The sequence below is a fragment of the Heterocephalus glaber genome, unplaced genomic scaffold (genome assembly GCF_053883595.1).
Source record: "Heterocephalus glaber isolate CG9 unplaced genomic scaffold, H.glaber_assembly_v1.0 deba00001707, whole genome shotgun sequence".
NCBI lineage: Eukaryota > Metazoa > Chordata > Mammalia > Rodentia > Bathyergidae > Heterocephalus > Heterocephalus glaber.
In genome coordinates this window covers 2,192,051-2,250,625 of record NW_028258427.1, presented here as the reverse complement: position 1 = coordinate 2,250,625, position 58,575 = coordinate 2,192,051, and the positions used below count along the sequence as shown (strand labels likewise).

The 58,575-nt window shown below is 37.2% G+C and overlaps 1 protein-coding gene and 1 pseudogene across 4 annotated transcripts; one reads left to right on the top strand and one right to left on the bottom strand.

Moving 5' to 3' along the window:
- The first annotated feature begins 2,077 nt into the window (after nt 1–2,077).
- LOC101704837 (tyrosine-protein kinase Tec pseudogene) lies at nt 2,078–4,127 on the top strand (annotated as a pseudogene).
- Nucleotides 4,128–22,963: 18,836 nt separating this feature from the next.
- On the bottom strand, nt 22,964–47,559 carry Hdip1 (HDAC and MIER1 interacting protein 1). Of its 4 annotated transcripts, none has more exons than XM_004873889.3 (4): nt 47,277–47,559; nt 41,388–41,484; nt 29,666–29,848; nt 22,964–23,995 (listed from the first exon to the last, which is right to left on the bottom strand). In XM_004873889.3, exons 1-4 carry the CDS (start codon nt 47,340–47,342, stop codon nt 23,877–23,879), a joined length of 465 nt encoding a protein of 154 aa, XP_004873946.1. In that variant the 5' UTR covers nt 47,343–47,559; the 3' UTR covers nt 22,964–23,876. The 4 variants fall into 4 exon arrangements, with proteins under 4 accessions (XP_004873946.1, XP_021107133.1, XP_021107134.1 ...); XM_021251474.2 differs by lacking the exon at nt 47,277–47,559 and adding an exon at nt 45,262–45,458 and having other exon boundaries at nt 23,685–23,995; XM_087199364.1 differs by lacking the exon at nt 22,964–23,995 and adding an exon at nt 25,383–25,558 and having other exon boundaries at nt 47,277–47,527.
- Between the last annotated feature and the right edge of the window lie 11,016 nt (nt 47,560–58,575).

Genomic DNA, 58,575 nt, shown 5'->3' with positions numbered 1-58,575 from the left:
TTATTCTTCTTCTTATGTCTTCCCAATCTTTCATTTTGTTCCCAGAATAATATAACATCGTTGTATAGTGTTCATTAGCACCAATTCTTTTTGCCTAACAGTAAAGTCACCTTACCATTTCTTAAGGAATGATCTATAACAAAACAATCTCCACTCCACACTGACCCCAGGTACAGCTCTGGCAACCTACTGCCCAGCCTGGCATCCGGTGCTCTCAATTCTCCAGTAGAGCAGCATTTTCATCAACACAGTGGTCCACTGTGTTGTACTATCTACAAACACTTCACTCACATTAACTATTTAATCTATAATGAATTTACAGACGAAGGAACTAGGAAGGTGAAGTGACATAGTATTAAGTAGCAGAAGCCACAATACAAATCCAAGTCTGTTAGACTCCAAAATTTTTTATACCACACCAAGATAAAATTTAAAGTACAGAATTTTAGCTAAGAGTCAAATAGCATACAACTTCCCAGAAGGAATATAAACTTTCAGTCATCTTTTCTATTTGGTAAATTGAAAAAGATCAAATTTTTAATATGAGCCAGGCATGGTGGCACATGCCTGTAATCCCAGCACTCTGGAGGACTGAAGTAGGAAGATCCCAAGGTCAAGCCCTGCCTGGAGATCCCAAGTTCAAGCCCTGCAGCTCCATGCAAAGTTCCTGGATTCAATTCCTAGAACTGGAAAACAATAACAACAAAAATATGTATACATGATAGCTCAGTCAATAGCTCTGCTATTGCCTGAAATAAGAATCAACAACAAATCTTGCATTGGCCAAGGTCAAGGTATATTTTCTTCAAGCTAGAACTATTTAAAATCTGAAATCTTGGGTAGAAAAAAATTATTTTACAGAAATATTCAAGCCTCAAAGACATGTGACTGTATCAAGAGTCTTTACAGTCTAGGGGGACTGGCTCAAAGAAAACTGATCCCAGTTCATCAGCTTTAAAATCACTTTTCCCTCACATTTTATCACTGAAAGTTATGTGCATCGTGCAGTCTATAGTATCTGACCACCACCATCAGGCAAGCAACAGCTGTGGTATGGCTAACACTGTCTGCACATGAGTGAACCTGGTTTTAACTTCATACTGTTACTGCTTCCATGTCTAAATAAGTCTAAATAAGTGTAAAATAAAAATTCTAAAGGTGAATTGGCTTATTAGTGTTACATAAATAAGGATGGGTCTTACAGTTGATGGTGTTTCAGATTTAATGAAGTTCAAAGTTTTGTTCAGGTAGACATTGGTCTTTTGGCTATAAATAGGTTGTTGGCATCTTCATCCCTTCAACGCTCCTCTAACACTATGGGGAAATAACAGGAATTTTCTATTCCTCAACATACACATCATTAGCTAGAGAATTGGGCCTCCTAAAGAAGAAAGATAATGGGACAGACAGCTTCAAGAAACTGTAGCGCTTAGTCAGGAACAACGTGAGGGTTTATGTCCACAGTAGAAGATTTAAAGAACACTTAATAGTGTGGATTAAATGATGAGTGCAGTTAGTTGACAGAAATAATGGCCAAACAAAAGGAGTTCACGATGTTCTTGGATGTGCATCATGAACAGATAAAATGGAGGTAAGTTTAATGAGTAAAGACATTCAAGCAATAGCCTTATGATCGTTCTGAGGATCTGATAGATTTTCTCATAGGAGTTTCAACCTGTGGCAATCATCACGTCGTCTTAAAGAGATAAGTAAGGAGGACAAGAGTTAATTCTCAGCTACCTTGGACATTCCTATGATTTTGCTCTCAGGGCCTGAAATGTATGATCAAGAACTGAGTGCCTGATTTTGTAAGATTCCACCATTCTAAACATTATTTGGCATTAAAGAACCCAGCAATGTACGATGTACCTCATCACAATGATTCAATTATAACCCAAGCTTATCTTGAGCTCCAAAATAAGGGTAGGGGTAAGGAGTTTCATATATTAAATAGAATCTCTTGAATTCATACTTTAAAAAAATAAGTCAACTCTTGTTACATTTGCTGCCTTGTGTGTGCTATGTTGTTTCTGCTCTGCAGTGCCTGTTTGTTGTCCCTGCCTGGAGTTGTCTGATTATGGACTGAAACTTCTAAGAACTGATACTAGGATCTTTGATGGCAGGAGAAACAGCGATCAGAAGACCAAGATGAATTTTAACACTATTCTAGAGAAGATTCTTATTAAAAGGTCACAGCAGAAAAAGATGACATCACCCCTAAACTACAAAGAGAGATTTTTTGTACTTACAAAGTCCATGTTAACCTGCTATGAGGGTCGAGCAGAGAAAAAATACAGAAAAGGGTTTATTGGTATCTCCCGAATCAAGTGTGTGGAAGCAGTGAAGAATGATGATGCCATCATTCCCTGTCGAAATAAATATCCATTTCAGGTCGTTCATGATGCTAACAGACTTTACACTTTCGCACCTAGTGTGCAAAGTAGGGACCACTGGGTGAAGAAATTAAAAGAAGAAATAAAGATCAACAATAATATTATGAGTAAATATCATCCTAAATTCTGGGCAGATGGAAGCTATCAGTGTTGCAGACAAACAGAAAAACTTGCACCTGGATGCGAAAAATAATCTTTTTGAGAGTAGTAATATAAAAAAGGCACTACCCCCAGCACCGGAAACAAAGAAGCTAAGGTTTCCCCCACCAGTTCCTCCTGAAGAAGAGGATAAAAGTGAAGAAATAGTTATGGAAATGTATGACTTCCAAGCCACAGAAGCATATGATCTCAGATTAGAGAGGGGCCAGGAATATATCATACTGGAAAAGAATGATGTTCATTGGTGGAGAGCGAGGGTTAATAATGGGACCGAAGGCTATATCCCAAGTTATTATGTGACAGGAAAGAAATCCAATAACTTAGATCAATATGAATGGTATTGCAGAAATACAAATAGAAGCAAGGCAGAGCAACTCCTCAGAATTGAAGATAAAGAAAGTGGTTTTATGGTAAGGGACTCCAGTCAACCAGGCTTATATACAGTCTCCCTTTATACAAAGTTTGGAGGGGAAGGTGCATCAAGTTTCAGGCATTATCATATAAAGGAAACAACAACATCTCCAAAGAAGTATTATCTAGCCAAAAAGCATGCTTTTGGTTCAATTCCTGAGATTTTTGAATATCATAAGCACAATGCACAGAACTTGTCGCAAGGCTGCAGTACCCCGTTAGTACAAAGGGGAAGAATGTGCCAAGCACTGCAGGCTTTAGCTATGCGAAGTGGGAGATTAACCCTTCAGAGCTGACCTTTATGAGGGAGCTGGGGAGTGGGCTGTTTGGCGTGGAGAGACTCGGCAAGTGGCGAGCCCAGTACAAAGTAGCCATCAAAGCTATCAGAGAAGGTGCCATGTGCGAGGAGGACTTTATAGAAGCTAAAGTGATGATGAAGCTGACCCACCCGAAGCTGGTACAGCTGTATGGTGTATACACTCAGCAGAAACCAATTTACATGGTTACTAGTTCACGGAACGGGGCTGCCTTCTGAATTTCCTCTGGCAGAGACAAGGCCTCTTGAGCAGAGACATGCTGCTGAGCATGTGTCAGGACATGTGTGAAGGGATGGAGTACTTGGAGAGAAACAGCTTCATCCACCGAGACCTGGCTGCAAGAAATTGTCTAGTGAATGAGGCAGGTGTTGTGAAAGTGTGTGATTTTGGAATGCCCAGGTATGCTCTGGACAATCAGTACACAAGTTCTTCTGTTCCTAAATTCCCTGTGAAGTGGTTTAATTATAGTCGTTTTAGCAGCAAATCAGATGTCTGGTCCTTTGGTGTTTTAATGTGGGAACTATTCACTGAAGGCCAAATGCCCTTTGAGAAAAACACCAATTATGAAGTGGTAACCATGGTTACATGAGGTCACCAACTACCGGCCAAGGCTGGCGTCCAAATATGTGTATGAGGTGATGCTGAGATGTTGGCAGGAGAAACCAGAGGGAAGGCCTTCGTTTGAGCTGCACACAATCGCTGAACTAGTGGAATGTGAAGAAACTTTTAGAAGATGAATGGTGCTGTGACCAGGCACTTCCTGATCCCAAAGCGTGAGGAGAAAATAGCAATTGTGGCTGAATTAATTTGGCACCTGGATGTACGGACTGGTTAACTTACAAAATCAAACACCTATAGCATTTGCTTCTAGAGCAGCCTTAGCTCTGTAACTGAGCCTTCCACATTGTGGAAATGTTACCTTAGAGCTGGTGACCAAAAACACTCATTCCTCATCATTCCTCAGCAACCTGAGTGCTGACAGCATGCCAGGCACTTTGCCCACTTTGGGGGTACTCAAGGGACCGTGTTAGCTGGTGTAAGTAGCAGGTTAGGGTATTGGGGAAGGGGAGGGTACTGGAGCTATGTTGTAGGTCCCTTCTCTTCCCTTTGACTTCTACAGAAATCTGGGCCTGGGGCACTGTCTGAATCAGGAATCTACCTTGGATAAGCACCTATCTTTTGTTTTGAAAACATCTCTGTTTTCAAGACTGTTCTTAGTATTACATTTAAAATATTTGTTTGGTGTATATTTTGTAAATACATATAATATATAAAGTTATATATTTATATAAAAAAAAAGTCAAAGCCAGGCATGGTGGTACATGTCTATAATCCTAGCATTCTAGGATACAGAGGTAGGAGGATCACAAATTGGAGCCCAGCCTGGGTAACAGCAACTTTTTGAGACCTTGTCTCAAAATAAAAAATAAAAAAAGATCTGGGGAATATATAGCTCAGTGTTAAGGGCTCTGGTTCAGTTCCCAGTGCTGGACAATAAATGAAGGAAGGAAAGAAGGGAAGGAGCAAGGGAGGGAGGGGAGGGAAGGAAAGAAGGTAGGTTAACACCAAATGTAATAAAGGCAGACTGATAAAAAGATTAATTCTGTGATTCACTTTTTTTAAAAAAGAATGCTATGTTTGGCCTTTAATTTCTAATGTAATACAGATGCCATTCTTTATCCACCTACCAAGCACTATGTTACACATTTTGCTTCCCCCAAAACAGAAAATTCTACCTATGCACAGCAGCTTCATCAAGTGCCTATGATTTCTAGCCTGTCTTTCATGAGTTGGCCCTAAGAACTTCAGGCTTAACTAGCCAGGTCCCACAATCATGTAAGCCAATTCCTTGTAGTAAATCTCTTAACATATATCTACTACTAGTTCTTTTCCTTTGGTTGAACCCTGACTGATACAGATTTTAGTACCAGAAGTGTTCTACAAGAACAAAATCTTAAGGGTAAATTTTAAAAATCAGTTCTAGGATTTCTGGAATCGATTCTTTAATCTTACTAAAGGCATTAATAACTCTATTTCCAGTAGTAGAGAGGTCAATGGTAATCCATGACATGGTTTAGTACCAGCGATCGAACTCAGGACCTTGTGCTTCCGAGGCAGGTGGTAGCACTACTGATTAAATCCCCCCCCCCAACTTGGATACTCTTAATCAAACATTTAGGTCTGGGTGTGATGTCCCATGCCTATAATCCCAACACTTAGGAGGTTGAGGCAGGAGGATCCCCAGGAATTCTAGGCCAGCCTGGGTTACATAAGGTAATAAGTTCAGGGCCATCCTGAACTGCATGAGACCCTGTCTCAAAAAAAAAAAAAAAATCTATAAAAGGTGAAACCCTAACTGACCGTGTATTTGCTACATTAGAATATTTTAATCAAGACTATGTTGTTGGGAGCAATTCTACATAATTTTGGGGAGAAATCATTTCATAATTAAATCATGATTAGGACCTAGTTTTCCTGGCTACAGGCCAGCTACGGCATGTCAAGACATAACTCCATCTTCACCTCTGGTCACACCTAAAACCTCAATGGTTGAGGTGACGCTGTGATGCTCCAGGACAAGATTACACCAGCTAAAGACATCCAGGGAGGAACAAAATCTTCATCTTCGTAGTTCTTCATTGTTCTAGGATTTTTACCGCTGCTGCCACCACTGCCCTCTGAGTGACCTTTTACATCTGTTTCTCCTGACTACTGAATAAAGGTGTGGCAAGCTGGGGCTTTAGTCTTTGCCACCCAGAGCAGCACTGAACAGGCCCAAAGCTCAGCTTCTTCTCAAAGTCTCATTTTTTTCTACCTTTCCTGTACAATAACTTGTCTTGTGTTGTCGTGGCTCTCAGGACACTAGGACTTACTGCAAACATTCTAGTAACGTCCCCTTTCCCTGTTCCCTACAGACTATAAATGGGATTAGATGGTTATTTGTTAGGTTAAGACCAGGAAATGACTTATCAAAGCAGAATGATTTATTAGCAAGTATAGCAGCATGTGTGGAGGGGGTCTGAAATAGAGAAGCAGGGAGCAATTTTTAGCTGGGTAAGAAGTGAAACTTGGGCCAGGAAATGGAATGAAGGATGGAATGAGGAAGCTTGCTGGCTTTAAACCTAAAATATGTATAAGTTAGGCTGCTGAGGGGTTAAGCTAACAGTAGGATGCTAGAGAAAACTGAGAAAGAAAAAGGAGAGTTAAAGGCTACAAATTCTCAGCTCAAACTTTGCATTGATTTAAAAGCTTATCTGGTCTAAGAGAAACTCTCTTAACTTGAAGCCCAGGGGTGCTTCAAGCAAGTGGATGAATTATAATACAAACTGAATTCCCAACCTCAAAAGGTATCTTCTGTTGGGCCAGGGATTTAGCTCAGTGGTTTCGCCGCCTGCTGCGCAAGCGCAAGGACCTGAGTTCGATCTCCGGTACCAAAAAAAAAAAAAAAAGTATCTTTTATCTTGTGTGGGCACTGATTGGGAAGGCATAGAATCCTAAAAATTACAATGGGAACAGGAAGCTAGGAACCCTGAACCCCTAAATGTTTCAAGTCTTCTCTACCAGTAAAAGCAGCTCTTCTGTCCTTGCCTGAGGCTAGTGTTGCTTCTTGCTTATTCCTCAAGACATACCCCTTGCCTGCCATAAGGAGGCCCTAGGTTTGATCCCCACTATCAGGGAAAAAACCTCACACATTCATGTTCCCACCACTCCTCTTTCCTTCTAAATCTATAACTAGACTTAAGTCCCTAAAGATTCCAAAGGATATTACAAAGTGTGACCCACAGCAAAGGGTATGTAACACACTGAAAGAACTTCACACTTTTCTCAATTAATACAGATTTAAAACACTGGGAATTCGTATGGGAACAGATCTTAAGTGTATGAGATCACGGTGGAAGGGATATAAAGTCGGGTCAGGGTAAGTATTTGGATACAGGTCCACTTCAAAGGTTCTGGATTTAATGTATTAACTCAAGAACTCTTAATAGTTTGGATGTATGGTCAGCCGAATCATGGTCCCAAAGGAAGCCTAAATAAAATGAAATGCCAGAACTGCCTTGCTATACTATCAAGGAACGTAAACAGAGGCCTCTACTCTTATCCATTTATCATCTCTAATATGCAATGTATTGATAATGGTTTTTTCAATACTGAAATGGCTTTACATCACAGTACAGTAAAACCTTGAACTGTAACTTGTTCTCCAAGTGTTCCACAAGACAAGCAAACATTTCTAATAAATTTTAATTTGATAATCAAGTGATGTCTTGGAACATGAGTATGTAACACCAACCATCACATGATCACAACTAAGCCAATGGCCCCCACCCCAATCTATTTTACTGCTGGATTGTGCATGATCAGCTCTAATGCTCAGATACTTAGTCTCAGGCTGTGGTGTTTGGCAGAAATCAGTCATTTTTCAGACTGTTGAAGTGGTATCTGTAGTGTTGTGAGGCATAGGAAGGCTGGGTTTGGACCTTGAAGAGGCTGAGGCATTTGCTACCGAGTTCCAGAAGCTCCTAGTTTCCAAGTGTTACCTGCTGTAACAAGTTTTTAACTGTGATGAGTTATGGCTTTTTTTAAAAAAAAAAAAGATGCTAAAAAGGACCTACATTACAAAAGAGAATGCAATGCCTAGTCACAAGTCCATGAAAGACCATCTTCCCTCGTTTTGTGCTAATGCAAGGATTTCAAAAGTCAACCTCTGCTCATGCATCATTCCAAGAACCCACAAGCCTTCAAGAAATGCAAGGTGCAGAAGAGCCAGTTAAACATTATGTGAAGGTCCAACAGGAAGGCTTGGGTTACTCATATCTTGTTTGCTGAGTGGATCAATGAGGTTTTTGGTCCTGCAGTGAAGAAACACCTTTAGAAAACAATCTGCCACTCAGAGCCTTGCTGGTTATGGATAATACACTGCTTTGGGGACTTACTGGAGGAGTCTGAGTTAAGATCAAGTGCCTTCTTCCCAACACCACTCCAGTCTTCCAGACCATGGATCAGCAGATTATTTGAAACTTGAAAAGGCTTTAGAGCAAAGCAATATTTCAGCAATGATTCAAGGAGACTGAAGAAACAAACCTTACCTTCCAAGTTTTAGAAAAATCATTTCCGCATTGTGAACTGCCTCAAGAGGATTGATAAACCCTGGGATGGGGTCACCAAGAGAACCCTGAATTCTGCTTGGAGAAAACTGGCTTGACTGTGTTCTTGGACATGACTTAGAAGGCCTTGCTCGTGAACAAGAGCCACCAGCTGTCGATGATACTGTGTTCTTGAGGAAGACCATGGGACTGGAGGTGAATGAGGACTACATTCAAGAGATGGTGGAGGAACATGGCCAGAGCAGATACCAATGAACTAATGGGTCTGCAACTCGAGCCACAGGAAGAGGTTATAAAGATCTGCAGATGAAGAGGAGAAAAAAGCAGAGGAATCCCTCACTTCAAATGAGATTAAGGAGATATGGAAAATGTGGAAAACAGTGCAACACTTTATAGAAAAGCAGCACGCAAGCAATGAATCTGTTTAATGACAATGCAATGTCATATTTCCACTAGATCCTCAAAGGGAGGAAAAGCAAGTGTCACAGGATAAGTTCCTTATTAAAGTTACATGAAAAGATTCTACTGAGTCAATACATGGTAGTGATTGTTAGTCACAGTGAAAGCATCTTACACAATAACCATCCTCTCTTGTCTCCCTCACACCAACCATGAAGGTTTCCAAAGATAAGTGTAGGTTAACTTATTTTTCTTTATATTTTGCATTTTATTGTTTTATATTAATATTTTTGAGCTGTGGAATGAATCATGAGTTTCCATTATTTCTAATGCAGAAATTCACTTTGATATACAAGTACTTTGGATTATAAGCAAGTTTCCAGAACAAATTATGCTCCCAAACCAAGGCTTTATTTTATTTAAGTTACAGGACCAAAAGAGAAACATGAACAGTCAGGGCTTTGTATCCTCTTCTAGAGTAAGTTAGAATGTTAGCTGTGTAAGGAACAGTTGTGATAGGTCTCCCACCACCTCAGCAGCTATTATGTATAGTAGCTGCCCTCTTCCTATCGTGCCTTGCCCCCTCCCCTGTGTGACATCATGCCAAGATGGTTGTTCCCACCAAAGAATAAACCCTTCTTCCCAGCATGCCCCTGTTCCCACCTAGAAAGTAACCTAATACTCGCTCACCTCCTACCACCTAGTGACATCACGGGCTCCTACATTCCCTAGTCACTACCTCACTCAACCCCACCTCAGTCCCTACAAACCCCACCCGAGTCTCTATAAAAGACTCTCCCTGCCCCGGCCATATTGCTTTTGTCTCTCCTTTGTTCAGAGACGCCCGGCAGATCTATTCCCCTAATAAAGGCTTGTTGTGGCCTGGTCTGGTCTTGGTCTTCGGCCCTTTTACCTGACAAGTTGTATTAGGGTAAATGGAAGGATAGCTTTTTTACTGTCTTCACTGGAAATTAAGTATGCCTTGAGGAGATGCATATGGATGGCAAGTAGAAAACGGGTGTACTATAATGCATATGTCAACTTGATTAGTCTACACTAACCCAGATGCCGTGGTGAAGGAATTTTGTAGATGACTAAAGTCCATATTCAGACTTTTGCCTTCAGCTCTGGTATATAAAGAGCTCAGAATTTCCTCTACTTGTAAGAGGTGAACAAACAAAAAAATCAAGGCTTTCCTGGATCTGTCAGAGAACTAAGGTTATGAGGCAGATTGTTATTCTGAAATCTGGAGATGCAAATATAGAGAATAACAGTCAAGAACTGCTTACCTGGAGCAGAAACTTCTTGAGCCATAAACAGAAACATTTAAACAGTATTTTGGATGAATGATGATGAATGCTGGGTGAAGACTAGTGTGAAAGTGAGAAACTTCTGGAAGCTAGGGTTTTGGGGGCAGTGAGGCACACTTTCATGGGTAGTGTAAGAATATTACCAGTTCACACGCCTGTAATCCCAGCATCTGGAGACTGAAGTAAGAGGATCACTTGATCTACACAGTAAGTTCAAGGCCAGGCTGAACTGAGTAGCAAAACCCAGTCTCAACAAAACAACCGACCCGTGCAAAAAAAAAAAAAAAAAAAAATCAAACAGAGTATTACCAGGTTGTTTTTTGGTACCGGGGATTGAGCTCCGGACCTTGTGCTTACGAGACAGGTGTCAGAACCCCAGCCCATACCAGGTTCTTAAGGTTCAGAACCAAGGAGGGCACGCCTCACATCTCTGGCAGGGAGAGGAGAGAAAAACCACCACTTTGAAATACACACAGATTTTCTCTAGAACAAAGACCTACTGCACAAAAGCAAAGCCTTTCTTTAACAGACTCATCCAGTGTCTTCCCTCCATAGCTTTCCTGTCTTTTTTGGGGTTTTTTTGGTACCAGGGATTGAACTCAGAACTTTCCTGTCTTAAGTAACAGGGGTAAAAGTAGCAAACACTTGGATAGGTAATGCCACAGTCCCACCGTTCAAAGATTGAGATTTGAGCCAGGGGTGGCAGCACATGCCTGGACTAGGGAGGCTGAGGCAAGAGGATTACCACAAATTCCAGGCCAGCCTGGGTACATAGTATCTTAGTTACTTTCTTGTCACTGAGATACAATATCTGACACCCACAAATTAAAGGAGAGGTTTATTTTTACTTGAGTTTGTAAAGATTTCAGTCCATGTCTGTTGGCTCCAAGGCAGGGCTGCATGGCACAGGGGCATAGCAGAGGAGAAACAGCTCAAGGTACAGCAGCAGGAACCAGAGAGATAAGAGGAGGGAGGAAGATAGACCCATGTAGGCCATGACCCCCAGTGACTCACCTCCGACCAGTTTCACCTCCCAACATCACATTTAGCCATAAACACCCCCCTCAAAAAGACTGAGATTTAATCCGAAGATTATAGAAAGCTTCCTTTCCGCTACACTTAATACCACATCAACAGGGTTCCAGTGAGACAGCAATAGATTACAGTTGAGAGAACTCAAAGCATGAGTTCTTAGGAAAATCCAATAGTGGAAACAAAAACAAAAACAATGGAGGAACTTTAAGCCTGTAACACCTACAAATATAGCAAAGATTAAATACAGCCTAACTCTTAATTGGAGCAGTAATAATAATAATAATAAAAACTTCATATTGTAGACCTCTGACCTCAATTCCTATTCCCCAGCTTTCATTAAAAAACAAAACAAGGGGCCAGGGATTTAGCTCAGTGGTTCCAATGCCTGCCTTGCAAGCGCAAGGTCCCAAGTTCGATCCCTAGTACCAAAACCAAAACACAACAAAACAAAACAAGGGCCGGGGATTTAGCTCAGTGGTTTCGCCACCTGCTGCGCCAAGTGCAAGGACCCGAGTTCGATCCCAAAAAACAAACAAAAAACCAAAACAATAAGAACAACAGAAAGCATGCTCTAAGGCACGAAAAGACAGTCTGGCCAGGCATGTCCCAGCATTTGGGAGGCTGAGGCAGGAGGATTGCCATGAGTTTTGAACCCAGCTTGGACTACACAGTGAGACCCTGACTCAAAAAACTTAAAAAAAAAAAAAAAAAAGAAGAAAAACAAAAAGAAAAGACAGTCTGAAGAGACAAAGGAAGTATCAGAATCAGATTCTGCTATGACACAGACTTCAAAATTATCAAAGAGAGGGCTGGAGATTTAGCTCAGTGGTTCCACCACCTGCCGTGCAGGTGCAAAGATCCAAGTTTGATCCCCGGTACAAAAAAAAAAAAATCAAGGAGAAATAAGTATAACTAATATGTTAAAGGCTTTCATGGGGAAAGTCGACAACATGTAAAAATAAACAGGTAATGTAAGTGGAGGGATGGAAATGCTAAGAAAGAATCAAAAGGCAATGGTACATAAATAAAAAACATTCAAATGAAGAATGCCTTTGATGGATATATCAGTAGATGGGACAAAACTAGCCTAGGAAATAATTCCTGAACTTGAAAATTTACCAAGAGAAACTCTCCCAGACTGTTACGCAGCAAGGAGGGAAAAAGAAGCAAAATGAAACGAAATATCCAAGAGCTAAGGCATATTTCATAAATATAACGTATTTAGCTAGAATACCAAAAAAAATATACCAGTGTGTATACCAGTGTGTAACTGGAGAAAAATATGTAATTTTACATAATGATAGGTACCAAAATACAGAAAGTTTGGAGTACATCAAACAGGATGAGTTCACAAAAATATACCCCTATGCATTTCATACTCAAAGCACACCAAACCAAAGAATAAAACTTGAAAAAAGCCAGGAAAGAAAAATACCTCACCTATAGAGGAACAGTAAGAATTACAGCACATTTAATGTCAGAAAACATGTAAGCCAAGAGAGTGGAGTGAAATACTTAATGTTGAAATTTTTAAAATGACAATAGCAGAGCATGATTGTACACATCAGTAATCCCAGCACTCAGAAGGCAGAGGGAGGAGGATTGCTGCAAGTTTGAGGCCAGCCTGGGCTACATACTGAGTTCAAGACCAGTTCTGACTACATAGTGAGACTCTGTCTCAATAAATAAATAAATACAACTAGAATTCCATATCTAGTAAAGATTCCTTCAAAAGTGACGGGGAAATAATCTGTCCTTCAGACAAAACAGAAGGAATTCACTGCCAGTAGATATGCCTAGTAAGAAATGCTAAAAGTTCCAAAGGGCCAGGCATGGTTACACACACCTGTAATCTGAGGACTCAGGAGGCTGAGGGAAGACAATTGCCCCGAATTGGAGGTCATCCTGAATTACATATTGAGTTCAAGGCCAGCCTGAACTACACAGTCAGATGTGATCTCAAAACAAAAAAAGTTCCTAAGGAATATGATATAGGTCAGAAACTTGCATAAAGATAGGAACAATCTGAGAAGGAATAAATGAGAGTAAAATATTTTACTTTTTCTAATTGATCTAAAATATATCTAGGTGGGTCAGGGATTAGCTCAGTGGCACTGTGTCTGCCTCACAAGCACAAGGTCGTGAGCTCGATCCCTGGTACCAAAAAACAAAACAAAACAAACAAACATAAAAATAACCAAAAAAGGGCTGGGGATTTAGCTCAGTGGTTCCGCTGCCTGCCTCACAAATGCAAGGTCCCGAGTTTGATTCCTAGTAACAAAAACCAAACAAACAAATAAAATAAAATATATCTAGGAATGTAATAGTAATAATATGCTGGCTGATTAAAGCATATAGACAAGTGAAATGAATGACAGCGGTATTATAAGGGGGACGAAAGAAAAACTGGGAATGCTGTTGTAAGGTACCTGGACTATATATGAAATAGTAGAGTACTTTTTTTTTCTTAGCCTCAACACAGAATTCTTTATTTTGTCCAAAACAGCACAGTAAAAACATCTCCAACAATACATAAACCTATATATAAAATATAGACTATCTCTTATATTTTTCCTTTATATAGTAGTATAACAGTATATGCAAGAGAAAGGTACAGCATTATTTTTAAATGGACTTAGATTATTTATAAATTTATACTGCAAATACTAGGGTGCCATTTAAAAATTATTTTTTCTGCCTGCCCCGCAAGCACAAGGACCCAAGTTCGATCCCCAGTACCAAAAAATAATAATTATTTTTTAAGCCAGGATCTATGTTGTACAGGCCTCAAATTCCTGGGGTCCAGCAATCCTGCCTCATGCCCACGTAGCTGAAATAACAGGCATGCACGGCCACTAAATTTATTTTTGATAACTGATACACTAAGAGAGGAAAGAAAGCAGTCATATAAAATGTTCAATTAAAACCTGAAAAAGCAGGAAAGTAAAGAAAAAGAAAAAACCAAGTACAACAGACAGCAACTGCAGAGCAGACATTCACTGCATCAACAATCACTTTTAAGTTTGGATTGTCTAATGCTGGGGATAAAGCACTAGCCTAGCACACAGGAGGCCCTGGGTTTATACACACACACACACACACACACACACACACACACAAACATACGAACACACACAGTCGTGGATGTTCTGGGCAATTCTAATTCAATTAGGTGAAAAATCTAAGAGCAAACCTGAGGGTTCCCCCCAAAAAAGAAAAATTCCACCTGTTAAAAGCACCTTCCTGATGGCTTCCACTATCAATTCGGGACTTTCCCCACCAGCTTCCACAATTGCAGAAGTCAATTCCTGGACTAGGGGTGTAGCTCAGTGGTAGAGCACATGCCTAGCTAGCATGAGCAAGGTCCTGAATTCAATACCTAGCACACAAAGCCAATTACTTGCATTAAACTTAATAGTTATCTCCACTGGTTCTATTTTTTTCAGTTGAACCCCTAACATAATGCTTTACTCTCAACAGATATTTGCATCAGATAAAAAGGAAACTCTAATAGTGGGATTATGGCATAAGGTATTATAATATTTCACATTTTCATTTTCTTTGACATCCTGGAAGTTTCTATGCTTCAGAAATGCTCCACAGTAAGATTTAGATCAGTGAAGGTTATGATTTTCTTTTTCCAGGTGGGAGAAGGAATATAGAAAAAAGGAGTAATTCCTTAAAGTTATCAGTTGGAATTAACTTCCTTAAAGTTATCAGTTGAAGATAAAGAATAGAGAATAGAAAACAATGAAACTATAAATTGGTTCTTTGAAAAGATCAACAAAATTAACACTTAGCCTAAGAAAGAGAAACAAATACATAAAATCAGAAATGAAAGTGAGGATATTACTACTGACCATTCAAAACTAAAAAGGATTATAATAATATGAATAATTGTATGCCAACAAATTAAATAACGTAGATTAAACAGATTAATTCCTAGAAATAAATAATACTTAAAATTGATTGAAGAAGAAATAGAAGGGAGACTGGAAGACTGAGGCAGAATTCAAGCCCAGCCTGGGCAATTTGGCAAAACCCTGTGTCAAACTGAATCAGTAATTTAAAACTTCTTAATAAGGAAAAGTCCAGCAACCTCAGGGCCTTCAAGCACGAACTGGCCTTTAAGCTACAGAGTTCAGACTGAGGAGTAAAACAGAAAAGTGAACTAAACAGTCATTTGGAAGAGAAGATTAATCAGATGGCTGCTACCATTAAACAACTGGAACAAAGACTGTGCCAGGCTGAGCAAAGTGGTCAGTCTGCGGAGTTGGACAACTGACTCTTCAAACAGGACTTCAGGGACAAGATCAACAGTCTGCAGCTGGAAGTGGAGGAGCTGACCCAGCAGCAGAACCAGCTTGACTTAGAGCTAAAACAGAAAAGAGAAAGATTACTGAACAATAGGAGCCTGCCAGGAAAGGGTTCGCACAAGCCAGACCCCAACTCAGATGAGGCACAAAATTCAAGAGGAAAATGTTTAACTAAAAAAGCCCCTGGAAAAGTCACAGGCTGCAGTCTAATCCTACAGATGAACAGAATGTGTGTAAGGACTGCAGAGGGACCTTCTGCAGGGCCTGCTCTGCAGAAGTGCTGCCTCTCCTTGACAGTATCCAGCCCACAAGCCTTGGCAACCCATCACAAGCAGCTCACAAAGGAGTGTTCCAGCAGCCCGTCCTGAGGCTGGCAGCCAGGACCATCTTTCCCCTGATGTCAGCATCCCTAACAACCATCCTCAGAGTCCACAGAGCTGACAAGGTTGACTTCATATGCCAGGTCCAGAGAGGAAGGCATCCTTGAGGTGCTGGAAGTTGTATGCATTTTCCCTAATGACTAGCTCAATAAAAGTTCTGGGTTGAGTCTTTTTGATATCAAAACAAACACAATGTGCAGGGCTTAGCTGGAAGGGCTACTTTTATGAACAGTGATGGTAACACTGGGGTTGATGTACTACAATATGTCCAAGCAGACAGGAATCGGGCTGGAGACATAGCTTAGTGTAGGGCTTGTGTAGCACGTAGGAGGCCCTGGGTTTCCTCCCTCCGGGAAAGATCAAAGTAGACATGAAAATGAGCTGCTGCTATATGTAAACATTGTTTCTGCTTCACCCCCATAACTACCTCTTAAAGTACCTATACCAAACTGTGAATCCACACTCAGGGAGAAGAGTAATATAAATCTGAATGAAAATATATATATATAAATCTGAATGTATTGAAAATAGTGCAATAGAATTTCAGGACCAGAATTTGCTGGTCTTGGCCTACAAGTATTTCATTAGCAGAACAGGAAAGAATTTGTTTTTTTCTCCTTTATGGTTTCAAACCTAAGTCTTTGCCCTTTTCAGAATCCCCAACTAGAAAAGAGCTATCACTCTTCCCCAGTCCCCCAGGTCATGATGGGAATTTATAAGGAGTTCAGAAGGAAGTTTGTCGTCTACAAATAGGAAGTGCTAATGAAACCAAAGCTAAGTCAGGTGTGGACCCACAGCAAATTGAATTTGTTGATGGCTGAGAACAGTAGCTCAGTATGTATTAAGTGGTTCCTTGAAGGAGAAATTCCTTATTTTGAGCTAAGAATCTGAGCTGGTCAACAGGTTGTTTTGGAAAGGGTAACACTCAAACATCTCTCAGTAAGAAATCCTTTGGGAACATGGTGTGTTCAGGGCACTACAGAAATGGTAAATGCAGTCTTCATTATGCTACCAGTGTCTGGGTTGTTTGGTCCCAATTAGCACCTAAGAAGATACAACTTTGTAACTGGTTTAGAAATTGGGAAATAAATACCCTAGACCATCATATTATTTGGTAAAACGGTTAAACCTGTGAAAAGCTTGTTGTTCTGTAAGTCTGGCCTGTTACTTGATGAAGCTAAAGTTTTAAGAGTACTAAGGGAAAATAAATTAGTAATTCTGAAAAAAAAAAAAAAAAAGTCCAGGACCAGATGGTGTCATTGATGAATTCTACCAAACATTCAAAGAATTAAATCCTCCCCAAACTTTAAAAAAACATATAATAGGAACGAACATATCCTAACTCATTCTATAAGACCAACATTATACTGATAGACATCACAGTATAAGAAAATTACAACAAAAGCAACATGGCAGAATGAGATTCCTGACTTTACTTCTTGCTATGGACAAAATAAGAAAACATGTACAGGGCTGAGCATTTAGCTCAGTGGTTCCGCCGCCTGCCTCGCCAGGTCCCAAGTTCAATCCCCAGTACCAAAACAAAAAACAAAAAACATGTAGATATGGATCAATTCCTCCATGAATTAGTCTCTCCAGATACTGACAGACTCTTAAGCAATTAAGATATTTTGAAACATGTAGAAAAGCCAACACACTTTTTCACAACTCCCAACCCAGTCACAGTACTGGCCTTACAATCAGGAAGGAATCCCAAAACTCCCACATTCTGTGAGTGAAGAATGTGGACCTCACATATAGCACCCCAACTGTACGGTTTCCACCGAGTTTGTCTCTTAAATCATCATGTTCTAAGAGCAGAAGAGACTTGCTAATGCAAGTTTCCCTGCAGGACAGAGAACAAAGAGATGCAAGCACTTTGAAGGTCTTAAATTTTTAGTGTCACCGAGAAAATGAGCTAAAAGGCCTAACTTCCTAGCCTCTCCCTGAAGCTGCTTATTTGCACACTTTCCCAAATAATGCTGTGATGTCCTATATCCCAGGTCCTAACAAACTTTAACAATTTTAAAAGAACTGAAATCAAATGAAATAGGTTGTGTAAAATTAACGGAAAAAAAAACACCACCAGAAAGACAACTGGAATAACCTCTGAACAACTAGAAATTTATAAATTTCCCTTTGTATCAGGGAAAATTAGAAAATATTCTCAATTTTAAAAAAGGAAATTATAACAACAAAATCTGGGAGATAAAACAAACGTATGTGCTTAAAGGCAAATTTATAGCATATCTTTTTTGTTAGAAAAGCATGAAATCAACAAGCCAAGCTTCTAATCATAAGAAACTAGAAGAAAACCAAAAAACCCCAAGGCAAGTAGAAAGGAATAATAAAGATCAGAAATTAATGAACTTAAAACAAAAATTCCCAGACAGTATCAATAAATTTACAGGATAGTTCTTTGAAAACAGCTATACAGTTAATAAAGCTCTAGTTAGAAGACACAAATTACTAATATCAGAACAATGGAATATCACTGATGCCAATGACACAAGATAAATAATACAAACAATTCTACACAAATAAATTGAACAATTCAAATGAACCAATTTCTTAAAAATCACAAAACTTATCCAAATAGATCACTGAGCTTGCTCAATTAACAAAATTAAATTCATAGTAAAAATCCTTCTCAAATTTCTACACTCTTGATAGTTTCAATGGCAAATTTTACCAAATATTTAAATACTACAAATTCTACACAGCTTCTTTCCAGAAAATGGAATGGGATGGAATACTCCCAATTCACCTAATTCTGACTCCAAAAATACAAAAACACTACACAGCTCAATATCCTTTATGAAAAAAAAATATAATTATCAACAAAATATTAAAAATTTGAATCCATTAATATACAAAAATTCTAATGGAACCCAACCAAGCAAGTGCAAATTACCCTGCAAATGTAAGACAGACTTCAATAATCAAAAGTCAACATGAACCACCATTTTAACATTCCCTGGGAGGAAGAGATCACTGTCATACAGAAAAAGCACCTGACAAAATTCAACATCTGTTCATGATAAAAACTTATAAGCCTGGTGTGGTACCACACACCAGGAATTATGAGCACTCTAGGAGGCTGAGGCAGGAGGATCATGAGTTTGAGCCCAGCCTGTGTAATTTAGTGACTTAGCAAGACCGTATTTCAAAATAAAAAAATAACGAAAGGGGTTGGGGATTTAGCTCAGTGCAATGATCTTGGGTTCAATTACCAGTAACCATAAAAAATGCACAAATTTAGAACAAGTAAAATAGAAGGGAATTCCTTCAGTCTCATCAAAGGGTTTTTTTCAAAAACAAAAAACTAGTTACATCATACCTCTGCAACTGGAAACTGGAAGCAAGAATTTTCTCTCTTACCAATCCTTTTCCACACTGTAGTAGTTCTAGTCAGAGTATTAAGGAAAGAAATAGAAAAGCACACAGACTGTAAATCTAAACATCAAACACCAAAATAACAAAAACCAGCAAACCAAAACAGATTTCTCAATTAGAGGATAAAATGCTTACATTCCTTAACAAAAGCAAAACTTTTGACTATGGTAAAAAAAAAATTATTCCAGTTGGGTCTAGATTCTCTATTATACTTTTAATTATGGAAAGTTTATTTGACATATTAGGATACTCATTACTGTATTCTTTGACAATGAATAGTAATATTCAGATTATAATAACTGGGTTAAAACAACACAGAAGAATTAGGAAAAAAGTTAAATATATAAACACATACAATACTTCCAAATGTAAAAATAAAACTTGTGCTAATAGGAGAATATTTTTAAGTGCACAGAGATTTGTTTACAAAAATATAATGTATAAAGGCTAAAAAGACGAAAAATGGTAAAAAAAATTCATGGCTCCCAAGAAAATAAGGCATCCAACCAAAACAAATAATATGAACATAAAATTAATTTAGGAATGAATTTCAAAGAATGACACATAACAATGTTTTAAGAACACATTAAATTTGGCATAATGGGGAAGAAAGCTTTTATGTGATTTGACAATAAGATATGATACCAAAAGCAACAAAAGAAAACAAACTAATCAAAATTTAAAAGACAACAGAGTCAAAAGGCAGCCCAAAGAATGGAGGAAAATATTTGCAAGTCATATATTTGGATATAGAGTTAATACCTAAAATAAAAGAACTCTTACAACTCTATTAAAAAAAAACCTTCTAAAACCCCTTAAAAATGGGTAAAAAAGTGCTAGGTATACATAGCTCAGTGGTACAGCACATTCTTAGCTTGCATGAGGCCACGGGTTCAACCTCCAGCATCGGGGGGTGGGGGATAAACTGGCATTGAGACTCCCTGTATCCAGAGCATATTTTGAAAGAATTAAATGTCATTAACACATTTATATTAAATATATCACTTAATGTTTCCAAATTTAAAGGATAAATGCACAGGTTGAGAGGCAGTTAAAAAATATATTGTGAACTCATTTTTACCATCAGAATTAAAGAATCAAGAGCAATTACTAGACTTTAGGAAATCACATAATTTGAATTCTTAGGAAAATTCCACTTATATAATTATTTTTAGGATACAAAACAGAGGGTGCCTTCTGAAATTTTAGGAAATGTGACTTTACTCAGACTACATTTTTAAGTTATTTCTAACTTTTGAGGGGTCCTGGTGCTGGTATCTGAACCCAGGGGCTCAAACATGCTGGGCAAGCACTCTTAATGAAGGTTGGGGGGGTACAGGAGAAAAGGGAGAAAGTAAAAAAGATCGAGGTGCAATATGTATATGAGCCAATTCCCTACAACGAATGTATTTATTATGTATTGCAAACATACACTTTGGGGATTTAGCTCAGTGGTTCCGCTGCCACCTGCCTCACAAGCGCAAGGACCCAAGTTTGATCCCCCGTACAAAAAAAAAAAATACACTAATAACAAAAGGGAAGAAAAAAAGCACTCTTCCACTGAGGTACATTTCCAGCCTCGTAAGTATAATTTTTTTTTCTGGTACTGGGGATCGAACTCGGGTCTTTGCACTTGAGAGGCAGGTGGCAGAACCACTGAGCATTTTGTAAGTATAATTTTTATCTGACCAGAATATAAATTGCCTCAAGGTGTTTGATCATTTCCATTGACTGCTACATTAGAAATATTCTGCAGTATTTCCCTTGCTTTAAGACAATTTACATTTAAATATCACCCAAGGCTTCCTCCCCCATGAAAGTATTTTAAAAGTTCATGTTTGAAACTAATAAACAACAAAACCAAACTTCAAGCATTAAATTGCTAAATTATCCCCCCAAATATTTTGGAATACTATGGAGTTGGTGGGAGGGGAGAAGTTTAAAAATACAACTATCAAGGCTGGGGATTTAGCTCAGTAGTTCTGCCACCTGCCTTGCAAGCACAAGGTCCTGAGTTCAATCCCCGGTACCAAAAAAAAAAAAAGTCTATTTTAGCCTATGCTCCAAATTCTCTCAAATTACTTTCATGCCGTTTTGTTCCTACTGAAAAACAAATATGCCAGGCATAGTGGCACACATCTGTAATCCCAGCACTCAGGAGGCTGAGGCAGGAGTATCACTGTGAGTTTGAGGCCAGCCTGTGTTACACTAGTGAGGTCAAGGTTAGCCTGAACTATATGCACTATATAGCAAGACCTTGTTGCAAAAAAAAAAAAAGAAAAAGAAAAAGAAACATATCTTCAACAGACATAGAACAATTTCAGGACATTTTGAATAATCATACCACTTACATGTATTAGAGCAGAACAAATTTTGGATCAAGTATTTAAAAAATTATAATTACACTCTTAGAATATCCACTGACCAAGAGAGATTTCTTCAATACTAGTAAAAAAGTATTTACTGGGACCATTACATCTAGACAAATTTTTGAGCTTTACAATAAGAGAACTTGTAATTTACTACTAGAGAAGACAATTTTTAAAGAAATTGGTTAAATGAGATGTCATAAACAGGGAAACCTAATTTGCCTCTCTGCCAAACAATTTTACATTATGAACATTAAGTAAAACACTTTTCTACATGGTATCTCCTTCACTATCTAGGGAGTATTTTAACATCTAGTACTTTCCTCTAATGGTCTCCAGCTTTTAACTGATTGACTCTGACAGCAGTAATTCTTTAAAGAGATGCCTATTCTACAAGATATTCTTGCTTTTTCTGGGGGACATAAATAGTATGTTCCAAAGGATCTTTAGATATTATTTTTAAGCTTTCTTGTTCAAAATCAAGTTTTCCTACAGTATATTTTAAAAATAAAATTTCACAGCTGGGGATTTAGCTTTGTGGTTCTGCCGCCTGACCTGCAGACAAAAGGACCCGAGTTAGATCCCCAGTACCAAAATAAATAAATAAAGTACATTATAATCATGGAAAAACCTTATTACTAGTAGTTTTGTTTTTTGTGGGGGTTTTTTGTGGTATCAGGGATCAAACTCAGGACCTCGCACTTGCAAGGCAGGTAACAGCACCACTGAGCTAAGTTCCTGGCCCATTACGAGGAGTTTTAAACAAAAGGCAAATGCAGTAGCACCTGCAGGCATACACAAAGATTAAGAGCAAAGGATTTAAGCTCCCTCTGCCAATTTATATAAAGGAGGGAAAAAAGTAGACCTGTTTTCTTTTGGGCAGATAGGAGATGCAAGATAAAAAGATGAAGCTGACAATGCTAATGTTGAAATTGAAAGGCAATTATGGTTGACAATAATTAATGGTATACTTCAAAACAGCTAGTAGAGAAGATTTTTAATTGTTTACAACATAAATGAAAATGTTTGTGATGGATATGCTAATTACCCTGTGCTCCATAAATAATGTATTATTATATATATTATACTTTTTTTAAAAGGGAGATTCTCTTAACTATAGAGGTGATGTCTAACTGTTGACTCCTAATAAGACTTTGGGACTTCCAAATAGATTGGGAGAGAAGGGAATGAAAAGGGAAATTTCTGCCAAAACTGAACATATTAACCATGAAACTGGTATGCCAAAATACAAAGCCACTTACTATGCATCAATCATAAACAGTTCACTTAGCACCAGAAAAACTAAGAACTGAAATGTATTTCAGGAACTTCACTAGAACAAAACGCTTATGCCACAATATTTAATCTACTTAGTTTCAATATTAAGCTTTATTTTTCTTCTTTCAGAGGTTAAGTAACAATTTAAATTATTATAGGATGTATAAATGAACATCCACTCCGATAAAAACATTACTGCTTAAAAGTGGCTATCTAAGAAATATTTTGCATGTAATAAATATATTCTAAGGTTTAGGTTAACAGGCACCATCTTGAGAGGAGACAAATTTTTGTAACCAATAAATAAACTACATTCAATAAAACAAGGTGTCTACATCTGAAATATGATATATTCTTAATGTTTTTCTTCATATAGCACCCAAACTTCCAAACTGTTTAGAAAGTATCTCTTAAAATATAACTCATACCTCGTCTTAAAAATGGCCAAGGAAAAAAATCAATTCAGGACAAAATTTACAGCTTATATTCTTAATTCCCCATTCAATAAAATATCAATTCCCAGTTTATTAAAGGTAAAGGAACTGTATATATGCAACCTGTTAGTGCTGAAAATCTGACATATACATGTATATTTAAACATCACTCTTTCTGATAGTATTTAAAATATTCCATCTCTGGTGGCAAATCTGAAAACTATCAAGCATTTCATTTCCCTAGTTTTCATACTGCCACCCTTACTGCTACCCCTTGCTACCCCTTTTTATGTTTAATATCCATTCATTCAACATTTTGTTTCGTTTGGTTTTGTAAATACCCTTACTTATATCCCAACACAAAACACTGACAATACACCTTGGTAAACAAGGAAATCCCAGAACAATCTGAGCATACAGCTTTACTCCCAAAGTGTGCCACAGGCTAAATGATAAATAAAAACAATCAATGCCCCTTATTGATGCAGTCAGAATGCTCCTGAGAGTCCATAACTTTGAGAATTTGCTGATGTAATCCTGAAGAAGTTTCAACAGATTCTTCAGACAAGGATCAGAGAATAAGTCTTTGATTGATAATTTTTCTATTTATTTCTGCCAAGGCGACTGAAAACACGAAAGCCTTTTCATCAGAGAGGTTAGCATAGATGTCAATTTCCTTTTCCTGTTTCTCTGTTAAAAGAAAAAGGAAAAGCTTAATGTCAAGGTAGCAGATGCATTAATTTTTAAAATGTTTTAATGCTTTGAAGTATTTCTTCAAATGACAACATTATGCATAATATAATATACATTATACTAAATTGAAATTTTTTAAAAAGTACAGAGGTACTGAAATAAAAACCAAATAATGACTATACAGTTTTATACATACAAGGTCTACCAGTTACAAATTTCTATAAGAATTTCAAGTATTTCTTTCTCTTCACTAGTATGAAATACCTCAACAAAAAAATTTCTCATCTTAACCAAGATGCATCATGTAAAGGTACAAGTTCCCAATGAGAAATGTAAATGTGTTGTATACCTAAAATGTACCAATAAAGAAGTAAAAAAAAAAAAAAATTTGTCTTCTTAGAAGATGGTCCCTTTTGAACATCAACAGTAACTTAATGAATATATTAACATCTTTAGCCCTGCTATAGAAAATAAGAATAACCATATTTATTTCTATTTTTCCCTCATGATTACAAATGGAATCTAAGTTCATAGTAGAAAAATTAAAAAAGAAAAAAAAACCCTATTAAATCATGAACCAGCTGAAATTATAATTAACATCTTTATGTATATTCCTCCAAATTATTTTTTTGTGATTCTATTTTTGTTTGGGTTTTTTGCTTGTTTTATTTTGTTGGACATTTTAATCCAGGTTAAACATGCATGTAATTTGGTCAAATCATCTTTACAAAACTTGGTAAAAAACAGAAGTCCTTTGCCCGTAAAGTACATTTCCTACTTTTCAAATACAATTTTTTGTTTTTCAGTTGCTTCTTTTTATTTTTAGAAAAACCTGTCTTAGGCCAGGGATTTAGCTCAGTGGCACTGTGCCTGTTTTGCAAGCACAAGGTCCTGAGTTTAATCCTCGATGGGGGGGGGGCGGGGGCGGGCGCCCTGTCTCTAACATTTTATAAGATGTTACTTCCTGGTTTTAGGCATTACATATTCACTTTCTACCATGCAAATTTAGGATTTCTTTTGCATCTCTTGCCCCACCATTAACACTCTGTTCGTCTTGTCATCTTTTCATTCTAACTAAATTGCAATTTCAGTAACATCAACTTTCTTTTTCTGGTACCAGAGATCAAACTCAGGACCTTGCACTTGCTAGGCAAACGCAGTGCGATGGAGATGTATCTGCAGCTCATAATTTTCAGTGTTTACAGTATCATGATTATGTGAGTCATTTTCTTCTTCCTGCATATTGTTTTTACAGAAGGGATTCTATTTGCTTAGTTTTCATTTCAAATTCAACCTAGTTGTAGAAATCGGTCACAATGTTAACATATTTTACGTATTTTATCAGTTTTATCTTCTTAAAGAAATCATTCCAAGTCTTCCAACCTGCTCCAATCTGAAATGGTTGCTCTCTAGGCCTACTGCACAATTATCATCCTGTGACTGTTCTTCAACATCACACTGGAGCTTCTCATCTCCCTCATATAGATCCTCTCTGTCCTGGATGTCAGTATTCTTGCTTGATTTGCTTCATTTTGGTGGCATGTAATTTGTAGTAGCTTCCTGAGAAAGGGAGTATGGGTAGTGAAATTTTGGAAACCCTGAATACCAGGAAGTATAATTACTTTATCTTGAGTAAAGACTTGTAGGTTTCCCCTTAGAATTGTTAAGGCAATAAACTGTCTTCCGTCTGGCTCCACTGTTGAGAAAATCCAAAATCTTTTTATACGTAATTAAAAAATGATTGCTAATTTTATATTCAATGACATACATAGATCCTCTAATGAGTTCTGACAAAATACACCCATGTTACCCAAAACACAATCAAGACAGAAAATATCCTTCACTCTGGAAAGTTCTTCATGCTTTTTTCTAGTCAATCCCACCTTCACCAGCACCACTGTACTGACTTCTATTACTGTAGGCACAGTATCTTTTCTTAAACATCAGAACAAACAGTATCACGTAATATGTATTATTTTGTGACTATCATCCTTCGTTCAGTGTTTTATCAGTCATATCAGTTCATATAATCTGCTGCTCGCTAGTATTCCAGTGTTATTAATTCTAAATACCCGTCTGATTCATTTTCCCCCTGAAAAACTTTGAAAATCTTTTCTTTAATCAAAAATACAGAATGACATGCTTTTGTATAATTTCTATTTGTAACTATACATTGGATCAGAAATTTCATCATGTGTTTAATATGGAAACTCAGTATCTTTCAGGTTTGGAAAATTCTGTTAAAATATTTCACTGATGATCGCCTTCTCTTCCAACTTCTATGCTCTTTTTCCAAAACTTCAGTTATTTATAGATGTCAGACTTCAGACTGGTCTTCTAAATTTCTCATCTTTTCCTTTACATTTGTTTTTCATCTCTTTCCCTACTGCTGTATTTTCTGGAATTTTCTATTGGTTTTTTATTTCTATGACTTATGTTCAAATTTTTAAACTGTATTTTAAAATTCATATTTTGAAATTCATTTTCCAAGTACTTTCCTGATCTCTACAATTGCCTTTCAGATATGATCTTGCTTTATCATATCTTCTTTTGCTAAGGAGAGTAATGGTAGTTTTTTTTTTCTTCTCCCTGCAAAAACTTTTCTCCAAATTACCTTTTCTTTCCTTGAGATTTAGTCTCAGTCTTTCATTCTAAATTATTTTTTTCTATATATCAAGGTAATTCCTGATAACATGTTCACATTTAGAAGCGTGAGCAAAAAGGCTGATTAGAAGCACTTGCACTTGAATAGAACTTAACTATAGTTATCAGATCACAAAGTTCTAACTAGGCCATTTCTTTGTGAAATTGCTAATGACAGTATGTATTTTTATTTTAGACCTTTTCTCTTGGGCTCTTCAGATTCCCTACAGAAAATTACTTCCAATCTCTTTTACCTGGGGGAGATATAATAAGCCTAACCATAGAACTCAATATTTATTAGGTCCAATTTTTACCTGGTCTCCTTGGGCTTAGTGTAGTATCCCCACCCTCAACCATGCCTGGTATTCCCTAGACTAGAGACTGTTTTATTTTACCCTTTTCAAAGGATAAACTTGCAGGTAAGAGACTTTTTCTTTTTTTTTTCTTTTTTCCCATTCTTTTTTCAAAACAGAAAACAACAATGAAGTTTTTAAAAATTGTTTCTTAGATAATTATCAGGTATTCCTTAATTCATCTGCTAAAATAGTTAAAGCTTTCTTCAAAATTTAAGTGTCTTAAGAGCAAAGAATCAATGAAAACAATTAAATTAGTTACTTAGCCCTAAGAAGCATTACCAAAGGCCTTTAAAATATATAGATATTTCGAAGTTTGTAGTTCCTATCCATATTCTATTTAGAGAACAACAGTCTACATCCGGATTGGCAAACAGCAGTCTGGGTGCCAAATCTCAGCCACTTCCTGTTTTTAAAATAGAGTTTTACTAGAACACAGGTATGCTCATTCATACCTAAGGTTTATGATTGCTTTCCAACTACAATAACAGAGCTGAGTAGTTGTGACATAGACGGTATGGTCCACAAAGCCTCAAGTATTTAATATCTAATTTTTTGTGGGAAAAGTTTGTTGACTCCCCTGTCTACATTAAAATATTCCATTTTAGGGGCCAGGGATTTAGCTCAGTGGTTTTGACACCTGCCTCCCAAGCGCAAGGACCCGAGTTCAATTCCTGATACCAAAAAAAAAAAAAATTCCATTTTATCCTACAAAAATAGCTTTGAGCTATTTTGTGCAGTTTGTATCAAAAGCAAATAGCTTTCTTTAAAACTTTCCATAGTAAACTGAAAAATATTTACAAATAAATCCTTTTCTCAATGTAATCATGCAATAAAAATTCAAGCCTGCATATATAAAGTCCTAGCACAGTTCTACAGACTTCATTTAACTAACTATAAAAACCCGTCATTATCTGTTTCCTCATCTCTGAGCACCAGAAGCATTCCTTCTCTGTTCTTTCAGTTATATTCCCTTTACTTCAATTGAAAAGAATGTTCTGGTTTTTGGATCAAACAGTATTTCTCTTTTCTTTCTTCTCTGTTGACTTCTTTACCCAGTTTCCCTTCTAAAACAGTCCCTAAGACTTTCTAATTAAAGAAACACATTCAAATTAAGCAAACAACTCAAATTCTCTGGAAGAGCACAAGGAAGGAAAGAGAAAAAAACAGTAAAATTACCCAAGAAATTAAAGAATACCTAAGAAATGCTTTCACAGAATACAGTCAATTATATCAATATCATAATAATATAAACCTTATTTCTTTAGTCACACCTTAAGACGCCTTTAATTTTGATAGAAGCCAGTGACACCAGCAAAGTTATTTTCCCTAACAGACTCTTATACAGTTAGCTACACCCGGCTGCCATCAGTAGCAGGTCTTTATTCAAATAAAAACACACAAAGCATAGAGAAATGGTAAATAGTAGAAAATCCTGTGTCTCAACAGAAATTTATATTTACACAGAAAACAACTGAGCACCTAAGACTAAAGAAAAAAGGCAAAGCATAATGCAAATAATGCAAAAAATTATAAATGCATTTCACTTAAGATGAAATCATCTTGCCAAAAGTTTTTTTGGTTTTTTTTTTGGTACCAGGGATCAAACTCAGGACCTTGTGCTTATGAAGCAGGAGGCAGAACCACTGAGCTAAATCCCCGGCCCCAAGTTTTTAAAGTATTACAAAGAATAATTAATTACTGGCTTGAAAATCACCCCCCACGCACACACACACACAGTCTCACTACACTGCCCAAGCTAGTCTCAAATTTCTGGGCTCAAGCAATCCCCCTGCCTCGGCCTCCCAAGTAGCTGGGACTACAGGCACAGGCCACTGTACCCAGTTGAGTCTCATTTTTAAAGCGATATTCATAGGCATAGAGGGGTGCCTTATGCTATTCTCTCTATTCTTATGTTGAAATATTTTGTGATAAAACTTCTACTAAAGATATATATACAAAAGATAAAGAAATCTTTAGAAAAAGAAAAGCTAAAGTTTTAATTAATAGCTAAAAACCAGTCATTAGTAGACATATTACTTGTCAGAACAAAGAAGAACACCTGTAAGGAAAAACAGAAATTCACTTTGGATCAGGAAGAATTTATCTAACCATTCAAATGCTGCCTCAATGTAGGGAGCACACAAATCTCCCAATATGCAATTTAAAAACTCACACCAAGAACAGTTTAAATAGTAAATTTTTTAAATTCACAGTATAACAGTTTTAAATAAGTCTTACTTTGGTCTTCTCTTTTTTTAAAAAACTACAATAATTTTATTAGGCTTCTCAAAGATGTCCAATACAAATTAGCACCTCCGAACTCTACTACCATCAGTTTATAGCAAACTGGATTTTTACCTAATTTAAGTCTTTAGATTTCCACTAAGAATTTGTGGTTTTTTAAAATTAATTAATTAATTTTTTGGGTACTGGGGATCGAACTCAGGACCTTGCGCTTGAGAGGCAGGCGGCGGAACCACTGAGCTAAATCCCCAACCCTTTTGTTTTTTTTTTTAATTAAGCATCTACCATAGAGGAAATGCTTTCAAACTAAAATATGAGTTATGATTTTAACTATAGGAGCTTAAGGCCTCCACTTTCTTCACTACTGTCTGAGATCTCTGATCAATTTAATACTTGAGAAAAAGCTGCTTGGATTTATTCATACCTCTTTCTTCCTCATGTTTTTTGGCAGATGCACTTTTAGGTCTTCCTCTTCCTCGTCTGATATGATCTGAATGGCTGTTACTTCGAGACCTCTTTCTGTTTTCTAAATTTTTATTTACTGTAGAATTTATCTTCTCTCTCCTAACTCTCTCTGTTCGCCTCCTCTTGGCCTCATGCTTGTTTTCTGTATGGGTGAATAAAAGTGATATATTTTAGGGCTTTGCAAGAACTGTTTGCCCAAGCTCTCATTGTCTTCCTTTTATTTTCTAAATAGCACTAGGATAAGCTTCCTGGCATATTTTATAAAACTGCAGCATATGTCCCCCTCAGCCACATAGAAAAAAAAGGAAACAACAGAATTCAGATCCACAAAATACATGAGTTATGAGGAATTTTGGAAGACAACACAAGTTTCTTCATTTGACTGCTTTAATTTCAGTCCCAGTGCAAACAATTCCACAGCAATTTTTCTGCATTTTTTCCCTCCTGTTTCCAAGCTAAAAATAGTAAAATATAAGGGAAAAAATTCCATTCCTCTTTGTACCCTACTTGAATTACAGATTGAAATGTCTAATATGCAGAAGGAAAACTGACCTTAGACATAATACATTAAAATTCCAATAAAAATCAGAGAGCATCCATAGAAAGTATTTTTCAAACACTAGAAAAGCAAGTATCATTCACTTAAGCCACTGATGAGGTATTTAGTAAGAGAATATTGTTCCATAAATGGAACTGCAATAGAGAAAATGTACAAAAAGGGTCACTTAATTAAAGAAGTTACACATCCGCTCTAAACAAATAAAAATGCTAAATATAACAAAACCTTAACAAAAAATAAGCCCAGAATGGTGGCATACACGTGTAATCCCACTCAGGAGGCTGATGGGATCACTAGTCCAAGACAGACTGAGCAACTCAGCAAGACTCTGTCTCAAAATAAAATTTGAAAAGGGGGCAGGGGAGAGCTAGTTATGTAAGCTCCAGGCCAGAACACAAGATTAATATGCATGAGACCTTGGGTTCAATCACCTGCACTACAAACAAAAACAAACAAATAAACCACACCTATTTTAATATATACCTGCATCAAAAGAGAAAAAGAATTTCCTGGGGCGGGGATTTAGCTCAGCGGTTAGGTTCCAGTGGTTCCACGGCCTACCTTGCAAGTGCAAGGTCTGGAGTCCAATCCCCAGTAACAACAACAAAAATTTCCTAAATGCCTAAAGTCACAGTCGTAAACGGATAAAAACAAATAGGAAAATTCATATTCCAAGAACTAAAGAAAACAATGTGAAAGACACAATAAACTACTGCAGAAACAGAAAAAAGAAAAAGGCAAAAGAGTAACAATTACCTCTAAATACGTACATATCCTTAGAGAATCAGTTCTAAGCCTGACATTCAACATACACTGGATGACTCAAGAACATTATTAAAAGCTATCAAAGACAATCACTCAGGGTCTAACTTTAAGAGGCACCCACTGACCATGATAAGACAATTTGACCATCAATTACAAACAACTGTAACAGAGTATATATTAAAAGCATTTATCTTGCCTTTTCTTTTTTCTTTCTTTCTTGTTTGTTTTTTGAGACAGAGTTTTGCTATGTAGTTCAGGCTGGCCTTGAACCTGTAAGGATCCTCCTGCTTCAGCCTCCCAAGGGGTGAGATTACAGGTGTGGGCCCACACCAAGCACTTATCCTGCTTTTTTTTTTTTATTCAAATTGTAGGACTTATTTGTAAACCGAAGAGCAGATGAAGGAAAGCTTTCTAGTTTATAATTATTAAAGGTAATAATTAAAAGACTGATAGAATCAGAATTATTTAAAATCAGAGAATTATTTTTCAACCTGTAACAAACTAAAAGATCTAAGCACTATACATCATTAACTGCTAACATCACTAAGAGAAATAAGCAGGCTTCAATTGCCTGCTGAAAGAAGTATATAACTGCTACCTATTAAGTAGTCATGTTAAAAAAAAAATCCAGTATGTACTATCAATGCTTAGATTCAACTTCAACTCAGAAAAAAACAGAGGTAGCCAGGCATGGCGGTGCACATCTGTAATACCAGCACTTTGGAGCCTGAGGCAGAAAAATCCCAGCGAGTTCTAGGCCAGCCTGAAATACATAGCAAGACCCTGTCTTGAATGGAAGGGAGGGATGGAGGGAGGGAGAAGAAAGAAAAAAAAGGAAAAAGGAAAAGGCAAGGCAAGGCAAGGCAAAGCAAAGCAAAGCAATCTTTCTATTCAATGTGTTAATCTACATCATGGGGATACATAGAGCACATAAAGGGACAGGTGAGGCAGTTCTTTCAATGTGAAACTTACAAGGGATAAAAGAGACAGAAAATACAAAAAAGTGCTAAAAAAGATACTGCCTGTATGCAATTTGTGAACTTTATTTTGGATCTTTTTTTTGAAACTTTAAGATCATTTATGGGAAAACTGAAAAAACTGGACAGAAGTTAGAATATTCTCTATAAAGGAATGGTTAATTTTGTATGTTATAATGGTAATATGTTTTTAAAGGTCTATCTTTTACAAACATATAAAATACTTATAACTGAAATTTTATGGAAATTGCTTCAAAATAATAATCAAGGAAAGTGGGTGTGGGTGTGGATAAGGCAAGCTTGGTCACTGCGTATTTTTGCTTAGAATTTCTTGCTTATAAAAATGTTTAAAAGTGACAGGTAAAGCTTTATATACTGCATCCTTTAAAGTTTAACACTGAATTTAAGTTTGTTCTTCTAGCTACTCACTCACCTCTGCACACTTCTTCAGAGATGTCTGTACTTTCTAACCTCCCACTTGCTCAATACATCCAATATAGTTCTCAACTCAATGAAACTTATCATCCAGAAAAATAACCTTTTTATCAAACTTAAATTTTTATCATCATACACTTCACTTTTTATCATCATACACCATCTATTAAATATTCAACAAAGACCACAACTCCATTCTGTGAAATTACTCTTCACTTGATTTCCAGGTTCTCCAGGCTGTCTCCACTCTACCAGCTACTTTTCTTCACCAGCTTTGCTGTGTTTCCTTCCCTACATTTTCCTTGTCTTTAATGTTCAAGCTTCAGGACTTGTCTTTACTTTCTTTACCTATCACTTTCTTTAACCTTTATAGACCCACAGCATTAAATACTGCTGTTAGGATGACTTGAAGTTCACCTTCTGCTCTGATCTCTTCCCTAAATTTGCCTATGATTATCACAAGAATGACTCATAAGCATTTCAAATGCACTAAAACTCTTTATTTCTTCCCTCAAGTATGTTTCTCCTCCAACCTTGATCATATTAGTAAATAGCACCAACCAGTTATACAAGCAGAATAATCTGTCACTTGTGACTCATCTTGTTTCTTGTATCACCACACAGGTACTCCTAGCAAAATATATCCACACTCCTTCATTTTTCTTCCCCTGGAGCAATGCAGGTAACACCCTTGTCAATCCCACTATCTACACAGCAGCCACTATTATCTTTTTTAAAAATCAAATTCATAGATTCATTAGCTTTGATAATGAAAAGCCTTTTGTTTGCTTTACATTTTATTTAGAAGAAAGCAAAAATCCCTTACTGAAGACCCAAGTTCCCATAATATCTGACATCCGCCTTTCTCTCCAATCTCATGTCACAATACCACTTTGTTCCCTACACTCCCAACATGTCTTTCTTCTCACAAAACAAGCTCCACCCTCTGCCCCATCTGTATTTGCCAACCTCTATCAAGAGCTCTCTCCCCAAAGCTCTTCATGAGACAGGCTTTTTTTCCCTTCAGAAATCAATTAATAGGGTACTCCATCTGGGTCTCCCACCCAAATTACTTTCTTTAATCTATTCCTATTTACAATCTGTTATTTATTTACTGATATGCTTAATATATCTCCCCCATCAATACAAGCTTTACCAAAGTTGAGACTCCTTTATCTTCTTCACAGAATCTGGAACATTAACTACATACATACAGTAAGTTCTGCCAAATAAATATAAACTGAGTACATCCATTTTATCACCTTTTTCAAATTGAGACGAGGGTCAACATGGAAAAAGGAACAAAGGAAAGTCTAGGGTTGAAAAGAAGGAAAAAATGTCATAAATGATCAGAAATTATAGAATTTCAGCAAAATAGACAAGTGTTCTGATTAAGAAACCAGAATAAAAGAAAACTATCATCCAAAATAGGAATAAATGATGGCTCTTAAACAAAAGAGAGCTATTCTCCTCAAGAGACTCCCAAAGGTACTGCCAAAACAGGACAAAAGTAAAGGGGAGCAAGCCACTGGGAAGCTATAGGACTACTGTAGAATAGCTGGGCCTCTATAGAGGAACTAACAAAGGAAGTAAAGCTAAGGAAAGAGTTTCAAATATCCTTAAGATAAGAAAAAAGCAACTCCTTCTAGGAAAGAAATACTGTTAAGAGATGCCACATTTTCCCCCAGAACAAAATCTGCCTGATTTTGGCAACAATAACATTAATCAGTGAGTGTCCTGCCCACGCTTCCCAGAGGGCCAGAATTACAGGCGTGCACTGTTCTGCCTTCCTAACACTGCTTTGTTAATACTCACCTCTCTTCCTCTCACCAAAATTAATTTTAAACTTTTAAGAATTCCTCAGGTCCTACAATACTGTTTACATATATATTCTGCTAGACTAAGTTCTGTGTAGTTTTATTCTTCTACTTCCCTATTTCTATGTATGTTATGAAGCATAAAAATTAGTATATTTCAAAAACAAGAACACTACCTACAAAAAAAAGAACACTACCTACATAAATTTAACCTAACAGTTCCTGCAAGTTATAAAATGTGTTTAATTAGAAGTTTCAGCCCATTGAATTTTTAAAAAATCTTCTGTAAGTTTGATTTCATTTTTCAAATGAGAAATTGCAATTTGAGCTATAGAAACTGTTCTTTTACTTTGGGAGGCTGACACAGGAGGCCCAAGTTCAGATCCAGCCTGGACAACTTAGCAAAACGGTCTCAAAAATTTAAAAAAGGAGCACAAGGACCCGAGTTCGATCCCCAGTACCAAAAAAAAAAAAAAAAAAAAATTTAAAAAAGGGCTGGGGATGTAGCTCAGTACAAATGAGTTCAATCCCCATTGCAACAAAGCAAAACAAAAACTTTTTCAAAAAAAATATTTATTGTTAGGTATGGGTGGGACACCCATGTAATCCCAGCACTTGGAAGGCTGAGGCAGGAGGATCACAAGTTCAAGGCCAGGCTGAACTATAGCCAGACCCTGTCTAAATAAATAAATAAATAAATGGGGGGGGGGTTAGCTCAATGGTTCTGGTGCCTGCCTCACAAGTGCAAGGTCCCAAGTTGGATCCCCGTACCAAAAATAAATAAATAAATAAATAAATAAATGTGTAATTATGCAAATAAGTCTTCCTTAACTCTTCCTTAACTCTGTCCTTATTATGATATATGTAGCTATCTACTCATGCATTTACTGGTTAGTACTAAATGTAGAACTCATTTGGTGGTAGAGCATTTCCTAGCATGTGTGAGCAACTCCCTGGGTTTAACCCTCAGCATGGGGGGAAAAATAAGTAAGGAAACCATTTTTGGGAATTTAAAAACAAACAAGCTCATACTATACATATTATTTTGCACTTTTTCTTAAATAGTGTTTGATTTTTCATGTTTGTACATAAAAATCATTCTAATTAGCACATACTGTTTCTTAAAAGACATATCCTACTTTATTTAACCATTCCCCTACGATGACAGCTGGTTTATTAACAACTTTTGCTACTACAACTTGCTGCCTTCGAAATACTTCTTTGTATATCTAAATAATTAAGCTAAATTAAACACTTACTCATAAACAATTCTAGGTTAGGTGCATTTAAAACTTTTAACAACTACTTTAAGATTGCTCTCCAAAAAGGATTTGCCAAGTTATGATCTCACCAATAGTATCAGTATCCATTCTGCCATGTTCACAAAAGCACTTAAAATTCTTTACATTTTTGTCAGACTGTGGACAAAATTTCTTCCGTAAATTCTCTAGTTTAACTTTCCTTAAAACTGAAATGTTCTGGGCCAGGGATTTAGCTCAGTGGTTCCGGCGCCTGCCTCGCAAGCACAAGGTCCCGAGTTCAATCCCCGGTACCAAAAAAAAACAAAAACAAAAAACAAAAAAATTGAAATGTTCTACTAGATCCCATTTATAAAAATCAGCAAGCACTTAATGAACTAGTGATCTTTTTTTTCCATTAACTTTATTGGTACATTTTAGGTATAAAATACAGTTACATTCATCATTGGTAACTTGTACCATTACATGAGTATCTTGGTTCTTATTTTTTTTCCCCTTCCCCTGCCCTCCCTTCACCCGCTCCACCCTTTCCTATTTGCAAAGACTTTGTTTCCATTTTTTTCCTTTTCTCATATTTTTTCTTTTCCTTTTTTTCCTTTTTCCTATCCCTCCCAATTCCCCTGCTCCTTTAGACCTTTTCTTCCTGTTACACAATATCAATTATACATTTTTTAAATTACAATATTAAGATCTAGGAGACATTACCACAGATTTTACAGAATTTAAAAGGATACAGAAAGCATATTACAAAAATCATTTTTGAAATAAATTTGACAACTTCTAAGAAGTATCTTGGAAGACAAATTAATGAAACTAACTCTAGAGGAAATATAAAATTTGAATAGCACCTATTAAAGAAAGTCTATTCCTAGCTTGAAAACCTACCTATATGACAACAGCAGGCTCATATACATTTGAACTGATAAATTATATCAATTAAAGCAGAAAAAAGAAGGAACACTTCCTCCCTCATTTTAGGAACTCAACATTGTGCTAATCCTAAAACTGGATAAAGATAATAGAAGAAAAAAGTATGAACATAGATAGAAATTTTTTTAACAAAGCAAACTATTAGAAGTCAGATCTGGCAGTATGTACAAGGTGGTTTAGTGATCTTAAAAATTATATTTTCATTCAGCATCCTTCATGATAAAAACTCAACTAATTGAGTACAGAAGGAACATACCTCAATACATACATACATACAAACAAGTCTACATAACAAATCCATAACCAAGATCATACTGAATGGAAAAAAACAAAGTGTTTCCTCTAAACTCTGGAACAAGACAAGGATATCCAGAAACACTTATTCAACACGGTACTGGAAGTCAGCAACAGCAATTAGACAAGAGAAGAAAAAAAGGGGGAATTCAAAATGGAAAGGAGGAAGCCAAATTATCCCTGAACAAAAAATATTTTATATATAGAAAAATAAAGTATTTTACATATAGAAATACCTATACACACCATCAAAAACTGTTAAAACTGATAAATTCAGTAAAGCTACCAGATAAAAAAATCAACATTCAAAAAATAGCATTTTTATATATCAATAACCTTGCTGAAAAAGAAATTAAGAAAGCAATCCCATTCACAATAGTTTAAAAAGAGCAAGAGCTCTACAGTGAAAATTATAAAGCACTGATCCAAGAAACTGAAGAGAACACACAAAAAATGAGAAAACATCCCATGTTTATGGATTGTTAAAATATCCATACCACTCAAAGTGATATACAGTCAAGGCAATCCCCATCAAAATACCAAGTAACATTCTTCTTGGGGCTGGGGATTTAGCTCAGTGGTTCTGGCACCTGCCTCACAAGTGCAAAGTTCTCAGTTCGATCCCCGGTACCAAAAAAAATCAAAATAAAACAAATAACATTGTTCTAAATACAGAAAAAAATCTTTACATTCACTTGGAACAAAAGTCCCTGAAAAAAAAAAAAAAGTCTTTGAATAGTCAAAGTAATCCTGCACAAAAAGGACAAAACTATAGATACATCTGACTTCAAAACATACTACACAAAGCTATAGTAATCAAAACAACATGGTACCAGCACAAAAACTAACACACAGAAACACAACATGGAACTCAGAAGTTAACAACATACATACAGCCAGCTAATTTTCAACAAAAGTTGTGTGAACATACATGGCAGAGAGGACAGTCTCTTCACTAAATTTTTCAGGAAAAACTGGATGTGATTATATCAAACTAAGATACTCTGTACAGTAAAGAAAACAACAGAGTGAAAAGACAACCTGCAGAATGTAATAAAATATTTATGAACTATTATCCAAGAGAGGATTAATATCTGAAATATGTAAGAAACTAAACAACCTAATAGCATCAAAACAATCTGATTTTTAAAATGACCCAAAGATCTGAATAGACATTTCACAAAAGATGAACAAAATGGCCAGTAAGTATATAAAAATGCTTAATATCACCAATCATCAGGAAAACACAAATCACAATTACAGAGATATCATCTTACCCAAGTCAGAATGGCTAGTATCAAAAAAGAAAAAAGGAAAAAAGAAAATTCTAGTGAATATGTAGAGAAAGTGGTATTCTTATACATTGCTGATGGGAATGTAAATTAGTACAGTTACTATGGAAAACAGTACAGAGGTTCCTCAGAAAACAAAACAAAAATAGTACTGCCATATAGTTCCAGCAACCCCACAAATGGCTATATATCCTAAGGAAATAAAATCCATATATCAAAGAAATACCTGCACTCCCAGGTTTATTGAAGCATTATTCACAGTAGTGAATATCTATATATTTGAATTGATTAAGTGTTCCTCAATGGATGAATGTATAAAGAATATGACGTATATATAAAAGGTGAAATATAATCCAGCCATAAAAAAGAAAGAAATCCTGTCATTTGTAGCGACATGGATGGAAATGATGGACATCATGTTAAATGAATCAAGCCAAGCACATAATATCATCACATGCTCTCATGCATATGTGAAAGCTAAAAAGTCAATCTCACAGAAGAGGGTAAATAGTCACTTGGGACTAGACAGTGTAGGAGGGAAGAGGGGTTAGATAAAATACATTTAGATAGAAGGAATTTATTCTAGTGTTCTATAGCACAGTAGCATAGCTACAGCCTACCTACAGCAATTTATGATTATTTCAACATAACAAGTTTGAAGGTTCCCAATATATGGAAGTGATACATATCTGAGGAGATGGAAGTGCTAATTGTCCTGATTTGGTCATTATACATTATACACATGTACTAAATTAGCATACTCTACACTTCATAAGTATGCATAAATATTATGTTGATTAAATTTTAAAAAATTATCCTTTTTAAATTTCCCAATACACTATGAGTTATCAAAATTATCTTTACAAGAAATTTAATTGTAAATTAAATCCAGGGATAGTTTCTCCTTGCATTTTACAAACAAAATCAATTTTACTCTGGTTTACAACTCCTACATAATCTGGCCTCTGCCTATTCCTCTGAACTCATATCCCACTTTCCTGTTCTTACTGTTTAAAATGCAATCCCACTGGTCTTTCTGTTCCTAAAATATAAGAAAAAAAATTTTTTGGGGGGTGCCAGGAATCAAACTCAGGACCTTGCACTTTCGAGGCAGGCGCCAGAACCACTGAGCTAAATCCTCAGCCCTAAAATATAAGAAATTTTGGCCTTAGAACTTTTGCATTTGCTATTTCCAACTGCCAAGAATATTCTCCTTGATCTTACAAATGCTACCCTCTTCTTCCTACTGAGGCTCAGCTTAATGCCAGCTCCAAGAGGCCAACCCAACCATTCAAAAGTAGCCTGCCAGTCACCTATTAGAAAGGCATCCCCGTTTAATTTCCTACAAAGTACACATCACAAGATATTTTTTTTGGTACTGGGGATCGAAACTGGGACACCTTGTGCTTCTGAGGAAGGCACCGGAACCACTGAACTAAATAACCGGCCCCACAACATGGTATTTTCTGTTCATCTGTTCATTATCTATCTTCATAAGAATGTAAGCTCCATGATAGCAGTCAACCCACCTTCATAGACTACTATATGCCCAAGACTTAAGAATATCTAGCATAGGGCCGGGGATTTAGCTCAATGGTTCCACTGCCTGCCTTGCAAGCACAAGGACCCAAGTTCAATCCCTGGTTCAAAAAAAAAAGAATATCTAGCATACAGCAGATACTTAAAATTCTTTTTTTTTTTTGGTACCGGGGATCAAACTCAGGTCCTTGCGCTTGTGAGGCAGGCAGCAGAGCCACTGAACTAAATCTCCAGCCCGAGATACTTAAAATTGATATACCTTTAAGATCATTATAGAAAATTCTGATTTTATCAAAGAATAGGGAAAAAAATGTTATCTTTTCAGTAAGTATACCTACTGAATAAATCAACTTATCTACATTAATAGAAAACCAACAAATTCAAAATTATTTTTAGATATTATCAGAGAATTGTGAAAATAACCAATAAAAAAATTATATTCATACCAAAACTGAGTTACATTTTCCAGTCACTGGTTAAAAAGTAAATATAGGGGCCGGGGATTTAGCTCAGTGGTTTCGCCGCCTGCTGCGCAAGTGCAAGGACCCGAGTTCGATCCCCGGTACAAAAAGAAAAAAAAAAGTAAATACAAAAAAACTAATATTTTAATGTTATTGCAAATTTTACCAGTATGGGGGGGGAGCCAGAATAATTATGCATCAACAGGTGAATGGCTAAACAAATTGTGGTATATCCACACAACGAATACTACTAAGCAATAAAAAAGTGAACTTTTTTTTTTAATGAACTCTTGATATAAGTCTGAAATAATTGTGCTAAAAGAAGCCAGCCTTCCTCAAAAAAGTACTGTACATGCTATATGATTCCATTTCTATAAATAGTGACAGAAAACAGCAATGGTTACTTGAGGTGGGGCTACCAGGAATGAGAGATTACAAAGGGAAACTTTTCAGAATGATAAACGTTCATGACACCAACTATGGCAACAGTTCGGTGTACACATATGTCAAAACTTATAAAACTGTTTAGTGTAGTTTAGGGGATGAGGTTGTAGTTCAATGGTAGAGTGCCTGCATAGCATTCATGAGGCCCTGGGTTTTATCTTCCACGCTGCAAAAGTAAATAAACAAATATATGTTGAATTTGCTCAATGTCAATTATTACTTAAAAACTTTTTGAAAAGGCTAATTAATAATTGACATTGAGGGCCAGGGATTTAGCTCAGTGGCACCGTGCCTGCCTCACAAGCGCAAGGTTCTGAGTTTGATCCCCGGTATCAAAAAAAAAAAAAAATTGACATTGAGTAAATCAGATATATTTTATTTTCTTTTGGGTGCTAGAGATTGAACCAAGAGCTTTGCACATGTTAGGTAAGTACTCTACCACACAGCTACATCCTAGCCACTTTTATTTTTTTATTCTGAGATAGGGTTTCACTAAGCTTCCCTCACTGGCCTCAAATTTGAGATCCTCCTGCCTCAGCACTCTGAGTGACTAAAATTACAAGCATGTGCCACTATGCCTGGCTTACCTAAACTATTTCTTTTTTAATTTTAATAAAATTTAAAATAAATAGACAAAAATAAAATTTTAAGTGTTACAAACCTTATCAGTATTACAAGCTCATTCCTAATGGCTAAGTTGTCTTTTTGTATTTTTAGCTGTACTGATGAAACCCAGGGTCTCAAGCATGCTAGGCAGGTGCTCTACCACTCTCTGAGCTGCATCCCTAGTCCTCCAATAGGTGAGATTTTAACTTTTAACTTCAACAACAAAAAATGTAAATAGTTCAAGTTTACAAAATTAAATTTCTACAACAAAAAAACTAAAAATTGTTAAATTTTCACAATTACCTGTAGAAGATGGTGATTTCTCTGAGTGCTTTGCATTTAAAAGTTTTCTGCTAATAAATATGTAACCACAGGGACATGATTTACATGCAACAGGGACCTGTAGAAAAAATATATATATATTATTACTCTTTTCCTATTGGTAAATTTCTCAGTGTTTAGTCTCAAGTGAATTCTAAATTACATGAAATGGAAATCAATGATTTAATTAAGCCCAACAGCCTTACTACAAATTATATGCAAAGGGTATCATGTCATACATACCATACTACAGCAGTACCATAAACAGTAAATTCATTATAAATGTGCAAATGTAAGTGACCAACAGAAAACCTTAATGGGTCTGTCCCAAGGGATATAGGTAAGAAAAAAAGGCAGCACTTCTGCGGGGCGTGGGGGCCCACACCTACAATCCTGACATTAAGGAGGCAAAGGCAGGAGGATTATTGCAAATTCAAGGGCAGCCTGAACTACATAGTGAGACCCTCTTTGTTTGTTGTGGGGGGAAGGTGTAGCATTTCCCAAAATGTTACTTTGAGATATAGACCAAATTGACTAAGGGGAGTTAATCATAAGATCATCAAGGCCCAACTGCAAGAGTGAAATAATGAGTGGAAATACAGGAAAGGTAAATCTGTCACATGTTTTTCAAAGACAGGAAAAACAGGATTCAGGCCAAAACTAAGTAGAGGTGATAAAATGGGATGATGAACCAAATATAATTCAGGGTTCCAACATGAGAGGGGAAGATGCCAATTACCCCTGAAAAAAAGAACAGTTTTCAACAACCTGTTTGAAGGTCACAAGTATAGTATAAACAAAAAAGAATGTAAAGGCTGAGATACAGGAACTTATTTATAGTCTCAATTCCAGAAAAGACCTTGGACAAAACATTTAAATCCTTCAGGCTTCTGTTTCCAAACCTGCATATTTTTAAAGACAAAAGTTATCAAAAATCATTGAAAATTTTTAATTTGTCTCCATAATTTTTTCACCTATTATTAATGATCCTTGAAATCAAGACATTTCACCAAAATAAGATTAACTTTAATAATAAAAATAATCTCAGAATACTATAATTCTTTTTGTAAGATAAATTCCACTTGCCAGTTCTGCTTAAGTTATAATTATAAAGCTTGTTGTCCATGTATGAACAAAATGCTTCAATTCTAGAATATATTCCATCTAATTAAGCTAAATTGAAATTTTGGCAGAAGAGATCTTTTTCTTCATGTAAAAACACTGAAAAAGGAGCTCCAATTTGCATTTAAGAGACATTAACAATGAGTCCTATAAAAAGGTACATCTAACCACTTGACTTATTAAGAGTGTGATGAGAACCCTTCAAACCATGATGTAAATGAATTCTCCATAATATGGTTATTTTAGTTTTAAAAAAGTAATTTTAGTAGTGTAAAAGCTGCCCAAAATAGATGCTTATCATTTAAAAAATTTCCTATTTTCATAGAAACATAGCTCAAAGATATTGATTTATTTCCTTTATATTTAAACATACCATAAAGGCACCCACAGTAAACTATGTTAAACTAATGCTATCCAAAAAACACAGAAGCATGATGTTCTTATTCAACAGCTTTGCTAATCAGCAAACATCTTCTTGTAGCTGCTAGAACCCAATAAATTGACCTATAGCCACAATATCACCAATTCCACTGATAGGCTGATTTTCATCCCTTAATACGTTCTCCTCAGGAAAACTGTGCCTGAGCTAGTTCACTCTAATGTCCTGTTATTTTTCGGTTATTTTGAAACAAAGTTTCATTCTATAATTCAGGCTGGCTTTGAACTTACTACATAGCCCAGGCTAGCCTCAAACCTGTGACAATCTCGCTGTCTCAGCCTCCCAACTGCTGGGATTACAGGTGTATACCACCACACCTGGCTCTAAAAGCCTATTTATAAATGAAAAGTTCCACCCAACCTCTGCCCCAGAAAGGAGGAAAAATTATAAAAAATAAAAAACCACAACTCAGATCCTATAAAAAGTAAAGTAGTACAAAACAGACTGGACAACTTCAGTAACAATAATCTCATTAAATTAATTATAAAGTATAATTTAGATTTTTTACAAACACTAAACTTTCCTTAAATTTCAATTGCTAGGAGCCAGTCAAGGTGGTACACACCTGTAGTCCTAGCATCCTAGGAGGAAGGAGGATCACAAGTTCCAGCCCAACCTGGGTCAACTAAGCAATTTAGTAAGAACTTGTCTCAAAAACTGAAAGAGGCTGGGGGTGCAGCTTGGTGCAAAGCCCCTAGGTTCAATCCTCAGCACCAAAAAATAAATTAAGTAAAATAAATAGTAAACAATAGGATAGTAAACAGTAAGGATAGTAAACAATAAAATTCTGTATTTTTAGAATTTTAAAACAGAAAAAAATTCAAAGTATTGTTTATTTCCTGATAAGCATACTTAAATTGTTTGCATGTTTTAAAAGGTTTTAAGATGTTGCAAAAGAAATGCTCCTTGTCCTATAATGCTTCACTATATCATTTAAAGTGCTGTTAAATAACCATATTAGAGAGAACTCATTTACTGTAGTCCCACCTTATCCAATTTTATTTTCCAAGGTTTCAGTTATTCAAAAGGTGAAAGATGTACACAGTACAATAAGACATTCTGAGAGGGTACCGAGAGAAACCACATTCATAATATAATTACTGTATCTTATTGTTGGTTATTGATCTCTTATATGCCTAACTTATAAACTAAACCTTATCATAAATATGCATGTATAGGAAAAACAGGGTTTAATACTATCTGAGGTTTCGGGCATCCCCTGGGGGTCTTGGGATCCCTCCACAAACAAGGGGAAACTACTATATGTTCTTTACTAGAGCCAAAGCCATCTACAGCAGACACACTTGTAGTATGCTCAAAACAATTTCGTATCAATGAAAAAAAGTTGCTCAAATGAAGGCAAAAACAAATATACATGAAAGGTATAGAAAAGTGATAAGAGGACCCGGGATTTAGCTCAGTGGTTCCGCAGCCTACTGGCAAGCGCAAAGTCCTGCGTTTGATCCTGGTACCAAAAAAAAAAAAATCTGCCATTTGGGCCAGGGATTTAGCTCAGTAATTATGCCTCCTGTCTCAAAAGCGCAAGGACCTGAGTTCGATCCTCATACCAAAAAAAAAAAAAAGAAAAGAAAAGAAAAGAAATAAGAATCATGCATAGTGGGGCCGAGGATTTAGCTCAGTGGTTCCGCGGCCTGCCTCGCAAGCGGAAGGACTAGAGTTCGATCCCCAGTATCAAAAAAAAAAAAGAATCATGCATAGTAATACACACGAAATGTAAATTTTGAGTGCTCAGTGGATGTGAGATCTCTTGAGAATGAGGCTTGTTTCAAAACTATACTGTATTTTTTTTTTTTTGGTACCGGGGATTGAACTCAGGTCCTTGCACTTGCAAGGCAGGCGGCGGAACCACTGAGCTAAATCAGCTCTTTTTTTTTTTTTTTTTTTTGGTACTAGGGATCGAACTTGGGACCTTGAGCTTGCGAAGCGGAACCACTAAGCTAAATATCCAGCTAAAGTAGCAGCTCATTCTTAACCGTTTCTCTGTACCTTTGTTTTAAACTTACACACAGAGGATATACAACTGTGGAAATCACCTCAAACTTTTAAACATTTTGCATTTATGTTAATAAACTCTACCTAAAATCTAACTTAGGATCATAGCAATATTCTAATATGTTGTTTAAAAAATGGCTTTCGTAATTATAATTTTTTCTAGTTTGTAACTAAAAGTAGCTAAAAAATTAAAAAGCTAAAATTTACTATGACTTTTTGATCTTAGATTTAATTTTTAATTTTTATTAGTACATATTTGCTGTACATAATGATTATACTCACTGTGGGGAACTGGTATATGTACATAACACACACATCTCAAGGGTTTTTGGGGTTTTTTTTGAGGGGGGGGGTCAGGATTTCGATTCTGTAGTTCAAGCTGGCCTATGTAGCCCAGGCTGGCCTCAAATTTGGGGCACTCCTCCTTCCTCGGCCTCCTCAGCGCTGGGATTACAGGTATGTGCCACCACACCTGGCTAACCTATGACTTTCTTCAAATACTTTTATGGATAGAAAAATCACTTAATAATCAAAAGCTCCCATTTGCCTTTTTATACATTAAATAAAGGACACAACAAACCAACACATTAAATTATGTACTACATTGCTACTGACTGAATTGCATCCCACAAAAAAATTCATCTGCTGAACCCATAACCCCTCTCCACTCTGGGATAATTATTTGAAGATGAGTCCCTTTTTAAGGAGTTACTAGGTTTACATGAGGTCATAAAGTGGGATCCTCATAATGGGACTAGCAATCTTATAAGAGACAAGAGAGAGCTTGCCCCCTTTTTGCCACATGAGGAAACTCAGAAAACAGTCAGCCATCTGCAAGCCAGGCGATCTCTCATCATGAACTTGGACTTCCAGCCTCCGAACCTGTGAGAAAATAAATTTCTATTGATTCAGCCCCCCAGTTGATAGTATTTTGTTATGGTAGTCTGAGCAAACGAAGATACAGCCGATTTTATACAAAAGAATATATATGTATGCGTACAAGTGTTTTCATAGCAAAACTGACGTAATCTTTCCAAATAAATACCGTCATGTTTTGTTTAAAAGTTTTACGGGTTCCTACAAGTTTTTGTTTTCTTTAAACAGAATATTAAAAACAGATTTTTCCTGAAAGATCTCTTTATGCCAAGTAAAATAAGGACAGGATTTGCAATTACTTGTGCCCTACAGAAACTCGAAAGCATACCCTGCAAACTTTGCACTTCTGAACAATTAGTTGGAATAAGCAGAAATGTTTTAAACAAAATTATCTGCCAAAAGCTATATAACAAAGTCCAATTTTGTAAGAATTTTACAAATTTAGTTTAATGGTAAGAATGGAAGCAACTCTGGAAAACATGACTAAACTGTTTTCATACTACATACTGGTAAAGCTCAATAAAATTGAACAACCATTCTCTAATCAGCATTTTTACCACTGCTGGTAAATAATACTGAAACATGTAACATGTTTTATTACAAGATTTGATCAACCTCAAGACTGCATATTTTTTAAAAAGTCAGTGTCTCCAGGCAGTTCAAATTATTCTTGATCAAGGAAAACAAAAACGGAAAGGGGGAGAGAGGTAGTCATTTTGAAAAACTCCACTCAGTGGAAAACGAAAAAACACACCCAAATCTGGATGAAATGAGTCTTACGAAAGGTTTTAATTGAGGTAATTTTAGCTAATTATTAGACTGTAAGGCTGAAAAGAATGTTTATTCTAGTAGAGAACGAAGCATGCTTAAAAGTAGGAAACATGAGATTTTATTTAAATGACAGGTATGATAGGAATAATTTCATATTCAGGAAACCATAAATACATATACATATATATATACACACACGTGTGTGTGTATTTTTAAGACGTGGATGCAGACACGCCGGATTTATAACAGAAAACCCTGGCAAGTGGGATGAGGAGCCCCCGGAAGGGTTTCAAAGTGGACGTTATTCAAACACGTTCCATCAAAAACAATGTAAAGAAAGCGTGCGCTGTTACACAGCATCGAAATTATCAAAAACAGATTTAAAGGAGGAAAAACCCCTCCAAATTCGGCACAAGTTATTATCACTATGCGCGGCCCCTTTTGTCCCGTCCGGCGTCACCCCGCACCTCCGTCCCGGACAAAGCCGCCGAGGCAGGTGGGCTCCGGAGCCACGGCCTGGGCTGATCCGCACGTGGGCGCTAGCTGCCCGGGCGACTGGGCGAGTAGGCGCTCGGCGAGGGTCCGGCCCCGGCCCGGGCCCCGCGCGGCCCAGTCAGCCCCGCCGACCCCGCCCGGCCCGCCGCGCCCACCTGTTGGTCGCACTCAGGGCAGGACTTGGTGGCCATCTTCACTTTCTTGGCTCGAGTTGCGGACATACTCCCGTCCTAGGGCAACGCGGCCCGGGCTCCTCCCCGCACACCTCAGCGCCGAGCCTCCGCCCGCCTTGGCCAGTCCTCGTCCCAGTCCCGCTCCCTCCCTAGGCCTGATCGACGATCGCCGTTGCGCGGGCGCGTGCGCGATACCGCGGGCCTGCGTGCCGGGGGGCGGGGCGGCAAGGGCCGGCTGCTCGGAACGCGCCCCGCAACTAGTGCCGTAGAGCGCTTCCGCGCCTCACGTGAGGAGCGGCCAGGCAACGGCCACGCCCTCCCCCAGGCGGACTGTGGCGGGTAGCACGGACTGGGCGGGACCCTGGAGTGACGGACGTGAACCCTGACCAATGAATGAGCAGGTAGGGCGGGACGTGAGTCCGGGTACGTCCCCTGCCGTAATGTAGGGGGAAGGAAAAACTAGAGGCTGGAAGGGGCGGAGACGGGAAAGAGCTTCGCGCTGGTCCTGTCATTTAATACACTTCGGTAAATGTCAGCGAGGAATTATAATGAACATTTAATAAGCCTGCGATTTGCCAAGCCCTGGACTAGCTGGAGCAGGCTATAAAACATTGTGAAGGCCAATTAGGCCTAACAATGTGAATACTGAGGTGCTTGTCCTCAAAGAACATACAGTTTAGTGGTGTGGAAAGCCTAGCATTGAAATAGAGCAGGGCTGTTGGGAAGAGTAAAAGGGCTAACTCATCAACCACCTAGACTTTGACCTAGCAGTCTCACCTTGAGGAGGTATCTGAAGAAATAGTCTCCACTTGGGCCCTCAAATGATGCACACTTTCTAGCACTGCTCGTCAGAACAGTATTTCAGAAGTAGCCTAGGTGCACCAAGTTGCTTGCGCAAACCCGGGTACACACATTCAGGAGTACCATTGTAGCTCTTCAATAGAATGAGCGAGATCTATTTTGAGTCATCTCCAAAAGTGTCAATTAAAAACACGAAGCACGTTGTTTAAAATGTTACTTTATAGGGCCAGGGATTTAGCTCAGTGGTTCCGCCGCCTGCCTCGCAAGCGCAAGGACCAGAGTTCCATCCACGGTACCAAAAAAAAATCTTGCTGTATAGGCAAAAATGCGAATACATTTATGAATGCTGATGATGCATTAAGGAAGTGGCGGGCAGGGAAAGAAGACAGGTATTTTTCACTCAAATAGGACAGTATGAGAAAAGGCAAGGTCAGCTGCTCCACGCAATAGGTATTCCAAGTGCAGGGTGGAGTTGAGGCTGGAGGAGGAAAGCATGTCCACTTCTGCAAAGCCTTTAATACCCTGGAAGAGAATCTGGGCTTCACCTTGAGGGCAAAGGGGCAATACGAGTTTGTTTGTTTTGTTGGGGGGGGGTACCGGGGATCAAACTTGGGACCTTGTGCTTTCGAAGCAGGCAGCGGAACCGCTGAGCTAAATCCTCGGCCCTAATACGAGTTTTTAATTGGGAATGGGACAAGTTTAGGCTTGAAGCTAAGAATGATTGGCCTAGCAAATGACTTAGGTCTCAGACCTGAGGCAGTGGGGATAGAAGGGACAGTAGGGAAGAATAGGGACCAGACTGAAAAAAATGTGGAGATCACACTAGCAATGTTGGAGGGGCTATTCTGCTGGGGGAAGGAGAGTTTGTTTTTTACAGGGCTACTGCCTGGCGCACTCTAATTTCTATTGCAAGGGACTGGGCAAAGAGGTTTGAAGAGGAGCACCTTGTTGTAGGGCAAGAATCAGGAACCTAAGCCCTACAATCAGGGCCCTGAAGACAGTTTTTTTGAGTTTCATTTGAACGTGTGCTCTTTCTAGAAATCTCCTAGAAAGGCCACTTACCTGGAGTGGGTGTTAAAGAACAGGTCTTTAGCTCTGTAGGGTTTGTGTAGCAGTTAAACTAAATATACCCTATGACCAAGAAAAATGAAAATAAATGCACACAAATGATGTGCAAGAATATTCGTAGCAGCTTTATTCATAACAGTTCCAAACTGGGGGAAAAAAAACTTATCAAACAAGTAAACAGGGCCGGGGATTTAGTTCAGTGGCGCCATGCCTGCCTTGCAACTTGCAAGGTCCTGAGTTCGATGGGGGGGGCAAATAAACAGACAAATTGTGGTATACTCATTGAATGGAATGTCAGTCAGCTTTTTTTTTTTTTAATCAGCTTTTAAAAAGGGATAAATTACTGACACATAACAAAATGGATGAATTCCAACAGTATGCTCTCAAAAGTTATCTTATAAGAGTACATATGATCCCATTTATATGCAATTTTAGAGCAAGAAAAACTATTCTATGGTAGGAAAAAATCAGAGCATAGTCACTGATATGTAATGATGGGAATAAGGAGTAAAAAGGTACAAGGAGGGCCAGGGATTTAGCTCAGTGGTTCTGCTGCCTGCCTCGCAAGCAAAGGTCCCGAATTCGATCCCTGGTACCAAAAAAAAAAAAAGGTATAAGGAATCCTTCACAGACTGACGGTAAGTCTGTATCTTCATGAAATGTGTGTTACACGAGCATTTGCATTTGTTAACACCTATTGAATGGTACACCTAAAATTTGGGCATTTTATTTAATTAAATTTTACTTCAAACAAGAACTTTAAGTAAATATTAAACTTTAGGTAATGATATGTATGCTGAAATATTTTAAGAGTAAAACATACTCCTGCATATTTTATGGTAAAATACATCAAAATAAATAAAGATGGAGGCCCAGGAATATAGCTAACACTTGCTTAAAGTGTGAGGCCCTTAGTTCCACCACCAGTGCCACAAAAACAAAACAAAACAACAAAAATGATGGACTGATAGATGGCTAGAGGGATGGCTGGCTACCTAGGTAGGTAAGTGATAAAATAATTATATATGTATAATGTCAATGGTACAATCAGCACATAGGAACTCACTATAAATTTCAATTATTTTTATGTTGAAAGTTTTCATAAACTATAGGAGTCAAAACCTACTTGTTTAAGCCACTGTTCATTTGGTTTTGGATATTACTGTCAAACATTTTACAATGGTAGTAAAACAAAAGTTTTGTACTAAAAAATTAGCTTTTACACTTATTCATTTATTAAACAAATACTTATTGGGTACACAATATGTGTCCTTGCATTCTTGATGAAGATATGATCTTGTGAACAAAATAAACTGCCTGCTATTGTGAATATTATAATCTAGTGGAGAAGATGACACACAGACATCACACAGACACATCATTACTGTGATTAGAAATGTAAAAGAACCACATTTCTGGCACTGCATGCCTGAATCCTAGCATCCTGGGAGACTGAGGTAGGAAGTTCACACGTTTGAGCCCAGCGTGGGCAACTTAATGACTTAGCGAGACCCTATATCAAAAAATAAAAAGGGACAGTTCAGTTCAAAGTCCCTGGCTTCAATTCCCAGTACCAAAAATTAATTAATTAAAATATTAAAAATAAATGAAAGAATCATTTCAGGGCTCTAGGTAGGAGGGCCTGACCAGTGATGGGGAAAGGAATTAGGGAAGACTTCCTAGAGGTAATTTGCATGGTGGAAAGTTAATGAGGTAAGGGAGGCTAGCAAATATTCAGAGAACAGAAAGGACATGAAAGAGACTGGCTGCATCACCAACTGAGAGAGGAAGAGGGACTCCTCCTACACACTGAAGGCAGGTGCTGGAAGAGTCCACTTTTCCCTGCTTTTGATGCTATTTATAACTGAGACGAGATCTCTCGTGTGTGCTGCTAAAGTGGCCATAGGTGTTCTAGGCTCACACTATCACACTATGCAATTAGAGTAGGCATAAGCTTTAATAACAGGTATTAAGTACTTGATGGAATAAAATGGCAATACCACTTTTTAATCTTTTGCAATTAAGACTCAAACTACCTCAGGGAGACTGGGAGAAATAAGATGTAACAGCCCTCATCTTCACTCCTTTCATATTTTGACATTCAAAATGAATTTCATACCAAGCAGCCTTTTAAAAGCTTTTCTTTCTGTTCTGGGGGGTTGGTAAGGGGAGAGTAAGAACACTGTGATACTTTGCAAGTCTAAATATGTGTAAAATTTTTCCTTTTTCTTAGAAATCCAACATAATTCCTAAATTAAAAAGCTATAAAATTTAAAGCTATTTCAGATAGAGCTGTATCCATGCACACACAAAAACCACAGGGCCTGTTTCTGTACCTACAGTTTGCATCCCTTGTGGGAGATGGCAGGGAAGATCACTAGGATAGCACAGTACCAATATCACTCCTTTCCTGTCCAAACATGTTTTACTGTTCCTGTTTGGTCCAGACCCTCTATGGGCTGGGCCACTCATCCTCCTTAAAAGGTCTAAGGAGGGGCCGGGGATTTAGCTCAGTGGTTCCGGCGCCTGCCTCATAAGCACAGGGACTGGAGTTTGATCCCCGGTACCAAAAACAAAGGTCTAAGGAAAAGAGATAGATGACTGTTGGGAGCAATGCTACATAATTTTAGACCTAGTTCTCCTGCCTACAGGCCAGCTATGGCATTTTGAGACATAATTCTATTTTGGCCCCCAGCCCCAATGAGACCTCAATGATCTGGTGATGCTGTGATTCTTCAGGACAAGATTACACCAGCTGAAGACATCCTGGGAGGAACAAAATCTTCATCTACTCAGTTCCTCATTGTTCTTGGAAAATAACACTTTGTTTATCCCCATGTACTGAACTCTCTGCAAGTCATTTGTTTCTCCCAGTGTACTGAATAAAAGGTGCGGTAAGCTGGGGGCTTTTGTCTTTGCTGCCCAGAGCAGCACTGATCAGACCCAAAACTCAGTTGCTTCTCAAAGTCTCATTTTTCTGCCTTTCCTGTATAATAAGTTAATTCACCTTGTGCTGCCATGGCTCACAGGAGACTAGGACTTACTGCAGAGGTTCTAGTAACATCCCCTTTCCCTGTTCCCTACAGATGACCATAAAACAACTACTATTTACTCTTGAGAGACTAATTATATAACAACATGTTCTGGGCTTTTTTTGTGGGGTTTTTTTGGTACTGGGGATCAAACTCAAGACCTTGCACTTGAGAGGCAGGTGGAGTGCCGCTGAGCTAAATCCCCAGCCCAACATCATGTTCTTTTATATTGGCCAAACCCTTGTGATCTGTCACCATCGAGCTTCACTCTTATGTTGTATTTGAATAAAGACCTTCATACACTACTGGTCTCAACCCTATTACCCCATCAATCAGAGCTAAATCAGAAACTTCACTCTTTTGGGAGCAAGGCAGAGTTTACTAAAACACTGGATAGATCCTTTGACACATCCAAAGATGTAGTAGTAAATGTGCAGATGAGTCCAGACCAGAGCCTCAGCCAAGGGGGTAAATTAGGCTGTAAGCAGCCAAGACTCTGCCTACCATGCCTTGTGTCACAATAAGGGACTACTCCTACACAAAACAAGGGATACAGTACTTTTTTCCTTTTAATTTGTTCTAAATTGTCCTGTGGTTCTCAATTCTGGAGCTCAGAGTCAGTTCTACTTTAAATAATTTTCTTTCTCCCTTCCATTCCTCCATTGCACCTTTTAAGGCAAGACCCATTCCAGAATGCCCTTCCTTCAATGTCTAGCCTTCCCTAACCCTCCTCTCTCTCAGGAAAGAGACTTAGCAGATCGTCAAGGAGAGGCAGGAAGAGGACTACCTCAGTCTCCTTATCCCAGCTTGATCTCTGGATGCCACAAAAAGTAACTGCAATTTAGATAGAAAATCATAAAGAGGCCATTAATTATTGTCTCTAGTAGTACATTACATTTTTTAAAAATCTAGAATTAGAATGGAAAGAATATGAAAGAAGACTGGCTCTATATAACAGAATAAATATTATCATCCAGAAGCAGTCACTGAGCTTTGACTAGATGGCTCCTCATGTCAGAAACATGCCTTCCATTTCTTTACTCAAAAACATTTTTTGGGCCCTTTGCACAGGCTTCTCATCTCCCTGGAACATAACTATACCCAGATCTTTGCATGGTTGATTCCTAAATATCATTTGCATACCTACACAAACAACCTGGGTGGTTCTACATACTCCTATTTTGTAATTTTGACAGTTACTTAAGGTAACTTTCAGTCTTCATGTTCTGCCAGAGGTTGGGACTATATCAGGCTGAACCACAGGAAACTGCACTCTTGTAGATCAAAATGAAAATATTTGAGAAAAATAAATACTTCAGTCTTTTTTGTTATTGTTGTTCTAGAGCTCAAACTCAGGGCCTTGCACATGAAAAGCATGTGCTCTTCCACTGAATGATACCCCCAGCAAAAATAAGTATTTTATTCAGCCAAAATACAGTTAACATTAATTGCTGTCCAAGTGGTAAATATCCCCCAAATGATAAATTTCTCCAAATATTAAATGACATGTACTGTGTTTATAAAATTCAGCTTTTTAAAATTTATTCAAATCATCCAATTATTGCTGCTTTTTTTTCTTTTGGTACCAGGGATTGAACTCTGGACCTTTTGCTTGTGAGGCAAGTGGCTGAACCACTGAGCTAAATCCCCGGCCCTAATTATTGCTTCTTAACTAGAAAATGTTCTATTTCTTAGAGTTCCAAATGATGAAAAAGGTGGTAATCTGTTGAGAAAAGGTCCAGTAAAATGAATGGGACAAAATTTCTTAGCCCCATTAATTTGCTATGGTGGTTTCTGATGACTGTGGCTGGATGTTGTCACAGAAAAGATTCATATCTGCTAACCAAGTCAGACTGCTTCTAGATCAATTTTTATGCATTTCAACTTCTTGACAATACGATGCTAGTTTTACCTAGGTTAAAAAAGCACTAATGAAATAGACTTCTTGAAATAATAAGAATCTTTTTTTGGCTGCAATTGTTTTAACAAATGTTTGGCAATTTCATGAACATCAAGCCAGTGATTAGGTCACTTCCGATTGCTATATATAGTATCCTTCAAAGCTGACAGTACGCTCCAAAATGTCTCTGCTTTCTCAAATTTTAACTGTCTCAGCTTGTAGTGATCCATCAACAGATGGCTTGTCCAGTTTTTCACCTTCCCAACTGCAGCCAGGTATCGAGAAATTGTTGTAGCAAAACTCCTAAATCTGTAGCAAGGCATTGAACTGCTGTTTTGGGGTTTGCTTCCACCATGGCTCTCAGTTTATCTTCATTTGAAATGGATTTGAGTCTCCCCAAAGCTCATTTTTCAGATTCATATTACCAAAACAAACTTTTTCAAACCACTAACAGATAGTCCTTTCATTCACAGAGCCTTCTCCTAAAGCAGAATTGATATTCCTACTTGTCTTAGCTCCACTATGTCCTACTTAAAATTCATATAAGCATTCACATATCTTTCAAAGAGACATTGTTCACTTCTGTTGAGAAAGTAAACATTAAAAACAATTATCAAAGACAAACAAAGACTTTAATACCATTATGAATACTAACTAGTGCAAGTAAGGGCCAGGGATTTAGCTCAGTAGTTCCGCAGCCTGCCTCGAAAGTGCAAGGTCCTGAGTTCCATCCCTGGTACCAAAAAACAGAAAGAAAAAAAAGCAGTCCAAGTGAAAATAAGCCTGATATCAGTATGGTGAAGTTTCAACTGGTCAAATAGCAATTTCAGAGGAGGAAACATTTTTTATCACTAGACTCAGCTGTCATCAATTTTTATTATATCAGGTGGATGTTAACTTTAAGCCTTTTGCATTCCAGTGGGAATATAATTTCCAGTAATTTTATAATCATCTACCAAGTGGGGAAAGCTTTCAAAGTAAAATATGAGTTGTGCTTTTGAATCCAAGAACTCAATGCCTACCAAATACTTTTTTCAGTGCTATCAAATTAAGATATCAGATCAATTTAATAGATGGGAAAAAATTCTCCCATAATGGGCTGATGCTTATTTATGTTTTTATGTATTTATGTATCTCTTTATTTATTTTGGTACCAGGGATCAAACTCAGGACCTTGCGCTTGTGAGGCAGGCATGTTGCCACTGAGCTAAATCCCCAGCCCTATTTATGTTTTTTGACAGAAGCATTTTAGATTTTCCTCTTGCCAATTTCATATGATCTGAATGACTGCTACATTTCACAATCTTTTTGTTTTACTAATCTTTACTGACAGTAGAATTTATCTTCTTTCACTTATCTCTGTTTGACTTCTTTGGGCTCTATTCTTAATTTTGGTATGGAGTAATAAAAACAATATATTTTAGGGGTATGGAAGAATTATTTGCCCAAGTTCACATTTTTTCCAGCAGTCACATATTCTAAATGGCACTAAAGTTCACTGCCTAGTACATTTCTTAAAACTACAACCCTAATAAACTTGCTCCCCAAACCCAGCAAAATTCAAGTCTAGTCAATGTTTGTCAGTGTTTGAGGCGGGATGAATCGTGTGATGGGAGGGAAGTTTAATTTTTCAGCAACTTTGATTCTAGCCCCTTATAAGGACATAATTCTGCCACCACAACTTTTTTGCCTCCAAGATAATAAAGTGGAAAGAAGAAAACGTCTTTGTTCCTTTTCGTTCTCACTTAACTTCGAAATTAAACTTTCCAATACACTGATAATCTTCTAATCTTTCCAATAAATTGATAATCTTCTGTTACCAAACAGGAAAAGTCTGACCTCAACCATAATATACTTTTACCAGAGACAAAAAATAGATATTGCAACTATAAAATAATTAGGGAAATGAGTAGCTTTATTATGCTCTTTGATATTGTTCATAAATGGAACAGAAATGGGAGAACAAGATTTCCCATCAATATAGTAGATTTAATACAAGAAGCTACCTCTCCCCACTCCACACAAACGTACTAGTTATGATATGAACAAAAAACAGAACTTATTTTGATTCAGAAGTGAATCCAAAGACATAGAAAATTGCCCAAATGCAAAAAGGGGGAGGGGGACCTCAGAGTTACAGTAGTGAGGTGACACGTGGATAGAATTCATTTACCAGAACTACATAAGAAGAATGGAACAATCTGAAACAGAGATGTTTTTAAACAAGTATGCTTAAAATGTTCCAAGAGAAAACTTAGAAATAGATTTCATTACTTTTACTTGTAAAAAAATAAAAATGTAAATGCCACATTATATTTAGTTGTCATGTCTTTATAGTCTCTCCAATGTATCATGATGTTTGTCTTTCAACATTGGTGCTTTTGAAGAGTACTGACCAGTTATTTTGTCAAATATATGTGATCTGGCTGGTGTTGTCTGACAAGTGGACTGAGGTATGCATTTTTGGCAAGAATACACAGAAATGGGGCCAGGGATTTAGCTCAGTGGTTCCGGAGCCTGCCATGCAAGTGCGAGGTCCTGAGTTCGATCCCTGGTACCAAAAAAAAAAAAAAAAAAAAAGAATACACAGAAATGATGCAAATTTTCAGCGCATCACATCATGGAGTTCATGTCAGTATGTCTTATTATTATGATGCCAACCATCATTCAATTAAGGTAGTTTTTGTCAGGTTTCATCACTGTAAAAGTTACCATTTTTCCTTTTGTGATTAATGAAGATCTTGGAGGAGATTCTTAGAGAGTATGAAAATTTTGTTTTTCCTCAAACTTTCATGCACTAATATTACCATCCATCAGTGAGTCTTATTTGTAGTCATTACTAATGTGTTCAGTTAACACTGATACTCTATATACTGCATTCCTTCCCCATTTATTAACTGGAATTCTACTATAAGGAAGAGATGTCCTTTCTCTTCTATATATTTATGTAAGTATGGACTCATGACTCTTTACTTTATTCCATGTATAATGATCCAATGATACCATTATTAGTTTTGTTCAAATTGTTAACTTTGGCCATTAGGAGCTTCTTCAGATGGGTTCCCACCACTATTTAAACAATATCCCCCCCCCCTTGTTTTAAGTATTTCATTATTTTCTGGAATCTCAAAATTGTTCCAGGTTCCTCTAGTATATGTCCCAATCTTGAAACACTTCAAGGAGTTCTGGCACTTTTTATTGGACAACTGAGTTGAGAAATAAAAATCTAGAAGCCAGGTTTCTTCCTTATTACTGAGGAATTACTGCTTCTACCTTTCAATGGACAGAGCTACAAAATCATGTGTACAGATTAACCCACACATACAATGATTCTGTCAGATTCCAACCAGAGATTATTTTAGCTTCTCCTTTCATTATTTGTTAAAAACTCGTTCTTATCTAAAACATATTGACCTATTTGTGTAATTTTAGTATACATATAAGTAGTTTCAGAATTACTAACCCATACTTCTGTAAGAAATGTATTTACTGACTAGATTACAGTATTTATGTACAATTCTTTTGTCTCTAAAATTGCAGTGTCCCCAGGGATTTAGCTCAGTGGTTCCGGTGCCTGCCTTGCAAGCACAAGGTCCCGAGTTCGATCCCCAGTACCAAAAAATAAAAAATAAAAAATAAAAAAAATAAAATTGCAGTGTCCAACCACATGGTATTTCCAAAGGAACTTCTTTCTTTTCTTCCTGCATCACCTTCAGTGTCACCCTGCTCCACATCTGCTTACATGGCTTCTATTGCTCCCTTCTTTACATCCTTTTCCCAGAATACCAATATGCAACCCATCACTTTACTTTCTGGTTTATCCTCTTTGTATTGATTTTTCAAAATTGAGTGAATACATGTGTATTGTATCTCTTTCTAATGTAAAAGATGTATCTTACTATAGATACTCCTGACATTTACTTTTTTCACTTAATAGTGTTTGTTGGGAAAAAAGTCCCTATCAGTTGACAGAGATTGTCCTCATTCTTTTTAGTCCATTGTATGGATAACTCATAGAAAATCAATCACTTCCTTACGTAAAGGCATTCAGGTTGTTTCCAGTATTTTGTAATTAGACAAAACGCTGTACATGAAAAGATTAGGGAAATGTAAATCAAAATTCAACAAGAAGCTATGCATTGTAGAAAAGAAATAAAAAGTCTTCAGAGCTCATAGGATCTTGTCAAGGTCCTCCCTAGAGAAGAGAGTAGGAGAACCATGTTTTGTAGTCTTGCATATTCCTTTCCTCCATGCTGGCAATTATAAATGATCTTTTGCTTCTTCTCTCATGCTGGAACTCTATTTGATCATATTCATTTCTTTCTTCTTTACCATCAATAATCAATTTGTGTCTTGTTTTTTCTCCTCTTTTGAAAGGTGTCTCAAATTCTTCCCCCACTTCCTCCTTTTCTACCTCTTCCTTTTTCTTCTTAAATATATTCCCCTGCCATCATTACAAAACAGGCCAACAGACTATCTT

Excerpts from the sequence above, each read along its gene's own strand:
- Hdip1 (XM_004873889.3), bottom strand. The coding sequence starts at position 47,342 with ATGTCCGCAACTCGAGCCAAGAAAGTGAAGATGGCCACCAAGTCCTGC. Across the intron at positions 41,485-47,276 it reads GCCCTGAGTGCGACCAACAG|GTCCCTGTTGCATGTAAATC; the intron begins GTGGGCGCGGCG and ends TTTTTTCTACAG. Across the intron at positions 23,996-29,665 it reads AAAACATGAGGAAGAAAGAG|AGAAACAGGAAAAGGAAATT; the intron begins GTATGAATAAAT and ends TTCTTTTAACAG.